Source organism: Leptidea sinapis, chromosome 7 (genome assembly GCF_905404315.1).
Source record: "Leptidea sinapis chromosome 7, ilLepSina1.1, whole genome shotgun sequence".
Taxonomy (NCBI): domain Eukaryota; kingdom Metazoa; phylum Arthropoda; class Insecta; order Lepidoptera; family Pieridae; genus Leptidea; species Leptidea sinapis.
The window spans coordinates 397,389-464,318 of NC_066271.1; the positions used below are offsets into that span (position 1 = coordinate 397,389).

General features: G+C 48.9%; 1 non-coding gene and 2 pseudogenes across 1 annotated transcript; all 3 read left to right on the top strand.

Annotated features, from left to right (window-relative positions):
- The first annotated feature begins 25,198 nt into the window (after positions 1 to 25,198).
- On the top strand, positions 25,199 to 35,038 carry LOC126965546 (large subunit ribosomal RNA; annotated as a pseudogene).
- Positions 35,039 to 46,040: 11,002 nt separating this feature from the next.
- Positions 46,041 to 47,945, top strand: LOC126965543 (small subunit ribosomal RNA). The gene has a single exon (XR_007729556.1). It is a non-coding gene; the product is annotated as a small subunit ribosomal RNA (ribosomal RNA).
- Positions 47,946 to 48,465: 520 nt separating this feature from the next.
- On the top strand, positions 48,466 to 58,029 carry LOC126965547 (large subunit ribosomal RNA; annotated as a pseudogene).
- The last annotated feature ends 8,901 nt before the right edge of the window (positions 58,030 to 66,930 follow it).

Below are 66,930 nucleotides of genomic sequence, written 5' to 3' on the forward strand. Positions count from 1 at the left end.
TAACAAGATTATGGGTATCGTATCCTAGGGTCTCGAGGGTGCAAAGAAAGATTATGTGATCATTTTTAAATCCGAGATGGCCGCCGCACAAAATTATGTATTCAGCAATATGGATATCGTACCCGAGATTCTCGAGGATGCAGAGAAAGATTTTGTGGTCAGTTTTCAAATCCAAGATGGCCGCCGCTCAAAAGTATGATAACTGCATTATGGGTATCGTAACCCAGGTTCTCGAGGGTGTTGAGAACAATTTTGTGATCATTTTTCAAATCCAAGATGGCTGCCGCACAAAATTATGATTTCAGCAATATGGATATCGTACCCGAGGTTCTCGAGGGTGCAGAGAACGATTTTGTGATCATTTTTCAAATCCAAGATGGCCGCTGCTCAAAAGTATTATAACTACATTATGGGTATCGTATCAGAGGTTCTCGAGGGTGCTGAGAACGATTTAGTGCTCATTTTTCTAAGACAAGATGGCCGCCGCACAAAATTATGTTTTCACCAATGTGGATGTCGTGTCCGAGATTCTCGAGGGTGCAGAAAACAATTTTGGGATCATTTTTCAAATCCAAGATGGCTGCCGCACAAAATTATGATTTCAGCAATATGGATATCGTACCCGAGATTCTCGAGGATGCAGAGAAAGATTTTGTGGTCAGTTTTCAAATCCAAGATGGCCGCCGCTCAAAAGTATGATAACTACATTATGGGTATCGTAACCCAGGTTCTCGAGGGTGTTGAGAACAATTTTGTGATCATTTTTCAAATCCAAGATGGCCGCCGCACAAAATTATGATTACAGCAATATGGATATCGTACCCGAGGTTCTCGAGTGTGCAGAGAACGATTTTGTGATCATTTTTCAAATCCAAGATGGCCGCTGCTCAAAAGTATTATAACTACATTATGGGTATCGTATCAGAGGTTCTCGAGGGTGCTGAGAACGATTTTGTGATCATTTTTCTAAGACAAGATGGCCGCCGCACAAAATTATGTTTTCACCAATGTGGATATCGTGTCCGAGATTCTCGAGGGTGCAGAAAACAATTTTGGGATCATTTTTCAAATCCAAGATGGCCGCCGCACAAAATTATGATTTCAGCAATATGGATATCGTACCCCAAGTTCTCGAGGGTGCAGAGAACGATTTTGTGATCATTTTTTTAAATCCAAGATGGCCGCCGCACAAAATTATGATTTCAGCAATATAGATATCGTACCCGAGAATCTCGAGGGTGCGGAGAACGATTTTGTGATCATTTTTCAAATCCAAGATGGCCGCCGCTCAAAAGTATGATAACTACATTATGGGTATAGTATCCGAGGTTCTCGAGAGTGCAGAAAACAATTTTGGGATCATTTTTCAAATCCAAGATGGCCGCCGCACAAAATTATGATTTTAGCAATATGGATATCGTAGCCGAGGTTCTCGAGGGTGCAGAAAACAATTTTGGGATCATTTTTCAAATCTAAGATGGCCGCCGCACAAAATTATGATTTCAGCAATATGGATATCGTACCCGAGATTCTCGAAGGTGCAGAGAAATATTTTGTGGTCAGTTTTCAATCCAAGATGGCCGCCGCTCAAAAGTATGATAACTTCATTATGGGTATCGTAACCCAGGTTCTCGAGGGTGCAGAGAACAATTTTGTGTTCATTTTTCAAATCCAAGATGGCCGCCGCACAAAACTATGTATTCAGCAATATGGATATCGTACCCGAGGTACTCGAGGGTGCAGAAATCAATTTTGGGATCATTTTTAAATCCGAGATAGCCGCCGCTCAAAAGTATGATAACTTGATTATGGGAATCGTATCCTAGGTTCTCGAGGGTGCAGAGAAAGATTTGGTGATCATTTTTCAAATCTAAGATGGCTGCCGCACAAAATTATGATTTCAGCAATATGGATATCGTACCCGAGGTTCTCGAGGGTGCAGAGAAAGATTTTGTGGTCAGTTTTCAAATCCAAGATGGCCGCCGCTCAAAAGTATGACAACTACATTATGGGTATCGTATCCGAGGTTCTCGAGGAAGCTGAGAACAATTTTGTGATCATATTTCAAATCCAAGATGGCCGCCGCACCAAATTATGATTTCAGCAATATCGATATCGTACCCGAGGTTCTCGAGGGTGCAGAGAACGATTTGATGATCATTTCTCAAATCCAAGATGGCCGCCGCTCAAAAGTATGATAACTACATTATGGGTATCGTATCAGAGGTTCTCGAGGGTGCTGAGAACGATTTGAGATCATTTTTCTAAGCCAAGATGGCCGCCGCACAAAAGTATGATAACTTCATTATGGGTATCGTAACCCAGGTTCTCGAGGGTGCAGAGAACAATTTTGTGTTCATTTTTCAAATCCAAGATGGCCGCCGCACAAAACTATGTATTCAGCAATATGGATATCGTACCCGAGGTACTCGAGGGTGCAGAAATCAATTTTGGGATCATTTTTAAATCCGAGATAGCCGCCGCTCAAAAGTATGATAACTTGATTATGGGAATCGTATCCTAAGTTCTCGAGGGTGCAGAGAAAGATTTGGTGATCATTTTTCAAATCCAAGATGGCTGCCGCACAAAATTATGATTTCAGCAATATGGATATCGTACCCGAGGCTCTCGAGGGTGCAGAGAAAGATTTTGTGGTCAGTTTTCAAATCCAAGATGGCCGCCGCTCAAAAGTATGACAACTACATTATGGGTATCGTATCCGAGGTTCTCGAGGAAGCTGAGAACAATTTTGTGATCATATTTCAAATCCAAGATGGCCGCCGCACCAAATTATGATTTCAGCAATATCGATATCGTACCCGAGGTTCTCGAGGGTGCAGAGAACGATTTGGTGATCATTTCTCAAATCCAAGATGGCCGCCGCTCAAAAGTATGATAACTACATTATGGGTATCGTATCAGAGGTTCTCGAGGGTGCTGAGAACGATTTGAGATCATTTTTCTAAGCCAAGATGGCCGCCGCACAAAATTATGTTTTCACCAATGTGGATATCGTGTCCGAGGTTCTCGAGGGTGCAAAGAAAGATTATGTGATCAGTTTTCAAATCCAAGATGGCCGCCGCTCAAAAGTATGATACCTACATTATGGATATCGTATCAGAGGTTCTCGAGGGTGCTGAGAACGATTTTGTGATCATTTTTCAAATCCAAGATGGCCGCCGCACTAAATTATGATTTTAGCAATATGGATATCGTACCCGAGGTTCTCAAAGGGTGCAGAGAACGATTTGGTGATCATTTTTCATATCCAAGATGGCCGCCGCACAAAATTATGATTTCAGCAATATGGATATCGTACCCGAGGTTCTCGAGGGTGCAGTGAACGATTTTGTGATCATGTTTGAAATCCAAGATGGCCGCCGCTCAAAATTATGATAACTAGATTATGGGTATCGTATCCTAAGTTCTCGAGGGTGCAGAATACAATTATGGGATCATTTTTAAATCCGAGATGGCCGCCGCTCAAAAGTATGATAACTACATTATGGATATCGTATCAGAGGTTCTCGAGGGTGCTGAGAACGATTTTGTGATTATTTTTCAAATCCAAGATGGCCGCCGCACAAAATTATGATTTCAGCAATATGGATATCGTACCCGAGGCTCTCGAGGGTGCAGAGAACGATTTGGTGATCATTTTTCAAATCCAAGATGGCCGCCGCAAAAAATTATGATTTCAGCAATATGGATATCGTACCCGAGATTCTCGAGGATGCAGAGAAAGATTTTGTGGTCAGTTTTCAAATCCAAGATGGCCGCCGCTCAAAAGTATGACAACTACATTATGGGTATCGTAACCCAGGTTCTCGAGGGTGTTGAGTACAATTTTGTGATCATTTTTCAAATCCAAGATGGCCGCCGCACAAAATTATGATTTCAGCAATATGGATATCGTACCCGAGGTTCTCGAGGGTGCAGAGAACGATTTTGTGATCATTTTTAAATCCGAGATGGCCGCCGCTCAAAAGTATGATAACTACATTATGGGTATCGTATCCTAGGTTCTCGAGGGTGCAAAGAAAGATTATGTGATCAGTTTTCAAATCCAAGATGGCCGCCGCTCAAAAGCATGATAACTACATTATGGATATCGTATCAGAGGTTCTCGAGGGTGCTGAGAATGATTTTGTGATCATTTTTCAAATCCAAGATGGCCGCCGCACAAAATTATGATTTTAGCAATATGGATATCGTATTCGAGGTTTTCGAGGGTGCAGAAAACAATTTTGGGATCATTTTTCAAATCCAAGATGGCCGCCGCACAAAATTATGATTTCAGTAATATGGATATCGTACCCGAGATTCTCGAAGGTGCAGAGAAATATTTTGTGGTCAGTTTTCAATCCAAGATGGCCGACGCTCAAAAGTATGATAATTTCATTATGGGTATGGTAACCCAGGTTCTCGAGGGTGCAGAGAACAATTTTGTGTTAATTTTTTAAATCCAAGATGGCCGCCGCACAAAACTATGTATTCAGCAATATGGATATCGTACCCGAGGTTCTCGAGGGTGCAGAAATCAATTTTGGGATCATTTTTAAATCCGAGATGGCCGCCGCTCAAAAGTATGATAACTTGATTATGGGAATCGTATCCTAGTTTCTCGAGGGTGCAGAGAAAGATTTGGTGATCATTTTTCAAATCCAAGATGGCTGCCGCACAAAACTATGATTTCAGCAATATGGATATCGTTCCCGAGATTCTCGAGGGTTTAGAGAAAGATTTTGTGGTCAGTTTTCAAATCCAAGATGGCCGCCGCTCAAAAGTATGACAACTACATTATGGGTATCGTATTCGAGGTTCTCGAGGAAGCTGAGAACAATTTTGTGATCATATTACAAATCCAAGATGGCCGCCGCACAAAATTATGATTTCAGCAATATGGATATCGTACCCGAGGTTCTCGAGGGTGCAGAGAACGATTTGGTTATCATTTTTCAAATACAAGATGGCCGGCGCACAAAACTATAATTTCAGCAATATGGATATCGTATCCCAGGTTCTCGAGGAAGCTGAGAACAATGTTGTGATGAGTTTTCAAATCCAAGATGGCCGCCGCACAAAATTATGATTTCAGCAATATGGATATCGTACCCGAGGTTCTCGAGGTTGCAGAGAAAGATTTTGTGGTCAGTTTTCAAATCCAAGATGGCCGCCGCTCAAAAGTATGATAACTACATTTTGGGTATCGTATCAGAGGTTCTCGAGGGTGCTGAGAACAATTTTGTGATAATTTTTCAAATCCAAGATGGCCGCCGCACCAAATTATGATTTCAGCAATATGGATATCGTATCAGAGGTTCTCGAGGGTGCTGAGAACGATTTTGAGATAATTTTTCTAAGCCAAGATGGCCGCCGCACAAAATTATGTTTTCACCAATGTGGATATCGTGTCCGAGGTTCTCGAGGGTGCAGAAAAAAATTTTGGGATCATTTTTAAATCCGAGATGGCCGCCGCTCAAAAGTATAATAACTAGATTATGGGTATCGTATCCTAGGTTCTCGAGGGTGCAAAGAAAGATTATGTGATCAGTTTTCAAATCCAAGATGGCCGCCGCTCAAAAGTATGATACCTACATTATGGATATCGTATCAGAGGTTCTCGAGGGTGCTGAGAACGATTTTGTGATCATTTTTGAAATCCAAGATGGCCGCCGCACAAAATTATGATTTTAGCAATATGGATATCGTACCCGAGGTTCTCAAATGGTGCAGAGAACGATTTGGTGATCATTTTTCATATCCAAGATGGCCGCCGCACAAAATTATGATTTCAGCAATATGGATATCCTACCCGAGGTTCTCGAGGGTGCAGTGAACGATTTTGTGATCATGTTTGAAATCCAAGATGGCCGCCGCTCAAAATTATGATAACTAGATTATGGGTATCGTATCCTAAGTTCTCGAGAGTGCAGAGAAAGATTTTGTGATCAGTTTTCAAATACAAGATGGCCGCCGCTCAAAAGTATGATAACTACATTATGGGTATCGTACCCGAGGCTCTCGAGGGTGCTGAGAACAATTTTGAGATCATTTTTCTAATTCAAGATGGCCGCCGCACAAAATTATGTATTCAGCAATATGGATATCGTGTCCGAGGTTCTCGAGGGTGCAGAACACAATTTTGGGATCATTTTTAAATCCGAGATGGCCGCCGCTCAAAAGTATGACAAGTAGATTATGGGAATCGTATCCTAGGTTCTCGAGGGTGCAAAGAAAGATTTTGTGGTCAGTTTTCAAATCCAAGATGGCCGCCGCTCAAAAGTATGACAACTAAATTATGGGTATCGTATCCGAGGTTCTCGAGGAAGCTGAGAACAATTTTGTGATCATATTTCAAACCCAAGATGGTCGCCGCACAAAATTATGATTTCAGCAATATGGATATCGTACCCGAGGTTCTCGAGGGTGCAGAGAACGATTTTGTGATCATTTTTAAATCCGAGATGGCCGCCGCTCAAAAGTATGATAACTACATTATGGGAATCGTATCAGAGGTTCTCGAGGGTGCTGAGAACGATTTTGTGATCATTTTTCTAAGCCAAGATGGCCGCCGCACAAAATTATGTTTTCACCAATGTGGATATCGTGTCCGAGGTTCTCGAGGGTGCAGAATACAATTTTGGGATCATTTTTAAATCCGAGATGGCCGCCGCTCAAAAGTATGATAACTACATTATGGGTATCGTATCCGAGGTTCTCGAGGAAGCTGAGAACAATTTTGTGATCATATTTCAAATCCAAGATGGCCGCCGCACAAAGTTATGTTTTCACCAATGTGGATATCGTGTCCGAGATTCTCGAGGGTGCAGAAAACAATTTTGGGATCATTTTTCAAATCCAAGATGGCCGCCGCACAAAATTATGATTTCGGCAATATGGATATCGTACCCGAGATTCTCGAAGGTGCAGAGAAATATTTTGTGGTCAGTTTTCAATCCAAGATGGCCGCCGCTCAAAAGTATGATAACTTCATTATGGGTATCGTAACCCAGGTTCTCGAGGGTGCAGAGAACAATTTTGTGATCATTTTTCAAATCCAAGATGGCCGCCGCACAAAATTATGATTTCAGCAATATGGATATCGTACCCGAGGTTCTCGAGGGTGCAGAGAACGATTTTGTGATCATTTTTTTAAATCCAAGATGGCCGCCGCACACAATTATGATTTCAGCAATATAGATATCGTACCCGAGAATCTCGAGGGTGCAGAGAACGATTTTGTGATCATTTTTCAAATCCAAGATGGCCGCCGCTCAAAAGTATGATAACTACATTATGGGTATAGTATCCGAGGTTCTCGAGAGTGCAGAAAACTATTTTGGGATCATTTTTAAATCCGAGATGGCCGCCGCTCAAAAGTATGATAACTAGATAATGGGTATCGTATCCTAGGTTCTCGAGGGTGCAGAGAAAGATTTTGTGATCAGTTTTCAAATACAAGATGGCCGCCGCTCAAAAGTATGATAACTACATCATGGGTATCGTATCCGAGGTTCTCGAGGGTGCTGAGAACGATTTTGTGATCATTTTTCTAATCCAAGATGGCCGCCGCACAAAATTATGTTTTCACCAATGTGGTTATCGTGTCAGAGGTTCTTGAGGGTGCAGAAAACAATTTTGGGATCATTTTTAAAACCGAGATGGCCGTCGCTCAAAAGTATGATAACTAGATTATGGGTATCGTATCCTAGGGTCTCGAGGGTGCAAAGAAAGATTATGTGATCAGTTTTCAAATCCAAGATGGCCGCCGCTCAAAAGTATGATACCTACATTATGGATATCGTATCAGACGTTCTCGAGGGTGCTGAGAACGATTTTGTGATCATTTTACAAATCCAAGATGGCCGCCGCACAAAATTATGATTTTAGCAATATGAATATCGTACCCGAGGTTCTCGAGGGTGCAGAAAACAATTTTGGGATCATTTTTCAAATCTAAGATGGCCGCCGCACAAAATTATGATTTCAGCAATATGGATATCGTACCCGAGATTCTCGAAGGTGCAGAGAAATATTTTGTGGTCAGTTTTCAATCCAAGATGGCCGCCGCTCAAAAGTATGATAACTTCATTATGGGTATCGTAACCCAGGTTCTCGAGGGTGCAGAGAACAATTTTGTGTTCATTTTTCAAATCCAAGATGGCCGCCGCGCAAAACTATGTATTCAGCAATATGGATATCGTACCCGAGGTTCTCGAGGGTGCAGACATCAATTTTGGGATCATTTTTAAATCCGAGATGGCCGCCGCTCAAAAGTATGATAACTTGATTATGGGAATCGTATCCTAGGTTCTCGAGGGTGCAGAGAAAGATTTGGTGATCATTTTTCAAATCTAAGATGGCCGCCGCACAAAATTATGATATCAGCAATATGGATATCGTACCCGAGGTTCTCGAGGTTGCAGAGAAAGATTTTGTGGTCAGTTTTCAAATCCAAGATGGCCGCCGCTCAAAAGTATTATAACTACATTATGGGTATCGTATCAGAGGTTCTCGAGGGTGCTGAGAACGATTTTGAGATCATTTTTCTAAGCCAAGATGGCCGCCGCACAAAATTATGTTTTCACCAATGTGGATATCGTGTCCGAGGTTCTCGAGGGTGCAGAAAACAATTTTGGGATCATTTTTAAATCCGAGATGGCCGCCGCTCAAAAGTATGATAACTTGATTATGGGTATCGTATCCTAGGTTCTCGAGGGTGCAAAGAAAGATTATGTGATCAGTTTTCAAATACAAGATGGCCGCCGCTCAAAAGTATGATAACTACATTATGGGTATCGTACCCGAGGTTCTCGAGGGTGCTGAGAACAATTTTGAGATCATTTTTCTAATTCAAGATGGCCGCCGCACAAAATTATGTTTTTCACCAATGTGGATATCGTGTCCGAGATTCTCGAGGGTGCAGAAAACAATTTTGGGATCATTTTTCAAATCCAAGATGGCCGCCGCATAAAATTATGATTTCAGCAATATAGATATCGTACCCGAGAATCTCGAGGGTGCAGAGAACGATTTTGTGATCATTTTTCAAATCCAAGATGGCCGCCGCTCAAAAGTATGATAACTACATTATGGGTATAGTATCCTAGGTTCTCGAAGGTGCAGAGAAAGATTTTGTGATCAGTTTTCAAATACAAGATGGCCGCCGCTCAAAAGTATGATAACTACATCATGGGTATCGTATCCGAGGTTCTCGAGGCTGCTGAGAACGATTTTGTGATCATTTTTCTAATCCAAGATGGCCGCCGCACAAAATTATGATTTCAGCAATATGGATATCCTACCCGAGGTTCTCGAGGGTACAGTGAACGATTTTGTGATCATGTTTGAAATCCAAGATGGCCGCCGCTCAAAATTATGATAACTAGATTATGGGTATCGTATCCTAAGTTCTCGAGAGTGCAGAGAAAGATTTTGTGATCAGTTTTCAAATACAAGATGGCCGCCGCTCAAAAGTATGATAACTACATTATGGGTATCGTACCCGAGGTTCTCGAGGGTGCTGAGAACAATTTTGAGATCATTTTTCTAATTCAAGATGGCCGCCGCACAAAATTATGTATTCAGCAATATGGATATCGTGTCCGAGGTTCTCGAGGGTGCAGAAAACAATTTTGGGATCATTTATAAATCCGAGATGGCCGCCGCTCAAAAGTATGATAAGTAGATTATGGGAATCGTATCCTAGGTTCTCGAGGGTGCAGAGAAAGATTTTGTGGTCAGTTTTCAAATCCAAGATGGCCGCCGCTCAAAAGTATGACAACTAAATTATGGGTATCGTATCCGAGGTTCTCGAGGAAGCTGAGAACAATTTTGTGATCATATTTCAAACCCAAGATGGTCGCCGCACAAAATTATGATTTCAGCAATATGGATATCATACCCGAGGTTCTCGAGGGTGCAGAGAACGATTTTGTGATCATTTTTAAATCCGAGATGGCCGCCGCTCAAAAGTATGATAACTACATTATGGGAATCGTATCAGAGGTTCTCGAGGGTGCTGAGAACGATTTTGTGATCATTTTTCTAAGCCAAGATGGCCGCCGCACAAAATTATGTTTTCACCAATGTGGATATCGTGTCCGAGGTTCTCGAGGGTGCAGAATACAATTTTGGGATCATTTTTAAATCCGAGATGGCCGCCGCTCAAAAGTATGACAACTACATTATGGGTATCGTATCCGAGGTTCTCGAGGGTGCTGAGAACAATTTTGTGATCATTTTTCAAATCCAAGATGGCCGCCGCACAAAATTATGATTTCAGCAATATGGATATCGTATCAGAGGTTCTCGAGGGTGCTGAGAACGATTTTGTGATCATTTTTCTAATCCAAGATGGCCGCCGCACAAAATTATGTTTTCACCAATGTGGTTATCGTGTCAGAGGTTCTCGAGGGTGCAGAAAACAATTTTGGGATCATTTTTAAAACCGAGATGGCCGTCGCTCAAAAGTATGATAACTAGATTATGGGTATCGTATCCTAGGGACTCGAGGGTGCAAAGAAAGATTATGTGATCAGTTTTCAAATCCAAGATGGCCGCCGCTCAAAAGTATGATACCTACATTATGGGTATCGTATCAGACGTTCTCGAGGGTGCTGAGAACGATTTTGTGATCATTTTTCAAATCCAAGATGGCCGCCGCACAAAATTATGATTTTAGCAATATGGATATCGTACCCGAGGTTCTCGAGGGTGCAGAAAACAATTTTGGGATCATTTTTCAAATCTAAGATGGCCGCCGCACAAAATTATGATTTCAGCAATATGAATATCGTACCCGAGATTCTCGAAGGTGCAGAGAAATATTTTGTGGTCAGTTTTCAATCCAAGATGGCCGCCGCTCAAAAGTATGATAACTTCATTATGGGTATCGTAACCCAGGTTCTCGAGGGTGCAGAGAACAATTTTGGGATCATTTTTCAAATCTAAGATGGCCGCCGCACAAAATTATGATTTCAGCAATATGGATATCGTACCCGAGATTCTCGAAGGTGCAGAGAAATATTTTGTGGTCAGTTTTCAATCCAAGATGGCCGCCGCTCAAAAGTATGATAACTACATCATGGGTATCGTACCCGAGGTTCTCGAGGGTGCAGAGAAAGATTTTGTGGTCAGTTTTCAAATCCAAGATGGCCGCCGCTCAAAAGTATGACAACTACATTATGGGTATCGTATCCGAGGTTCTCGAGGAAGCTGAGAACAATTTTGTGATCATATTTCAAATCCAAGATGGCCGCCGCACCAAATAATGATTTCAGCAATATGGATATCGTACCCGAGGTTGTCGAGGGTGCAGAGAACGATTTGGTGATCATTTTTCAAATCCAAGATGGCCGCCGCTCAAAGGTATGATAACTACATTATGGGTATCGTATCAGAGGTTCTCGAGGGTGCTGAGAACGATTTGGTGATCATTTTTCAAATCCAAGATGGCCGCCGCTCAAAAGTATGATAACTACATTATGGGTATCGTATCAGAGGTTCTCGAGGGTGCTGAGAACGATTTTGTAATCATTTTTCTAAGCCAAGATGGCCGCCGCACAAAATTATGTTTTCACCAATGTGGATATCGTGTCCGAGGTTCTCGAGGGTGCAGAAAACAATTTTGGGATCATTTTTAAATCCGAGATGGCCGCCGCTCAAAAGTATGATAACTAGATTATGGGTATCGTATCCTAGGTTCTCGAGGGTGCAAAGAAAGATTATGTGATCAGTTTTCAAATCCAAGATGGCCGCCGCTCAAAAGTATGATAACTACATTATGGATATCGTATCAGAGGTTCTCGAGGGTGCTGAGAACGATTTTGTGATCATTTTTCAAATCCAAGATGGCCGCCGCACAAAATTATGATTTTAGCAATATGGATATCGTACCCGAGGTTCTCGAGGGTGCAGAAAACAATTTTGGGATCATTTTTCAAATCCAAGATGGCCGCCGCACAAAATTATGATTTCAGCAATATGGATATCGTACCCGAGATTCTCGAAGGTGCAGAGAAATATTTTGTGGTCAGTTTTCAATCCAAGATGGCCGCCGCTCAAAAGTATGATAACTTCATTATGGGTATCGTACCCGAGGTTCTCGAGGGTGCAGAGAAAGATTTTGTGGTCAGTTTTCAAATCCAAGATGGCCGCCGCTCAAAAGTATGACAACTACATTATGGGTATCGTACCCGAGGCTCTCGAGGGTGCTGAGAACAATTTTGAGATCATTTTTCTAATTCAAGATGGCCGCCGCACAAAATTATGTATTCAGCAATATGGATATCGTGTCCGAGGTTCTCGAGGGTGCAGAAAACAATTTTGGGATCATTTTTAAATCCGAGATGGCCGCCGCTCAAAAGTATGACAAGTAGATTATGGGAATCGTATCCTAGGTTCTCGAGGGTGCAGAGAAAGATTTTGTGGTCAGTTTTCAAATCCAAGATGGCCGCCGCTCAAAAGTATGACAACTAAATTATGGGTATCGTATCCGAGGTTCTCGAGGAAGCTGAGAACAATTTTGTGATCATATTTCAAACCCAAGATGGTCGCCGCACAAAATTATGATTTCAGCAATATGGATATCGTACCCGAGGTTCTCGAGGGTGCAGAGAACGATTTTTTGATCATTTTTAAATCCGAGATGGCCGCCGCTCAAAAGTATGATAACTACATTATGGGAATCGTATCAGAGGTTCTCGAGGGTGCTGAGAACGATTTTGTGATCATTTTTCTAAGCCAAGATGGCCGCCGCACAAAATTATGTTTTCACCAATGTGGATATCGTGTCCGAGGTTCTCGAGGGTGCAGAAAACAATTTTGGGATCATTTTTAAATCCGAGATGGCCGCCGCTCAAAAGTATGACAACTACATTATGGGTATCGTATCCGAGGTTCTCGAGGAAGCTGAGAACAATTTTGTGATCATATTTCAAATCCAAGATGGCCGCCGCACAAAGTTATGTTTTCACCAATGTGGATATCGTGTCCGAGATTCTCGAGGGTGCAGAAAACAATTTTGGGATCATTTTTCAAATCCAAGATGGCCGCCGCACAAAATTATGATTTCGGCAATATGGATATCGTACCCGAGATTCTCGAAGGTGCAGAGAAATATTTTGTGGTCAGTTTTCAATCCAAGATGGCCGCCGCTCAAAAGTATGATAACTTCATTATGGGTATCGTAACCCAGGTTCTCGAGGGTGCAGAGAACAATTTTGTGATCATTTTTCAAATCCAAGATGGCCGCCGCACAAAATTATGATTTCAGCAATATGGATATCGTACCCGAGGTTCTCGAGGGTGCAGAGAACGATTTTGTGATCATTTTTTTAAATCCAAGATGGCCGCCGCACACAATTATGATTTCAGCAATATAGATATCGTACCCGAAAATCTCGAGGGTGCAGAGAACGATTTTGTGATCATTTTTCAAATCCAAGATGGCCGCCGCTCAAAAGTATGATAACTACATTATGGGTATAGTATCCGAGGTTCTCGAGAGTGCAGAAAACTATTTTGGGATCATTTTTAAATCCGAGATGGCCGCCGCTCAAAAGTATGATAACTAGATAATGGGTATCGTATCCTAGGTTCTCGAGGGTGCAGAGAAAGATTTTGTGATCAGTTTTCAAATACAAGATGGCCGCCGCTCAAAAGTATGATAACTACATCATGGGTATCGTATCCGAGGTTCTCGAGGGTGCTGAGAACGATTTTGTGATCATTTTTCTAATCCAAGATGGCCGCCGCACAAAATTATGTTTTCACCAATGTGGTTATCGTGTCAGAGGTTCTTGAGGGTGCAGAAAACAATTTTGGGATCATTTTTCAAATCTAAGATGGCCGCCGCACAAAATTATGATTTCAGCAATATGGATATCGTACCCGAGATTCTCGAAGGTGCAGAGAAATATTTTGTGGTCAGTTTTCAATCCAAGATGGCCGCCGCTCAAAAGTATGATAACTTCATTATGGGTATCGTAACCCAGGTTCTCGAGGGTGCAGAGAACAATTTTGTGTTCATTTTTCAAATCCAAGATGGCCGCCGCGCAAAACTATGTATTCAGCAATATGGATATCGTACCCGAGGTTCTCGAGGGTGCAGACATCAATTTTGGGATCATTTTTAAATCCGAGATGGCCGCCGCTCAAAAGTATGATAACTTGATTATGGGAATCGTATCCTAGGTTCTCGAGGGTGCAGAGAAAGATTTGGTGATCATTTTTCAAATCTAAGATGGCCGCCGCACAAAATTATGATATCAGCAATATGGATATCGTACCCGAGGTTCTCGAGGTTGCAGAGAAAGATTTTGTGGTCAGTTTTCAAATCCAAGATGGCCGCCGCTCAAAAGTATTATAACTACATTATGGGTATCGTATCAGAGGTTCTCGAGGGTGCTGAGAACGATTTTGAGATCATTTTTCTAAGCCAAGATGGCCGCCACACAAAATTATGTTTTCACCAATGTGGATATCGTGTCCGAGGTTCTCGAGGGTGCAGAAAACAATTTTGGGATCATTTTTAAATCCGAGATGGCCGCCGCTCAAAAGTATGATAACTAGATTATGGGTATCGTATCCTAGGTTCTCGAGGGTGCAAAGAAAGATTATGTGATCAGTTTTCAAATACAAGATGGCCGCCGCTCAAAAGTATGATAACTACATTATGGGTATCGTACCCGAGGTTCTCGAGGGTGCTGAGAACAATTTTGAGATCATTTTTCTAATTCAAGATGGCCGCCGCACAAAATTATGTTTTTCACCAATGTGGATATCGTGTCCGAGATTCTCGAGGGTGCAGAAAACAATTTTGGGATCATTTTTCAAATCCAAGATGGCCGCCGCATAAAATTATGATTTCAGCAATATAGATATCGTACCCGAGAATCTCGAGGGTGCAGAGAACGATTTTGTGATCATTTTTCAAATCCAAGATGGCCGCCGCTCAAAAGTATGATAACTACATTATGGGTATAGTATCCGAGGTTCTCGAGAGTGCAGAAAACAATTTTGGGATCATTTTTAAATCCGAGATGGCCGCCGCTCAAAAGTATGATAACTAGATAATGGGTATCGTATCCTAGGTTCTCGAAGGTGCAGAGAAAGATTTTGTGATCAGTTTTCAAATACAAGATGGCCGCCGCTCAAAAGTATGATAACTACATCATGGGTATCGTATCCGAGGTTCTCGAGGCTGCTGAGAACGATTTTGTGATCATTTTTCTAATCCAAGATGGCCGCCGCACAAAATTATGATTTCAGCAATATGGATATCCTACCCGAGGTTCTCGAGGGTGCAGTGAACGATTTTGTGATCATGTTTGAAATCCAAGATGGCCGCCGCTCAAAATTATGATAACTAGATTATGGGTATCGTATCCTAAGTTCTCGAGAGTGCAGAGAAAGATTTTGTGATCAGTTTTCAAATACAAGATGGCCGCCGCTCAAAAGTATGATAACTACATTATGGGTATCGTACCCGAGGTTCTCGAGGGTGCTGAGAACAATTTTGAGATCATTTTTCTAATTCAAGATGGCCGCCGCACAAAATTATGTATTCAGCAATATGGATATCGTGTCCGAGGTTCTCGAGGGTGCAGAAAACAATTTTGGGATCATTTATAAATCCGAGATGGCCGCCGCTCAAAAGTATGATAAGTAGATTATGGGAATCGTATCCTAGGTTCTCGAGGGTGCAGAGAAAATTTTGTGGTCAGTTTTCAAATCCAAGATGGCCGCCGCTCAAAAGTATGACAACTAAATTATGGGTATCGTATCCGAGGTTCTCGAGGAAGCTGAGAACAATTTTGTGATCATATTTCAAACCCAAGATGGTCGCCGCACAAAATTATGATTTCAGCAATATGGATATCATACCCGAGGTTCTCGAGGGTGCAGAGAACGATTTTGTGATCATTTTTAAATCCGAGATGGCCGCCGCTCAAAAGTATGATAACTACATTATGGGAATCGTATCAGAGGTTCTCGAGGGTGCTGAGAACGATTTTGTGATCATTTTTCTAAGCCAAGATGGCCGCCGCACAAAATTATGTTTTCACCAATGTGGATATCGTGTCCGAGGTTCTCGAGGGTGCAGAATACAATTTTGGGATCATTTTTAAATCCGAGATGGCCGCCGCTCAAAAGTATGACAACTACATTATGGGTATCGTATCCGAGGTTCTCGAGGGTGCTGAGAACAATTTTGTGATAATTTTTCAAATCCAAGATGGCCGCCGCACAAAATTATGATTTCAGCAATATGGATATCGTATCAGAGGTTCTCGAGGGTGCTGAGAACGATTTTGTGATCATTTTTCTAATCCAAGATGGCCGCCGCACAAAATTATGTTTTCACCAATGTGGTTATCGTGTCAGAGGTTCTCGAGGGTGCAGAAAACAATTTTGGGATCATTTTTAAAACCGAGATGGCCGTCGCTCAAAAGTATGATAACTAGATTATGGGTATCGTATCCTAGGGACTCGAGGGTGCAAAGAAAGATTATGTGATCAGTTTTCAAATCCAAGATGGCCGCCGCTCAAAAGTATGATACCTACATTATGGGTATCGTATCAGACGTTCTCGAGGGTGCTGAGAACGATTTTGTGATCATTTTTCAAATCCAAGATGGCCGCCGCACAAAATTATGATTTTAGCAATATGGATATCGTACCCGAGGTTCTCGAGGGTGCAGAAAACAATTTTGGGATCATTTTTCAAATCTAAGATGGCCGCCGCACAAAATTATGATTTCAGCAATATGAATATCGTACCCGAGATTCTCGAAGGTGCAGAGAAATATTTTGTGGTCAGTTTTCAATCCAAGATGGCCGCCGCTCAAAAGTATGATAACTTCATTATGGGTATCGTAACCCAGGTTCTCGAGGGTGCAGAGAACAATTTTGGGATCATTTTTCAAATCCAAGATGGCCGCCGCACAAAATTATGATTTCAGCAATATGGATATCGTACCCGAGATTCTCGAAGGTGCAGAGAAATATTTTGTGGTCAGTTTTCAATCCAAGATGGCCGCCGCTCAAAAGTATGATAACTTCATTATGGGTATCGTACCCGAGGTTCTCGAGGGTGCAGAGAAAGATTTTGTGGTCAGTTTTCAAATCCAAGATGGCCGCCGCTCAAAAGTATGACAACTACATTATGGGTATCGTATCCGAGGTTCTCGAGGAAGCTGAGAACAATTTTGTGATCATATTTCAAATCCAAGATGGCCGCCGCACCAAATAATGATTTCAGCAATATGGATATCGTACCCGAGGTTGTCGAGGGTGCAGAGAACGATTTGGTGATCATTTTTCAAATCCAAGATGGCCGCCGCTCAAAAGTATGATAACTACATTATGGGTATCGTATCAGAGGTTCTCGAGGGTGCTGAGAACGATTTGGTGATCATTTTTCAAATCCAAGATGGCCGCCGCTCAAAAGTATGATAACTACATTATGGGTATCGTATCAGAGGTTCTCGAGGGTGCTGAGAACGATTTTGAAATCATTTTTCTAAGCCAAGATGGCCGCCGCACAAAATTATGTTTTCACCAATGTGGATATCGTGTCCGAGGTTCTCGAGGGTGCAGAAAACAATTTTGGGATCATTTTTAAATCCGAGATGGCCGCCGCTCAAAAGTATGATAACTAGATTATGGGTATCGTATCCTAGGTTCTCGAGGGTGCAAAGAAAGATTATGTGATCAGTTTTCAAATCCAAGATGGCCGCCGCTCAAAAGTATGATAACTACATTATGGATATCGTATCAGAGGTTCTCGAGGGTGCTGAGAACGATTTTGTGATCATTTTTCAAATCCAAGATGGCCGCCGCACAAAATTATGATTTTAGCAATATGGATATCGTACCCGAGGTTCTCGAGGGTGCAGAAAACAATTTTGGGATCATTTTTCAAATCCAAGATGGCCGCCGCACAAAATTATGATTTCAGTAATATGGATATCGTACCCGAGATTCTCGAAGGTGCAGAGAAATATTTTGTGGTCAGTTTTCAATCCAAAATCTTATGTCGATGCGGCGTGTTTATATATATTTTGTGTATATGATAAATAACGCCCTTTGAGCGAAAGGGAATCCGGTTCCTATTCCGGAACCCGGCAGCGGAACCGTTTCAATAATCGTTCTCTCGTTTCTCAAGCGAGTGTTCGACGGGGTAACCCAAAGTGGCCTGAAGACGCCGCCGAGTGGTCCGGGAAGAGTTTTCTTTTCTGCCTGAGCGTTCGAGTTCCATGGAATCCTATAGAAGGGAGATATGGTTCGGAACGCGAAGAGCACCGCATTTGCGGCGGTGTCCGGATACTCTCTGCGGACCTTGAAACAAAAAATTCAGGTGAGGGATGTACGTGGAGATGTCGCGCCGGCTCGTACCCATATCCGCAGCAGGTCTCCAAGGTGAAGAGCCTCTAGTCGATAGAATAATGTAGGTAAGGGAAGTCGGCAAATTGGATCCGTAACTTCGGAATAAGGATTGGCTCTGAGGACCGGGGCGTGTCGGGTTTGGACGGGAAGCGGATGCGGCCGGTGCCGGGCCTGGTCGATGCTCGCGCGTGTCTCCATCGCAAGGTGGTCTCGCGCGTCGTGCTGAATCCGGACCCGCGTTCCGGCCTTTCGCGGATCTTCCTAGCCGTAAGTCCGCGTCGGTTTCGTATCGTGCGCGATCGGCGCGGTACTGTACGACCGCCGTTCAACGGTCAGCTCAGAACTGGCACGGACAAGGGGAATCCGACTGTCTAATTAAAACAAAGCATTGCGATGGCCCTCGCGGGTGTTGACGCAATGTGATTTCTGCCCAGTGCTCTGAATGTCAACGTGAAGAAATTCAAGCAAGCGCGGGTAAACAAAAAAACCATAAAGCAAAACAGGCGCGATGTATGTTGTCACGTCTGTTATTAGACAGTCGGTATAGGGTGTTCAGCTGTACTTCAGGGAGCTCACCCAAAAAAGTTGGTCAATTAGCCACCCCATCTCGGTTATCCGAGCAACGGGCGCGGTGGCCTTCAATTGATCTGAAGTAGATGGTTCCGAAAGGTTCCTCGGCGGTTACCCGTCAAACGTGGTGGAGGTAGCTTTACCGACACGGGAGCTATGGGGGAGGGGAGCCCACTGGGAGGCTACCAGTGCCCCTCCATTGGCGTCGGACTCGTAGTGGCTTGGCGCCAGGTGTTGATAGGACAAATGTGGGGAGATTGTTGTCCATTTGTTTGCGTATAGCATATCTCTCAATAGGAGACGGCCAGTGTGGGCTGGGTCCCGATCTCCGCCTCCGGTTCGTATGGGCGAAACGTCTGTGGAGTACCGCGACTGGGGGTGCTTGCCGCCTGGGTTAACAGGCGAAATTGAAGAGTCGTAATTGGTTGTCTGTGACCCTCTACGTCTGACCAACGCACTATACCGGGACTGGAGCGAAAGCTGTTGCGCTGTAACCTACCTAGTAGGCGGTGTGCGTTGGGATTCTAGCAGTTAGAAAGGCAGACAGTAAGTACCGCCATCCGACGTCGGGCCGGGTGCGCTGGGGGGCTTGCCAGCCCCCCCGACCCCCCGCCCGGCGATAGCAACTATGACTCTCTTGAGATAGCCAAATGCCTCGTCATCTAATTAGTGACGCGCATGAATGGATTAACGAGATTCCCGCTGTCCCTATCTACTACGACCACGTGCTGTGGGAATGTAATCTGTACGATCGGGCGAGAGGTGAACTGCTAGACCATCTAGAGAGGGAAAATCCGGGACCAGTGCATTACGGAGATCTTGTTTCTTCGGAGGTGAACTTCTCAAGGGTGGTTAGATTTGCCACAAGTTGGTACCGTGACCGGAGAGTGACGGAGGGGTAAACCAAGACGGTGTCGAAGATAGAGAAAGGAAGACTTTAGGAAGAGGAGAAGAACTGCAAGATGGGCTGCCCGACGACGAAGCCGTAGTTGTGGTCGGCCGCCCCCAGAAAGGGGGAGAGGGCCATCTAGGGACGAAAAAAAAAATGAGAACTTGTAGGGAGTCAAGAAAATGTGCCGGACCTCAAATCCTGTACATCTCCCGCTGTTTCGGTCGGAACCTAGGTCTTGATGACCGAAAGGTCGGTAAGACCATGGGAAGGAGGTGGGTTATGTCCCTATCTACTCACTAGTACCTTGAGGGAAAGTTGGAAACAGGCGCGATGTATGTTGTCACGTCTGTTAGTGGACAGTCGGTATAGGGTGTTCAGCTGTACTTCAGGGTGCTCACCCAAAAAAGTCGGCCAAGTAGCCACCTCATCTCGGTTATCCGAGCAACGGGCGCGGTGGCCTTCAATTGACCTGAAGTAGATGGTTCCGAAAGGTTCCTCAGCGGTTACCCGTCAAACGTGGTGGAGGTAGCTCTACCGACACGGGGGCTATGGGGGAGGGGAGCTCACTGGGTATCAGTGCCCCTCCATTGGTGTCGGACTCGTAGTGGCTTGGCGCAAACGGGATGTAGATCTTTATAACCGAAAGGTTGACAAGTCCTTGGGAAGGGGAGTGTCCCTATCTACTATCTAGCGAAACCACAGCCAAGGGAACGGGCTTGGGAGAATCAGCGGGGAAAGAAGACCCTGTTGAGCTTGACTCTAGTCTGGCATTGTAAGGAGACATGAGAGGTGTAGCATAAGTGGGAGATCGTTCGCGGTCGTCGCTGAAAAACCACTACTTTCATTGTTTCATTACTTACTCGGTTGGGCGGAAGCGGTGCGCGGTCGATAATATCGGCGGGCGTACGGTGTTTCGTTCCAAGCGTGCAGAGTGGCGACGTGGCGGCAACGCTCGTCGCCGTACAACTCCCGCGTGATCCGGTTCGAGGACACTGCCAGGCGGGGAGTTTGACTGGGGCGGTACATCTGTCAAAGAATAACGCAGGTGTCCTAAGGCCAGCTCAGCGAGGACAGAAACCTCGCGTGGAGCAAAAGGGCAAAAGCTGGCTTGATCCAGATGTTCAGTACGCATAGGGACTGCGAAAACACGGCCTATCGATCCTTTAGTATAAAGAGTTTTTAGCAAGAGGTGCCAGAAAAGTTACCACAGGGATAACTGGCTTGTGGCGGCCAAGCGTTCATAGCGACGTTGCTTTTTGATCCTTCGATGTCGGCTCTTCCTATCATTGCGAAGCAAAATTCGCCAAGCGTTGGATTGTTCACCCATCAAAAGGGAACGTGAGCTGGGTTTAGACCGTCGTGAGACAGGTTAGTTTTACCCTCCTGATGGCGTGTCGTTGCGATAGTAATACTGCTCAGTACGAGAGGAACCGCAGTTTCGGACATTTGGTTCATGCACTCGGCCGAGCGGCCGGTGGTGCGAAGCTACCATCCGCGGGATTATGCCTGAACGCCTCTAAGGCCGAAGCCAGCCTAGCCGAATCCGGCAAGGATATACTCACTGTGGAGCCCCGAGTGTCGGGAGGCTCTAAACAATGTGACTTTACTAGTCGCGTTTTATTCGTAAGACGCGACGTCGAAGCCCATTTGGAACGCGACGAACGGTGCGAGCGGTATTAACACGTGCACCACGGCGTCGAAGTTTCGAATTTACCTCAGTTCGATGTCGGGGCTCGGAATAGTCTGTAGACGACTTACGTTCCTGGCGGGGTGTTGTGCTCGGTAGAGCAGCGTCGTGCTGCGATCTGTTGAGACTCAGCCCTACGCCAGGTGATTCGTCCGAGGACGCATCGTCGCCGAGAAGCAGAGTTGTGTGTGTGTGTGCAAACAAACAACAGGCCAACATATAATATTATAATAACATAATAATATAAATAATATTATCATGAGCGCGGCGCTCCCTGCCGGTCTCCCCGGACGGATATCTCACTTACTTGTTTTCTCCAATAACGAGTACCGCCGAGCGCGAGGAGCGCGGCGCTCCCTGCCGGTCTCCATCTTTTCTCTTGTTCCTTGTACACCAGAACATTATAGTTTTTGACCAATATTCGTGTCCCCTAATAATTGCATGTTCTGTCCGTTTTTTTTTTTTAAATTAAATAAAATTATTAATTTATCATAAAAATACCTACGAGAAAAAGTGTAGGTGATAAAATTATCTATAAAAAATGTACCGATACTTTTTTTCCTACGAGCCACCGTTTCTGAGATAATAACTATTCAAAAACTTATAAAAACGCGCTAAGTACACTACTACCTCATAGGTGGCGTGGAAACTAACTTTTTGAATCTAACACTAAGTATTGATACATTTTTAATGGATAATTTTACGATCTACAATTTTTGTCCGAGATACTTTTATGATAAAACTTACCTACCGTTTTGCTGAAAATCGCGAAAAACGAATGTGATTAAGTAAGTAAGTAAGCAACTAAGTAAGTATATAGGTAAGTAAGTAAGTAAGAAAGAATTTTGATTTGATTTGAAATATATTTTTTTTTGGAGGTTTTTTATTTGGTTTCAGAGGGAAAATGAAATGTACGTGTCGCGCGTTTATTACTGAACATTATCGTACTCGTTATTAAAAAAGTAAAAAAAAAAAAAAAAAAGAGCGATTTTTTCTTCGAAGCCGCAATGCATATTCAATATTATGTTATTAACCTTTCCGCATCGGCCGTGCCCGCGGGCACTGGTAATTCAAAAAACAATGAGAGCGGCTGTGCCGCGGGGCACTCTTTTACCTCATCCAGTTTTCACCCTTATTAGGTGTACAAGATGGTTTATTTGCCTACGCAGTTATGAACGAGTGAATTCCCAAACACATTTCGATCCGTTACGATTCAAGGCCACCAATATTCGACGTCATAGCTTTACGGACAAAGCACTTATGTGTCCACTTGTTCCCGGCCGGCGCAGCGAGCGGTCGTTATCAAGACTTTACACGAAGATCGTTCTTTGTGTAGATTTAAGCTTTATTTTATAATTAACATATACTATTCATTACAAAAACATAAATGGAAATAAATAAAACAAGTAATTAACAATAATAACAATATTTATTTTAAAATATACCTATTTTTACACTTTTTTTCGAATGAAAAGTCTGTGTGAAATAAAAAAGAAAGACAATATGAATAATTTTTACATGGTCTTATAGCTTGTTTCAAAAGCTTTCAGTTACAGTCACTCAAATCACCCTAGTTATAAGCATTTTATAACTACACGTAAAATAATACACACGGGGAAAATGCCGCGAAATTGCCGGAAGCTTGCCGATCAATAGTGTACAGCGAGATCCGGAGCGCGCCGATCCGGAAAGGTTAATAAATAGTAAAATCAAATCAAAATCACTTTATTCACATATCAGAGTTTACACGTTCATATCGTTCGCGTGCACCACACATACGGCAGTCGGCGTCGAGAGTCGAGTCCGTAGCGAACGGTTCGCGACGCCGAATTCAACGCCGCTCAAGTTTTTTCTTGTAAAAAGAGTGAAAAACGCACGCGACAAAAATACAAAAACGCACAACACCAACCACCCCCAGCCACACAACAACTGCTGCTGTTTTATTATTCTCGTCGTCGTCATCGTCATTCATATTTTATTTAATATATATTTATATTTGAGTAAGTTTGTGAATGCGCGCGATGATAACGACGATGATATAATAACAATACGGTTGTTGGTACTCTCGGGGCAGAGCTGGTGTGTCTGTGTCTGTGTTTGTGTCGCGCGTTGTTTTATATGTTCTTTTTTTACAATAGACTCACCGCGCTGTGTCGATCGAGCGTTTTCGAGTTTCCCTATGCGGATGATATTTGATTTGGTGATTTGAAAGGTTTTTTGTGATTTCGTTTCTCATAATTCCTCTCTTCACTCTCTCTATAGTATCATACGCTGCGGCGATCCTCGTCACGTTGAAAGCGATCGTGTAAATTTTTTGCGCGCACCAAGACGCCGACTGGGCTTCGACGGTTTCCCTCTGTTAAGATTTTTAACGTGAGGGCCCGCAAGCCGGAACGCGTCGCGCATTTCACGCGTGCGAGACGTTCACGCTCCTCTCAAGCACCGGGCGTCGATCCGATTTGTGATCACGACGTGTACCGATATTAATACGTTGATACCGCTTCTATTGCGTGTCATCATTTTTATTATTACCCGAAGGGACTCTCGTTACTGAACTTTCATAACATACAATCGGCCCATCGCCGATTTATGATTCGTTCAACGCGCACCGTATGCCTTTGAGATATATAGTATACAGTGCGCTAACGGATATCTCACGATATGTTCAAGATGTCATAGTCGCGACGCCCTAAGGGGAGATCGCGACGCATGACGCGCTGAGCGCGACAACAATCGTTGTTTGCAGCAGCTCCCTGGTTGATCCTGCCAGTAGTTATATGCTTGTCTCAAAGATTAAGCCATGCATGTCTCAGTGCAAGCCGTATTAAGGCGATACCGCGAATGGCTCAATATATCAGTTTTGGTTCCTTAGATCTTACTCAGTTACTTGGATAACTGTGGTAATTCTAGAGCTAATACATGCAATCAGAGCTCTGACCAGTGATGGGATGAGTGCTTTTATTAGATCAAAACCAATCGACGGAGGGCCTCGCGTCCGAAGTCGTTAATTTTGATGAATCTGGATAACTTTTGCCGATCGCATGGTCCAGTACCGGCGACGCATCTTTTCAAATGTCTGCCTTATCAACTTTCGATGGTAGTTTCTGCGACTACCATGGTTGTCACGGGTAACGGGGAATCAGGGTTCGATTCCGGAGAGGGAGCCTGAGAAACGGCTACCACATCCAAGGAAGGCAGCAGGCGCGCAAATTACCCACTCCCGGCACGGGGAGGTAGTGACGAAAAATAACGATACGGGACTCTTACAAGGCCTCGTAATCGGAATGAGTACACTTTAAATATTTTAACGAGGAACAATTGGAGGGCAAGTCTGGTGCCAGCAGCCGCGGTAATTCCAGCTCCAATAGCGTATACTAAAATTGTTGCGGTTAAAAAGCTCGTAGTTGCATTTGTGTGCCGCGCTGTCGGTGCATCGCATCCGCGGTGATACTGACACGTCTGCGGAGCATATCGTCGGTGAGCCGGCGGTAAAACGCCGGTTCAATATCAAAATCCTATCGCGGTGCTCTTCAGTGAGTGTCGAGATGGGCCGACAATTTTACTTTGAACAAATTAGAGTGCTCAAAGCGGGCTCAAAATGCCGCTTGAATATTTCGTTTTCGATATCGTGTCTGCCTCATACTTTTTATCGTTGGCCTCAGATCAGGGAGGATCACCCGCCGAATTTAAGCATATTAGTAAGCGGAGGAAAAGAAACTAACCAGGATTCCCTCAGTAGCGGCGAGCGAACAGGGATAAGCCCAGCGCCGAATCCCGCGGTCGTCACGGTCGCGGGACATGTGGTGTTAGGGAGGTTCCGCTTTCTCGCGGTCGCCGCTCCCGTCCAAGTTCGTCTTGAACGGGGCCGTTTTCCCATAGAGGGTGCCAGGCCCGTAGCGACGGAGCGAGTCCGCGAGAGGGACTCTCCTCGGATTCGGGTTGCTTGAGAGTGCAGCCCTAAGTGGGTGGTAAACTCCATCTAAGGCTAAATATAACCGCGAGACCGATAGCGAACAAGTACCGTGAGGGAAAGTTGAAAAGAACTTTGAAGAGAGAGTTCAAGAGTACGTGAAACCGTTCAGGGGTAAACCTGCGAAACTCGAATGAACGAACGGAGAGATTCATCGTCACTCCGGGGCGTACGGCGGCGTGCCGCGATGTGCGCGAGACTCGTGCTCGCGTTCACCGGTCGCCGCCGTTGACGCACCCGGACGGCGTGCACTTCTCTCTTAGTACACATTATGCATCGCGACCCGTTCGTCTGTTCGGCCTAAGCGTTGTCCGGGAGCCGGGCGGCTGCGCGTTCACGCGCACAGCCGTCCGACCGTGACGATCGCCGGCCGGCGGCGGACGGTACTTGTCATGAAACGCGCACGCGTCTCCATCCGGGGACGCGTCCGGCCCGACGCGAGCGAGAGTCGTCGTCGACATCCTGCCCTTGTGCGGATGCTGACGCGACGCCGCTGTCGTCGCAGCCGTGTAGTCTCGGACTGTGCGCGTATCAGTCGGCGATGTTACTGTTTCGGGCACTCGCAGGACCCGTCTTGAAACACGGACCAAGGAGTCTAGCATGTGTGCGAGTCATTGAGTTATGAATTCAAACAGACAAAACTGAAAGGCGCAACGAAAGTGAAGGCGCGCGCTTGTCGCGCGCTCAGGGAGGATGGAGCGTCGGTCGTCAAAAATCGATCTCTCGCACTCCCGAGGCGTCTCGTTTCCAATCAGCGAATGCGGGCGCGCTCTGAGCACAGATGCTGGGACCCGAAAGATGGTGAACTATGCCTGGTCAGGTCGAAGTCAGGGGAAACCCTGATGGAGGACCGTAGCGATTCTGACGTGCAAATCGATCGTCGGAACTGGGTATAGGGGCGAAAGACTAATCGAACCATCTAGTAGCTGGTTCCGTCCGAAGTTTCCCTCAGGATAGCTGGCGTCGACTCGTAACAGTCTCATCCGGTAAAGCGAATGATTAGAGGCATTGGGGCCGAAACGACCTCAACCTATTCTCAAACTTTAAATGGGTGAGAACTCCGGCTTACTCGAACGATGAAGCCGGAGATCTGATGACGGTGCCAAGTGGGCCAATTTTGGTAAGCAGAACTGGCGCTGTGGGATGAACCAAACGTAGTGTAAGGCGCCTAAAAAACGCTCATGGGACACCATGAAAGGCGTTGGTCGCTCATGACAGCAGGACGGTGGCCATGGAAGTCGGAATCCGCTAAGGAGTGTGCAACGACTCACCTGCCGAAGCGACCAGCCCTGAAAATGGATGCCGCTGAAGCGTTTTGCCTATACACTACCGTTACCGGCAATCGGCGCGTGCGTGTCAAAGCGCACGCGTATTATGCCGTAACGAGTAGGACGTGCGCGGCGGAGTGCGCAGAAGGGTCTGGGCGTGAGCCCGCCTGGAGCCTCCGTCGGTGCAGATCTTGGTGGTAGTAGCAAATACTCCAGCGAGGCCCTGGAGGACTGACGTGGAGAAGGGTTTCGCGTGAACAGTAGTTGCTCGCGAGTCAGTCGATCCTAAGCTCAAGGAGAGATCTTATGTCGATGCGGCGTGTTTATATATATTTTGTGTATATGATAAATAACGCCCTTTGAGCGAAAGGGAATCCGGTTCCTATTCCGGAACCCGGCAGCGGAACCGTTTCAATAATCGTTCTCTCGTTTCTCAAGCGAGTGTTCGACGGGGTAACCCAAAGTGGCCTGAAGACGCCGCCGAGTGGTCCGGGAAGAGTTTTCTTTTCTGCCTGAGCGTTCGAGTTCCATGGAATCCTATAGAAGGGAGATATGGTTCGGAACGCGAAGAGCACCGCATTTGCGGCGGTGTCCGGATACTCTCTGCGGACCTTGAAAATTCAGGTGAGGGATGTACGTGGAGATGTCGCGCCGGCTCGTACCCATATCCGCAGCAGGTCTCCAAGGTGAAGAGCCTCTAGTCGATAGAATAATGTAGGTAAGGGAAGTCGGCAAATTGGATCCGTAACTTCGGAATAAGGATTGGCTCTGAGGACCGGGGCGTGTCGGGTTTGGACGGGAAGCGGATGCGGCCGGTGCCGGGCCTGGTCGATGCTCGCGCGTGTCTCCATCGCAAGGTGGTCTCGCGCATCGTGCTGAATCCGGACCCGCGTTCCGGCCTTTCGCGGATCTTCCTAGCCGTAAGTCCGCGTCGGTTTCGTCTCGTGCGCGATCGGCGCGGTACTGTACGACCGCCGTTCAACGGTCAGCTCAGAACTGGCACGGACAAGGGGAATCCGACTGTCTAATTAAAACAAAGCATTGCGATGGCCCTCGCGGGTGTTGACGCAATGTGATTTCTGCCCAGTGCTCTGAATGTCAACGTGAAGAAATTCAATCAAGCGCGGGTAAACAAAAAAACATAAAGCAAAACAGGCGCGATGTATGTTGTCACGTCTTTTATTAGACAGTCGATATAGGGTGTTCAGCTGTACTTCAGGGAGCTCACCCAAAAAAGTTGGTCAATTAGCCACCCCATCTCGGTTATCCGAGCAACGGGCGCGGTGGCCTTCAATTGATCTGAAGTAGATGGTTCCGAAAGGTTCCTCGGCGGTTACCCGTCAAACGTGGTGGAGGTAGCTTTACCGACACGGGAGCTATGGGGGAGGGGAGCCCACTGGGAGGCTACCAGTGCCCCTCCATTGGCGTCGGACTCGTAGTGGCTTGGCGCCAGGTGTTGATAGGACAAATGTGGGGAGATTGTTGTCCATTTGTTTGCGTATAGCATATCTCTCAATAGGAGACGGCCAGTGTGGGCTGGGTCCCGATCTCCGCCTCCGGTTCTTATGGGCGAAACGTCTGTGGAGTACCGCGACTGGGGGTGCTTGCCGCCTGGGTTAACAGGCGAAATTGAAGAGTCGTAATTGGTTGTCTGTGACCCTCTACGTCTGACCAACGCACTATACCGGGACTGGAGCGAAAGCTGTTGTGCTGTAACCTACCTAGTAGGCGGTGTGCGTTGGGATTCTAGCAGTTAGAAAGGCAGACAGTAAGTACCGCCATCCGACGTCGGGCCGGGTGCGCTGGGGGGCTTGCCAGCCCCCCAGACCCCCCGCCCGGCGATAGCAACTATGACTCTCTTGAGATAGCCAAATGCCTCGTCATCTAATTAGTGACGCGCATGAATGGATTCACGAGATTCCCGCTGTCCCTATCTACTTCGTCGTCGGCTCTCGTAGCGAGCGGACGTGTTTTTTGCTCTCTGCGTTAGTCGCCGCCCAAGTTCTCGCGCCGTGTCACTATTCGCTGCTCGTTCGGCCAATCGCGTCGTGTGGGTGGAGCCTGTGTTCGACGTTCGCGAGTGTCTGTGTAGTGGGCGGAGCTAAGGTGACCTGAATTAATCCCCTTTGATTTATGACGGTCATTAGTTAATTACTTTGTTTACTGTATTTCTTTTGTGTGATTTGAATTTTTTTTGCTATTTGATTTATGACGGTCATTAGTTAATTACTTTGTTTACTGTATTTCTTTTGTGTTAGTGTTTTGACTCATATTATTTAGTTAGCTTTTAGGAATAAGTTATTATTAGACAGTAGGTAGTTGTTAGGTAATTAGGTATTAGGAAGTGTTAGGGAAGAGACAGGACTCGTAGTTAGCTTTTAGTTTTTGACTTTTTTTTTGTTTTTCTATTTATTGTTTTGTTGGTATATTAATAACAATATATACTAATAAGCTTGCTATACGAATATGGACACTTCGGAGCGCCTCCTTTGGGAGGCGGTAGAGGAGAAGAGGAGGGAGCTAGACGAGCTTGAGTCGTTAGCTCTATTTACCCCAAGGAGGTCACTAGCGAGGACCCCCCCAGGGGGCTTCGGAAGTGTGGAGGAGTTGAGGGGCGCGGAGAAGCGCCCGCTTCAGTCGCCGGAGGAGCTGCAAGAGGCTCTTCGGAGGAAGTTGGAGCCCTCTACAAGCAGCAGCAATGAGGGCAGCAGCAGGGCCATGAAGGAGTGCGACACCGAGGAGCTCATTGAGTTCGCCAACTTGGCCGGTGGCGAGATCATGGCTGCGGCAACTGGGAACACAAGCAAGTTGAATAAAGCGGACATTGGACATATAGGCACGCAAGTGCAACGTCTCACAGCCGTTGTCGCGACTCTGGCCGGTAGACTGGCCAAAGCGAAGGAGTGCGCACACACTGCGACATCCCGAGAACCAGACAGGAGCGAAACCAGGAGCTATGCCAGTACGCTCAGAACTGGAAGGTCAACAACGCAGCCTAAGCCACAGGGGATGGGTAGCGTACTTGCGGTGTACCCGGCGGACAACAGCGGAGTTAAGACGGCGGAGGAAACCAAGGCCGTCTTGAAGGAAGCTATAAAGCCAACATCGATGGGACTGCAGGTCGCGCGCCTGAGGAAGGTAGGGAACGCAGGCGTAGTCCTGCAAACAAGGACTAAGGAGGACGCCGAAAAAATTAAGAAGGCCATGCCCTCGACCCTTAGAGTCCAGGATGCAGGTCAAAGGACACCATTGGTGGCTATTATTAACGTCGAGGGCCACATTAAGGACGAGAAGGAGTTCCTGGGGGCGCTGAGGAAGCAGAACTTCGCGGACGTCCCGGAAAAGGAAGGATTCCCAAAAGTGGCCTTCTACAAGAAGTCAAAGGGGGGAAGTTGTACCACTGTGGTGCTAGCATGCAGCGGTACATGGAGGGACCGCCTTATGTCCAGGGAGCGGGTATACCTTGAATGGGAGAGGTACCTGGTGCGCGACTTCCTGGAAGTGACGTGCTGCATGAAGTGCCAGTGGTACGGGCACTCTGCAAAACACTGCAAGGCTGAGGAGGAGACCTGCAGCAAGTGCGGTACAGCTGGGCATGGCCACAAGGACTGTAAGTCTACCAAGTCTCGGTGCGCCACCTGCGCGAAGGCCGGGAAGCAGTCCGAAGACCATAAGACGGCAGCACCTACTTGTCCAGCGCGGATAGCGGCGCAGAAGAGGGCTGCCGAACGCACAGACTATGGCTCATAAGAATGAACACATGTACGTCGGGCAGATAAACCTTCAAGGAGCGCTCACGGCAACAGCGGAACTCCCGGGAATCGCCCAAAGGCTGGGTCTCGGTATCGTTCTTGTCCAAGAACAGTATGCGAGGGCCCAGCTGCCGGGACTGCTGCAGTGCACGGAAGATTCAAAGGCAGGAATATACGTAAATAGCACCAAGATCTCCGGAATGATCCTGCCTCAACTATCGACGTCGCACTGCCTCGTGGCACACTTCCGGGGGGATGGCGGCGATCTGTATATGGTGTCGGCATACTTCCAGTACTGCGAGAACATAGAGACCCATATACACCACTTGGACCGCGTACTGGAAGCACTCCAGGGAAAACCAATTGTCATCGGGGCCGACACCAACACCCACTCGCCGCTCTGGCACAGCCGCCGCGAGCAATATGAGGGAAGAGGTGCGGAGGTAAACAGAAGAAGGTTGGCGATGGAGAGCTTTATACATTCGAAGGGGCTCCTTGTGCACAATAAGGAGGGGGAACCGTTCACATTTAACACGATCAACGGTTCCTCTAACATCGACGTTACTATAACAACCAGAGGAGTCCCTGTACGCCAATGGAGAGTTCGGGAGGAAGTAAGCAGCAGCGACCACCAACTAATCACGTTCTCCATCGTCAAGGATAGCCCATCAGCCGCACGGTACCAGGGAGAGCAAGAACCAGGAGGGGAACCAACGAGATACCGGGATCGAAGGGTAGATTGGGACCGGTTCTGTACCACACTCTCGTGGCGAGCAGGCAGACTCGACTGCCGAAAGCCGGCACAACACGTGTGCAAACAGTTCGCTGATATGCTGAGTCGTACAGCTGGGGAGTGCCTAGGTTTCGCCAAGGGGAAAGACCGGGTGCAGGGGTATGAATGGTGGTCAAGGAAACTTGACTTCCTTCGTAGGGAGCACAACCGGATGCGTCGGGAATGGCAACAGTCTCGGCGCGCGGGCGGACTGGCAGAAGAAATCTGCAGAATGCGCTTCCATCGTGCACGTGCGTTCTATAGGAGATCCATGCGGGAAGCGGAGACCAACCACTTCTCGCGTCTTGCTGACAGTGGGAATGACGATCCATGGGGTATGGCATACCGTGCTGCTACAGGCAGGGTGCGCCCGCCTCAGAACGTCATAAACGGTTTGAAGCTTGCGCAGGGATTCGCTGACGACATCCGCGGCGCCATGGGTGGGATACTGGCAGTGATGTGTCCGGACGACGACCGGGCGACCGACTCGGCGTACCATATGCAAATTCGCCTGGCGGCGGCCTGTTTACCCAGCGGGCAGAAGGTAAGTCCCCCTACCAGAGAGCAAATAGGCACGATAATTCGCAACCTGCCGGAAAAAGCTCCAGCAATTGATGGTGTCACCGCACGTATAGTTAAAGCAGCGTGGAAGGTGGCCGCATGTGAGATGACGTTAATGTACGGGAAATGTATAGATGAGGGTGTGTTCCCTGATGTATGGAAAGAAGGCCGATTAATAGTACTGCCAAAGGGTGATGGGAAGGCGACTGACCCAAAGGCGTATAGACCGATCACCCTCTTGCCAGTACTAGGGAAAATATTAGAGCAATTGATATGCGAATGTACTCCGGGTCTGTACAGTCGTATATCAGCCCGTCAACACGGATTCATGAAAGGGAGGTCTACAATAACAGCGCTTAGCACTATAATGGATTTAGTGACCACCAGCTCTTACAAATATGTTCAAGCGATAACTCTGGACATATCAGGGGCGTTTGACAACGCGTGGTGGCCTATGGTCCTGCTTAAATACAAGCAGGGCGGCTGCCCTCCCAACATCTACAGGTGCCTATGCTCTTACTTTCTGAATAGGCGGGTGGGTATGTTCGCAGGAGGAGAGGTCGTATGGAAACTTTCCACAATGGGGTGCCCACAGGGATCCGTATTAGGTCCCACACTGTGGAATATACTGTTGAATGACCTTTTGGAGCTGAGCGTACCACAAGGGGTCAGGATGATAGCATACGCGGACGACGTAACGCTACTCATCGAAGGAAACTCAAGGGCTGTTATCGAGACCAATGCCGCGGTGGCGCTCGAGAGAATCTCGGAATGGGGTGCTAGGAATAGACTCCGGTTTTCGTCGGTGAAAACCAAGTCTATAACCTTGAAGGGCTCTCTCGGGCGACCCCCGGTCATTAGAATGGGAGGAGATTCTCTTCGTGCGGTTGAATCAGTTAAAATCTTAGGCATAACGATTGATGGAAAGGGGTCATTTGCCGATCACGCCTTGGATATCGGAGAGCGAGCCGCGAGGTGCTTCGGGAAGATGGCAAGGGTATCTTCAACTTCTTGGGGCATACGATACAAGGCACTTAAGATCTTGTACAGGGGGACGTACGTTGCAACCATTACTTACGCGGCGAGCATCTGGTATCACAGGTCGCTCCTGTATGTGGTGTCCAGCCGGTTGCTCAGAACACAACGAACATCGTTGGTGCTTCTCACCAAGGCGTACCGCTCAACAAGTACGGCCGCACTGCCAGTACTAGCTGGGGTACTTCCAGCCGATCTGGAAGTTTATCGCGCGGGCAAGATAGAAGCGACGAAGGGTGACAGGGTAAAAAAGGAGCTCGCGGTATTGAAAAAGGACATCCATTTCGAAGTGGTAAACATGTGGCAGCAGCGCTGGGATCGTGAGGAAAGAGGTGGAGATCTCAGACGCTTCTTCCCATGTGTCGGGGAAAGACTCCTAGCGGCGTGGGTGCAGCCCGACCACTACACGTCGCAGCTGTTGACCGGTCATGGGAATTTCAACGGCCGGCTTAGGGACTTGGGGATTAAGGGGGACGGCACTTATCCATGTGGCGTGACGGATGAGTACCGCGACCACGTGCTGTGGGAATGCAGCTTGTACGATGAAGCTAGAGGCGAACTATTGAACCATCTGGAGAGGAAGAATCCGGGACCAATTTATCACGGAGACCTAGTGTCCTCAGAGGAGAACTTCTCGCGGTTAGTAAGATTTGCCACAAGTTGGTACCGTGACAGGAGAGTGATGGAGGGGTAAACCAGGATGGTAACGAAGACGCAGAAAGGAAGATTTAGAGAAGAGAAGAATATGAAGAAGGAGTGCCCGACGACGAAGCCATAGCTGTGGTCGGCCGCCCCCAGAAAGGGGGAGAGGGCCATCTAGGGACGCAAAAAAAAAATGAGAACTTGTAGGGAGTCAAGAAATGTACTGGACCTGAATATCCGGACCGGTACATCTCCCGCTGTTTCGGTCGGAACCTAGGTCTTGACGACCGAAAGGTCGGTAAGACCATGGGAAGGAGGTGGGTTATGTCCCTATCTACTATCTAGCGAAACCACAGCCAAGGGAACGGGCTTGGGAGAATCAGCGGGGAAAGAAGACCCTGTTGAGCTTGACTCTAGTCTGGCATTGTAAGGAGACATGAGAGGTGTAGCATAAGTGGGAGATCGTTCGCGGTCGTCGCTGAAAAACCACTACTTTCATTGTTTCATTACTTACTCGGTTGGGCGGAAGCGGTGCGCGGTCGATAATATCGGCGGGCGTACGGTGTTTCGTTCCAAGCGTGCAGAGTGGCGACGTGGCGGCAACGCTCGTCGCCGTACAACTCCCGCGTGATCCGGTTCGAGGACACTGCCAGGCGGGGAGTTTGACTGGGGCGGTACATCTGTCAAAGAATAACGCAGGTGTCCTAAGGCCAGCTCAGCGAGGACAGAAACCTCGCGTGGAGCAAAAGGGCAAAAGCTGGCTTGATCCAGATGTTCAGTACGCATAGGGACTGCGAAAGCACGGCCTATCGATCCTTTAGTATAAAGAGTTTTTAGCAAGAGGTGCCAGAAAAGTTACCACAGGGATAACTGGCTTGTGGCGGCCAAGCGTTCATAGTGACGTTGCTTTTTGATCCTTCGATGTCGGCTCTTCCTATCATTGCGAAGCAAAATTCGCCAAGCGTTGGATTGTTCACCCATCAAAAGGGAACGTGAGCTGGGTTTAGACCGTCGTGAGACAGGTTAGTTTTACCCTCCTGATGGCGTGTCGTTGCGATAGTAATACTGCTCAGTACGAGAGGAACCGCAGTTTCGGACATTTGGTTCATGCACTCGGCCGAGCGGCCGGTGGTGCGAAGCTACCATCCGCGGGATTATGCCTGAACGCCTCTAAGGCCGAAGCCAGCCTAGCCGAATCCGGCAAGGATATACTCACTGTGGAGCCCCGAGTGTCGGGAGGCTCTAAACAATGTGACTTTACTAGTCGCGTTTTATTCGTAAGACGCGACGTCGAAGCCCATTTGGAACGCGACGAACGGTGCGAGCGGTATTAACACGTGCACCACGGCGTCGAAGTTTCGAATTTACCTCAGTTCGATGTCGGGGCTCGGAATAGTCTGTAGACGACTTACGTTCCTGGCGGGGTGTTGTGCTCGGTAGAGCAGCGTCGTGCTGCGATCTGTTGAGACTCAGCCCTACGCCAGGTGATTCGTCCGAGGACGCATCGTCGCCGAGAAGCAGAGTTGTGTGTGTGTGTGCAAACAAACAACAGGCCAACATATAATATTATAATAACATAATAATATAAATAATATTATCATGATATTTCGTCGTGACGGACGCGTCACGCGATTTCTCATGATTATAAAATTTTACAATATATTATTATTTATTATAGTTGAAAGACGTGGTTGTTGTTGTACACGGCGACTACTCTAATGATAACGAGTACGATCATTTTCAGGTTATTATGTCGAGTCGAGTGTTGTGATAAGTGTACATCGCCGCCGCCGACGGCGGCGGCGGCGGCTCCGGTGGTGTTGGGCGCGCTGCGCAAATTCCAAAAGCGAGTACGATCGGCCCCAATAGCGGGTACGGTCGATTCCTCAATAGCGAGTACCGCCTAGCGCGAGGAGCGCGGCGCTCCCTGCCGGTCTCCCCGGACGGATATCTCACTTACTTGTTTTCTCCAATAACGAGTACCGCCGAGCGCGAGGAGCGCGGCGCTCCCTGCCGGTCTCCATCTTTTCTCTTGTTCCTTGTACACCAGAACATTATAGTTTTTGACCAATATTCGTGTCCCCTAATAATTGCATGTTCTGTCCGTTTTTTTTTTTAAATTAAATAAAATTATTAATTTATCATAAAAATACCTACGAGAAAAAGTGTAGGTGATAAAATTATCTATAAAAAATGTACCGATACTTTTTTTCCTACGAGCCACCGTTTCTGAGATAATAACTATTCAAAAACTTATAAAAACGCGCTAAGTACACTACTACCTCATAGGTGGCGTGGAAACTAACTTTTTGAATCTAACACTAAGTATTGATACATTTTTAATGGATAATTTTACGATCTACAATTTTTGTCCGAGATACTTTTATGATAAAACTTACCTATCGTTTTGCTGAAAATCGCGAAAAACGAATGTGATTAAGTAAGTAAGTAAGTAAATAGGTAAGTAAGTAAGAAAGAATTTTGATTTGATTTGAAATATATTTTTTTTGGAGGTTTTTTATTTGGTTTCGGAGGGAAAATGAAATGTACGTGTCGCGCGTTTATTACTGAACATTATCGTACTCGTTATTAAAAAAGTAAAAAAAAAAAAAAAAAAAAAAAAAAGAGCGATTTTTTCTTCGAAGCCGCAATGCATATTCAATATTATGTTATTAATAAATAGTAAAATCAAATCAAAATCACTTTATTCACATATCAGAGTTTACACGTTCATATCGTTCGCGTGCACCACACATACGGCAGTCGGCGTCCTGCTGCTGTTATATTATTCTCGTCGTCGTCATCGTCATTCATATTTTATTTAATATATATTTATATTTGAGTAAGTTTGTGAATGCGCGCGATGATAACGACGATGATATAATAACAATACGGTTGTTGGTACTCTCGGGGCAGAGCTGGTGTGTCTGTGTCTGTGTTTGTGTCGCGCGTTGTTTTATATGTTCTTTTTTTACAATAGACTCACCGCGCTGTGTCGATCGAGCGTTTTCGAGTTTCCCTATGCGGATGATATTTGATTTGGTGATTTGAAAGGTTTTTTGTGATTTCGTTTCTCATAATTCCTCTCTTCACTCTCTCTATAGTATCATACGCTGCGGCGATTCTCGTCACGTTGAAAGCGATCGTGTAAATTTTTTGCGCGCACCAAGACGCCGACTGGGCTTCGACGGTTTCCCTCTGTTAAGATTTTTAACGTGAGGGCCCGCAAGCCGGAACGCGTCGCGCATTTCACGCGTGCGAGACGTTCACGCTCCTCTCAAGCACCGGGCGTCGATCCGATTTGTGATCACGACGTGTACCGATATTAATACGTTGATACCGCTTCTATTGCGTGTCATCATTTTTATTATTACCCGAAGGGACTCTCGTTACTGAACTTTCATAACATACAATCGGCCCATCGCCAATTTATGATTCGTTCAACGCGCACCGTATGCCTTTGAGATCGCGACGCATGACGCGCTGAGCGCGACAACAATCGTTGTTTGCAGCAGCTCCCTGGTTGATCCTGCCAGTAGTTATATGCTTGTCTCAAAGATTAAGCCATGCATGTCTCAGTGCAAGCCGTATTAAGGCGATACCGCGAATGGCTCAATATATCAGTTTTGGTTCCTTAGATCTTACTCAGTTACTTGGATAACTGTGGTAATTCTAGAGCTAATACATGCAATCAGAGCTCTGACCAGTGATGGGATGAGTGCTTTTATTAGATCAAAACCAATCGACGGAGGGCCTCGCGTCCGAAGTCGTTAATTTTGATGAATCTGGATAACTTTTGCCGATCGCATGGTCCAGTACCGGCGACGCATCTTTCAAATGTCTGCCTTATCAACTTTCGATGGTAGTTTCTGCGACTACCATGGTTGTCACGGGTAACGGGGAATCAGGGTTCGATTCCGGAGAGGGAGCCTGAGAAACGGCTACCACATCCAAGGAAGGCAGCAGGCGCGCAAATTACCCACTCCCGGCGAGTGCTCAAAGCGGGCTCAAAATGCCGCTTGAATATTTTGTGCATGGAATAATAGAATATGATCTCGGTTCTATTTTGTTGGTTTTCAGAACTCCGAGGTAATGATTAATAGGGATAACTGGGGGCATTCGTATTGCGACGTTAGAGGTGAAATTCTTGGATCGTCGCAAGACGAACATCAGCGAAAGCATTTGCCAAAGGTGTTTTCATCAATCAAGAACGAAAGTTAGAGGTTCGAAGGCGATTAGATACCGCCCTAGTTCTAACCGTAAATATGTCATCTAGCGATCCGCCGACGTTACTACAATGGCTCGGCGGGCAGCTTCCGGGAAACCAAAGATTTTGGACTCCGGGGGGAGTATGGTTGCAAAGCTGAAACTTAAAGGAATTGACGGAAGGGCACCACCAGGAGTGGAGCCTGCGGCTTAATTTGACTCAACACGGGAAATCTCACCAGGCCCGGACACCGGAAGGATTGACAGATTAACAGCTCTTTCTTGATTCGGTGGGTGGTGGTGCATGGCCGTTCTTAGTTGGTGGAGCGATTTGTCTGGTTAATTCCGGTAACGAACGAGACTCTAGCCTGCTAAATAGGCGTCGTCATTTAGGTGTGCGCGGCTTCAGGGTCGCGCAACTCACTGGCGGCGTATTAAAATTCTTCTTAGAGGGACCGGCGGCTTCGAGCCGCACGAGATTGAGCAATAACAGGTCTGTGATGCCCTTAGATGTCCTGGGCCGCACGCGCGCTACACTGAAGGAATCAACATGTTCTCCCTGGCCTAGAGGCCCGGGCAACCCGTTGAAACTCCTTCGTGCTGGGGATTGGGGTTTGCAATTATCCCCCATAAACGAGGAATTCCTAGTAAGCGCGAGTCATAAGCTCGCGTTGATTACGTCCCTGCCCTTTGTACACACCGCCCGTCGCTACTACCGATTGAATGATTTAGTGAGGTCTTCGGACCGACACGCGGTGGCTTCGCGGCCGTCGGCGTTGCTGGGAAGTTGAACAAACTTGATCATTTAGAGGAAGTAAAAGTCGTAACAAGGTTTCCATAGGGGAACCTGCGGAAGGATCATTAACGTGTAACGGTCGCGTGCGCGAGCGTTGTCGCCGACACTCTAGTCGATAGAATAATGTAGGTAAGGGAAGTCGGCAAATTGGATCCGTAACTTCGGAATAAGGATTGGCTCTGAGGACCGGGGCGTGTCGGGTTTGGACGGGAAGCGGATGCGGCCGGTGCCGGGCCTGGTCGATGCTCGCGCGTGTCTCCATCGCAAGGTGGTCTCGCGCGTCGTGCTGAATCCGGACCCGCGTTCCGGCCTTTCGCGGATCTTCCTAGCCGTAAGTCCGCGTCGGTTTCGTCTCGTGCGCGATCGGCGTGGTACTGTACGACCGCCGTTCAACGGTCAGCTCAGAACTGGCACGGACAAGGGGAATCCGACTGTCTAATTAAAACAAAGCATTGCGATGGCCCTCGCGGGTGTTGACGCAATGTGATTTCTGCCCAGTGCTCTGAATGTCAACGTGAAGAAATTCAAGCAAGCGCAGATAAAATGGTGGAGATAACGGGAGCAAAACAGGCGCGATGTATGTTGTCACGTCTGTTATTAGACAGTCGGTATAGGGTGTTCAGCTGTACTTCAGGGAGCTCACCCAAAAAAGTTGGTCAATTAGCCACCCCATCTCGGTTATCCGAGCAACGGGCGCGGTGGCCTTCAATTGATCTGAAGTAGATGGTTCCGAAAGGTTCCTCGGCGGTTACCCGTCAAACGTGGTGGAGGTAGCTTTACCGACACGGGAGCTATGGGGAGGGGAGCCCACTGGGAGGCGACCAGTGCCCCTCCATTGGCGTCGGACTCGTAGTGGCTTGGCGCCAGGTGTTGATAGGACAAATGTGGGGAGATTGTTGTCCATTTGTTTGCGTATAGCATATCTCTCAATAGGAGACGGCCAGTGTGGGCTGGGTCCCGATCTCCGCCTCTGGTTCGTATGGGCGAAACGTCTGTGGAGTACCGCGACTGGGGGTGCTTGCCGCCTGGGTTAACAGGCGAAATTGAAGAGTCATAATTGGTTGTCTGTGACCCTCTACGTCTGACCAACGCACTATACCGGGACTGGAGCGAAAGCTGTTGTGCTGTAACCTACCTAGTAGGCGGTGTGCGTTGGGATTCTAGCAGTTAGAAAGGCAGACAGTAAGTAACGCCATCCGACGTCGGGCCGGGTGCGCTGGGGGGCTTGCCAGCCCCCCAGACCCCCCGCCCGGCGATAGCAACTATGACTCTCTTGAGATAGCCAAATGCCTCGTCATCTAATTAGTGACGCGCATGAATGGATTAACGAGATTCCCGCTGTCCCTATCTACTTCAAACTAAGATCTCCGGAATGATCCTGCCTCAACTATCGACGTCGCACTGCCTCGTGGCACACTTCCGGGGGGAGGGCGGCGATCTGTATATGGTGTCGGCATACTTCCAGTACTGCGAGAACATAGAGACTCATATACACCACTTGGACCGCGTACTGGAAGCATTTCAGGGAAAACCAATTGTCATCGGGGCCGACACCAACACCCACTCGCCGCTCTGGCACAGCCGCCGCGAGCAATATGAGGGAAGAGGTGCGGAGGTAAACAGAAGAAGGTTGGCGATGGAGAGCTTTATACATTCGAAGGGGCTCCTTGTGCACAATAAGGAGGGGGAACCGTTCACATTTAACACGATCAACGGTTCCTCTAACATTGACGTGACTATAACAACCAGAGGAGTCCCTGTACGCCAATGGAGAGTTCGGGAGGAAGTAAGCAGCAGCGACCACCAACTAATCACGTTCTCCATCGTCAAGGATAGCCCATCAGCCACACGGTACCAGGGAGAGCAAGAACCAGGAGGGGAACCAACGAGATACCGGGATCGAAGGGTAGATTGGGACCGGTTCTGTACCACACTCTCGTGGCGAGCAGGCAGACTCGACTGCCGAAAGCCGGCACAACACGTGTGCAAACAGTTCGCTGATATGCTGAGTCGTACAGCTGGGGAGTGCCTAGGTTTCGCCAAGGGGAAAGACCGGGTGCAGGGGTATGAATGGTGGTCAAGGAAACTTGACTTCCTTCGTAGGGAGCACAACCGGATGCGTCGGGAATGGCAACAGTCTCGGCGCGCGGGCGGACTGGCAGAAGAAATCTGCAGAATGCGCTTCCATCGTGCACGTGCGTTCTATAGGAGATCCATGCGGGAAGCGGAGACCAACCACTTCTCGCGTCTTGCTGACAGTGGGAATGACGATCCATGGGGTATGGCATACCGTGCTGCTACAGGCAGGGTGCGCCCGCCTCAGAACGTCATAAACGGTTTGAAGCTTGCGCAGGGATTCGCTGACGACATCCGCGGCGCCATGGGTGGGATACTGGCAGTGATGTGTCCGGACGACGACCGTGCGACCGACTCGGCGTACCATATGCAGGTTCGCCTGGCGGCGGCCTGTTTACCCAGCGGGCAGAAGGTAAGTCCCCCTACCAGAGAGCAAATAGGCGCGATAATTCGCAACCTGCCGGACAAAGCTCCAGGAATTGATGGTGTCACCGCACGTATAGTTAAAGCAGCGTGGAAGGTGGCCGCATGTGAGATGACGTTAATGTACGGGAAATGTATAGATGAGGGTGTGTTCCCTGATGTATGGAAAGAAGGCCGATTAATAGTACTGCCAAAGGGTGATGGGAAGGCGACTGACCCAAAGGCGTATAGACCGATCACCCTCTTGCCAGTACTAGGGAAAATATTAGAGCAATTGATATGCGAATGTACTCCGGGTCTGTACAGTCGTATGTCAGCCCGTCAACACGGATTCATGAAAGGGAGGTCTACAATAACAGCGCTTAGCACTATAATGGATTTAGTGACCACCAGCTCTTACAAATATGTTCAAGCGATAACTCTGGACATATCAGGGGCGTTTGACAACGCATGGTGGCCTATGGTCCTGCTTAAATACAAGCAGGGCGGCTGCCCTCCCAACATCTACAGGTGCCTCTGCTCTTACTTTCTGAATAGGCGGGTGGGTATGTTCGCAGGAGGAGAGGTCGTATGGAAACTTTCCACAATGGGGTGCCCACAGGGATCCGTATTAGGTCCCACACTGTGGAATATACTGTTGAACGACCTTTTGGAGCTGAGCGTACCACAAGGGGTCAGGATGATAGCATACGCGGACGACGTAACGCTACTCATCGAAGGAAACTCAAGGGCTGTTATCGAGACCAATGCCGCGGTGGCGCTCGAGAGAATCTCGGAATGGGGTGCTAGAAATAGACTCCGGTTTTCGTCGGTGAAAACTTAGTCTATAACCTTGAAGGGCTCTCTCGGGCGACCCCCGGTCATTAGAATGGGAGGAGATTCTCTTCGTGCGGTTGAATCAGTTAAAATCTTAGGCATAACGATTGATGGAAAGGGGTCATTTGCCGATCACGCCTTGGATATCGGAGAGCGAGCCGCGAGGTGCTTCGGGAAGATGGCAAGGGTATCTTCAACTTCTTGGGGCATACGATACAAGGCACTTAAGATCTTGTACAGGGGGACGTACGTTGCAACCATTACTTACGCGGCGAGCATCTGGTATCACAGGTCGCTCCTGTATGTGGTGTCCAGCCGGTTGCTCAGAACACAACGAACGTCGTTGGTGCTTCTCACCAAGGCGTACCGCTCAACAAGTACGGCCGCACTGCCAGTACTAGCTGGGGTGAACTTCTCAAGGTTGGTTAGATTTGCCACAAGTTGGTACCGTGACCGGAGAGTGATGGAGGGGTAAACCAAGACGGTGTCGAAGATAGAGAAAGGAAGACTTTGGGAAGAGGAGAAGAACTGCAAGATGGGCTGCCCGACGACGAAGCCGTAGTTGTGGTCGGCCGCCCCCAGAAAGGGGGAGAGGGCCATCTAGGGACGAAAAAAAAATGAGAACTTGTAGGGAGTCAAGAAAATGTGCCGGACCTCAAATCCGGTACATCTCCCGCTGTTTCGGTCGGTACCTAGGTCTTGATGACCGAAAGGTCGGTAAGACCATGGGAAGGAGGTGGGTTATGTCCCTATCTACTATCTAGCGAAACCACAGCCAAGGGAACGGGCTTGGGAGAATCAGCGGGGAAAGAAGACCCTGTTGAGCTTGACTCTAGTCTGGCATTGTAAGGAGACATGAGAGGTGTAGCATAAGTGGGAGATCGTTCGCGGTCGTCGCTGAAAAACCACTACTTTCATTGTTTCATTACTTACTCGGTTCGGCGGAAGCGGTGCGCGGTCGATAATATCGGCGGGCGTACGGTGTTTCGTTCCAAGCGTGCAGAGTGGCGACGTGGCGGCAACGCTCGTCGCCGTACAACTCCCGCGTGATCCGGTTCGAGGACACTGCCAGGCGGGGAGTTTGACTGGGGCGGTACATCTGTCAAAGAATAACGCAGGTGTCCTAAGGCCAGCTCAGCGAGGACAGAAACCTCGCGTGGAGCAAAAGGGCAAAAGCTGTCTTGATCCAGATGTTCAGTACGCATAGGGACTGCGAAAGCACGGCCTATCGATCCTTTAGTATAAAGAGTTTTTAGCAAGAGGTGCCAGAAAAGTTACCACAGGGATAACTGGCTTGTGGCGGCCAAGCGTTCATAGCGACGTTGCTTTTTGATCTTTCGATGTCGGCTCTTCCTATCATTGCGAAGCAAAATTCGCCAAGCGTTGGATTGTTCACCCATCAAAAGGGAACGTGAGCTGGGTTTAGACCGTCGTGAGACAGGTTAGTTTTACCCTCCTGATGGCGTGTCGTTGCGATAGTAATACTGCTCAGTACGAGAGGAACCGCAGTTTCGGACATTTGGTTCATGCACTCGGCCGAGCGGCCGGTGGTGCGAAGCTACCATCCGCGGGATTATGCCTGAACGCCTCTAAGGCCGAAGGCAGCCTAGCCGAATCCGGCAAGGATATACTCACTGTGGAGCCCCGAGTGTCGGGAGGCTCTAAACAATGTGACTTTACTAGTCGTGTTTTATTCGTAAGACGCGACGTCGAAGCCCATTTGGAACGCGACGAACGGTGCGAGCGGTATTAACACGTGCACCACGGCGTCGAAGTTTCGAATTCACCTCAGTTCGATGTCGGGGCTCGGAATAGTCTGTAGACGACTTACGTTCCTGGCGGGGTGTTGTGCTCGGTAGAGCAGCGTCGTGCTGCGATCTGTTGAGACTCAGCCCTACGCCAGGTGATTCGTCCGAGGACGCATCGTCGCCGAGAAGCAGAGTTGTGTGTGTGTGTGCAAACAAACAACAGGCCAACATATAATATTATAATAACATAATAATATAAATAATATTATCATGATATTTCGTCGTGACGGACGCGTCACGCGATTTCTCATGATTATAAAATTTTACAATATATTATTATTTATTATAGTTGAAAGACGTGGTTGTTGTTGTACACGGCGACTACTCTAATGATAACGAGTACGATCATTTTCAGGTTATTATGTCGAGTCGAGTGTTGTGATAAGTGTACATCGCCGTCGGCGGCGGCGGCGGCGGCGGCTCCGGTGGTGTTGGGCGCGCTGCGCAAATTCCAAAAGCGAGTACGATCGGCCCCAATAGCGGGTACGGTCGATTCCTCAATAGCGAGTACCGCCTAGCGCGAGGAGCGCGGCGCTCCCTGCCGGTCTCCCCGGACGGATATCTCACTTACTTGTTTTCTCCAATAACGAGTACCGCCGAGCGCGAGGAGCGCGGCGCTCCCTGCCGGTCTCCATCTTTTCTCTTGTTCCTTGTACACCAGAACATTATAGTTTTTGACCAATATTCGTGTCCCCTAATAATTGCATGTTCTGTCCGTTTTTTTTTAAATTAAATAAAATAAATTATTAATTATTAATTTATCATAAAAATACCTACGAGAAAAAGTGTAGGTGATAAAATTATCTATAAAAAATGTACCGATACTTTTTTTCCTACGAGCCACCGTTTCTGAGATAATAACTATTCAAAAACTTATAAAAACGCGCTAAGTACACTACTACCTCATAGGTGGCGTGGAAACTAACTTTTTGAATCTAACACTAAGTATTGATACATTTTTAATGGATAATTTTACGATCTACAATTTTTGTCCGAGATACTTTTATGATAAAACTTACCTACCGTTTTGCTGAAAATCGCGAAAAACGAATGTGATTAAGTAAGTAAGTAAGTAACTAAGTAAGTAAGTAAATAGGTAAGTAAGTAAGTAAGTAAGTAAGAAAGAATTTTGATTTGATTTGAAATATATTTTTTTTGGAGGTTTTTTATTTGGTTTCGGAGGGAAAATGAAATGTACGTGTCGCGCGTTTATTACTGAACATTATCGTACTCGTTATTAAAAAAGTAAAAAAAAAAAAAAAAAAAAAGAGCGATTTTTTCTTCGAAGCCGCAATGCATATTCAATATTATGTTATTAATAAATAGTAAAATCAAATCAAAATCACTTTATTCACATATCAGAGTTTACACGTTCATATCGTTCGCGTGCACCACACATACGGCAGTCGGCGTCGAGAGTCGAGTCCGTAGCGAACGGTTCGCGACGCCGAATTCAACGCCGCTCAAGTTTTTTCTTGTAATAAGAGTGAAAAACGCACGCGACAAAAATACAAAAACGCACAACACCAACCACCCCCAGCCACAACAACTGCTGCTGTTATATTATTCTCGTCGTCGTCATCGTCATTCATATTTTATTTAATATATATTTATATTTGAGTAAGTTTGTGAATGCGCGCGATGATAACGACGATGATATAATAACAATACGGTTGTTGGTACTCTCGGGGCAGAGCTGGTGTGTCTGTGTCTGTGTTTGTGTCGCGCGTTGTTTTATATGTTCTTTTTTTACAATAGACTCACCGCGCTGTGTCGATCGAGCGTTTTCGAGTTTCCCTATGCGGATGATATTTGATTTGGTGATTTGAAAGGTTTTTTGTGATTTCGTTTCTCATAATTCCTCTCTTCACTCTCTCTATAGTATCATACGCTGCGGCGATTCTCGTCACGTTGAAAGCGATCGTGTAAATTTTTTGCGCGCACCAAGACGCCGACTGGGCTTCGACGGTTTCCCTCTGTTAAGATTTTTAACGTGAGGGCCCGCAAGCCGGAACGCGTCGCGCATTTCACGCGTGCGAGACGTTCACGCTCCTCTCAAGCACCGGGCGTCGATCCGATTTGTGATCACGACGTGTACCGATATTAATACGTTGATACCGCTTCTATTGCGTGTCATAATTTTTATTATTACCCGAAGGGACTCTCGTTACTGAACTTTCATAACATACAATCGGCCCATCGCCGATTTATGATTCGTTCAACGCGCACCGTATGCCTTTGAGATATATAGTATACAGTGCGCGAACGGATATCTCACGATATGTTCAAGATGTCATAGTCACGACGCCCTAAGGGGAGATCGCGACGCATGACGCGCTGAGCGCGACAACAATCGTTGTTTGCAGCAGCTCCCTGGTTGATCCTGCCAGTAGTTATATGCTTGTCTCAAAGATTAAGCCATGCATGTCTCAGTGCAAGCCGTATTAAGGCGATACCGCGAATGGCTCAATATATCAGTTTTGGTTCCTTAGATCTTACTCAGTTACTTGGATAACTGTGGTAATTCTAGAGCTAATACATGCAATCAGAGCTCTGACCAGTGATGGGATGAGTGCTTTTATTAGATCAAAACCAATCGACGGAGGGCCTCGCGTCCGAAGTCGTTAATTTTGATGAATCTGGATAACTTTTGCCGATCGCATGGTCCAGTACCGGCGACGCATCTTTCAAATGTCTGCCTTATCAACTTTCGATGGTAGTTTCTGCGACTACCATGGTTGTCACGGGTAACGGGGAATCAGGGTTCGATTCCGGAGAGGGAGCCTGAGAAACGGCTACCACATCCAAGGAAGGCAGCAGGCGCGCAAATTACCCACTCCCGGCACGGGGAGGTAGTGACGAAAAATAACGATACGGGACTCTTACGAGGCCTCGTAATCGGAATGAGTACACTTTAAATATTTTAACGAGGAACAATTGGAGGGCAAGTCTGGTGCCAGCAGCCGCGGTAATTCCAGCTCCAATAGCGTATACTAAAATTGTTGCGGTTAAAAAGCTCGTAGTTGCATTTGTGCGCCGCGCTGTCGGTGCATCGCATCCGCGGTGATACTGACACGTCTGCGGAGCATATCGTCGGTGAGCCGGCGGTAAAACGCCGGTTCAATATCAAAATCCTATCGCGGTGCTCTTCAGTGAGTGTCGAGATGGGCCGACAATTTTACTTTGAACAAATTAGAGTGCTCAAAGCGGGCTCAAAATGCCGCTTGAATATTTCGTGCATGGAATAATAGAATATGATCTCGGTTCTATTTTGTTGGTTTTCAGAACTCCGAGGTAATGATTAATAGGGATAACTGGGGGCATTCGTATTGCGACGTTAGAGGTGAAATTCTTGGATCGTCGCAAGACGAACATCAGCGAAAGCATTTGCCAAAGGTGTTTTCATCAATCAAGAACGAAAGTTAGAGGTTCGAAGGCGATCAGATACCGCCCTAGTTCTAACCGTAAATATGTCATCTAGCGATCCGCCGACGTTACTACAATGGCTCGGCGGGCAGCTTCCGGGAAACCAAAGATTTTGGACTCCGGGGGTAGTATGGTTGCAAAACTGAAACTTAAAGGAATTGACGGAAGGGCACCACCAGAGGTGGAGCCTGCGGCTTAATTTGACTCAACACGGGGAAACTTACCCGGCCCGGACATTGAAAGGATTGACAGATTGATAGCTCTTTCTTGATTCGGTGGGTGGTGGTGCATGGCCGTTCCTGGTTGGTGGAGCGATTTGTCTGGTTAATTCCGGTAACGAACGAGACTCTAGCCTGCTAAATAGGCGTCGTCATTTAGGTGTGCGCGGCTTCAGGGTCGCGCAACTCACTGGCGGCGTATTAAAATTCTTCTTAGAGGGACCGGCGGCTTCGAGCCGCACGAGATTGAGCAATAACAGGTCTGTGATGCCCTTAGATGTCCTGGGCCGCACGCGCGCTACACTGAAGGAATCAACATGTTCTCCCTGGCCTAGAGGCCCGGGCAACCCGTTGAAACTCCTTCGTGCTGGGGATTGGGGTTTGCAATTATCCCCCATAAACGAGGAATTCCTAGTAAGCGCGAGTCATAAGCTCGCGTTGATTACGTCCCTGCCCTTTGTACACACCGCCCGTCGCTACTACCGATTGAATGATTTAGTGAGGTCTTCGGACCGACACGCGGTGGCTTCGCGGCCGTCGGCGTTGCTGGGAAGTTGACCAAACTTGATCATTTAGAGGAAGTAAAAGTCGTAACAAGGTTTCCGTAGGGGAACCTGCGGAAGGATCATTAACGTGTAACGGTCGCGTGCGCGAGCGTTGTCGCCGACACGCTTCGCTCACAGCCGAATGTTGACCTGTCTTCGGGCCGGGCTCGGGTAAACCCCGCCGGTTTTCCGGGGCCCGCTCGATCCGTTCGAAAATGTAAAATAAGCCGCAACGCGTGGTGCTGTTCGCGTGCAACGCCGTCTCCGCCTCACGCCCGACGTGGGTCACGGAGACGGGCGCGGTACCGGGGCGCGCTCGTTCGCTGTCACACGCGGATATCTCGTGATTAATTTTAATTAATCTATGCAGAGCTCTCTATGTGAACGGCGTGCGTGGCTGCGCCTTCGGTTCGCGTCCCGTGCGCTGCACGTGTTATTTCGGCCCGACGTGAGCGTGCGAACGAGTAGGCGGACTCGACGTCCGAAGGGCGCTTCGATCGCGGTACGTGCGCGGGTCGACGATACGTCGTTGAGACTTATTGGCGGCGCGCGCACGCGGTGTCGCTGCGCTGACGGATATCGTGTCTGCCTCATACTTTTTATCGTTGGCCTCAGATCAGGGAGGATCACCCGCCGAATTTAAGCATATTAGTAAGCGGAGGAAAAGAAACTAACCAGGATTCCCTCAGTAGCGGCGAGCGAACAGGGATAAGCCCAGCGCCGAATCCCGCGGTCGTCACGGTCGCGGGACATGTGGTGTTAGGGAGGTTCCGCTTTCTCGCGGTCGCCGCTCCCGTCCAAGTTCGTCTTGAACGGGGCCGTTTTCCCATAGAGGGTGCCAGGCCCGTAGCGACGGAGCGAGTCCGCGAGAGGGACTCTCCTCGGATTCGGGTTGCTTGAGAGTGCAGCCCTAAGTGGGTGGTAAACTCCATCTAAGGCTAAATATAACCGCGAGACCGATAGCGAACAAGTACCGTGAGGGAAAGTTGAAAAGAACTTTGAAGAGAGAGTTCAAGAGTACGTGAAACCGTTCAGGGGTAAACCTGCGAAACTCGAATGAACGAACGGAGAGATTCATCGTCACTCCGGGGCGTACGGCGGCGTGCCGCGATGTGCGCGAGACTCGTGCTCGCGTTCACCGGTCGCCGCCGTTGACGCACCCGGACGGCGTGCACTTCTCTCTTAGTACACATTATGCATCGCGACCCGTTCGTCTGTTCGGCCTAAGCGTTGTCCGGGAGCCGAGCGGCTGCGCGTTCACGCGCACAGCCGTCCGACCGTGACGATCGCCGGCCGGCGGCGGACGGTACTTGTCATGAAACGCGCACGCGTCTCCATCCGGGGACGCGTCCGGCCCGACGCGAGCGAGAGTCGTCGTCGACATCCTGCCCTTGTGCGGATGCTGACGCGACGCCGCTGTCGTCGCAGCCGTGTAGTCTCGGACTGTGCGCGTATCAGTCGGCGATGTTACTGTTTCGGGCACTCGCAGGACCCGTCTTGAAACACGGACCAAGGAGTCTAGCATGTGTGCGAGTCATTGAGTTATGAATTCAAACAGACAAAACTGAAAGGCGCAACGAAAGTGAAGGCGCGCGCTTGTCGCGCGCTCAGGGAGGATGGAGCGTCGGTCGTCAAAAATCGATCTCTCGCACTCCCGAGGCGTCTCGTTTCCAATCAGCGAATGCGGGCGCGCTCTGAGCACAGATGCTGGGACCCGAAAGATGGTAAACTATGCCTGGTCAGGTCGAAGTCAGGGGAAACCCTGATGGAGGACCGTAGCGATTCTGACGTGCAAATCGATCGTCGGAACTGGGTATAGGGGCGAAAGACTAATCGAACCATCTAGTAGCTGGTTCCGTCCGAAGTTTCCCTCAGGATAGCTGGCGTCGACTCGTAACAGTCTCATCCGGTAAAGCGAATGATTAGAGGCATTGGGGCCGAAACGACCTCAACCTATTCTCAAACTTTAAATGGGTGAGAACTCCGGCTTACTCGAACGATGAAGCCGGAGATCTGATGACGGTGCCAAGTGGGCCAATTTTGGTAAGCAGAACTGGCGCTGTGGGATGAACCAAACGTAGTGTTAAGGCGCCTAAAAAACGCTCATGGGACACCATGAAAGGCGTTGGTCGCTCATGACAGCAGGACGGTGGCCATGGAAGTCGGAATCCGCTAAGGAGTGTGCAACGACTCACCTGCCGAAGCGACCAGCCCTGAAAATGGATGCCGCTGAAGCGTTTTGCCTATACACTACCGTTACCGGCAATCGGCGCGTGCGTGTCAAAGCGCACGCGTATTATGCCGTAACGAGTAGGACGTGCGCGGCGGAGTGCGCAGAAGGGTCTGGGCGTGAGCCCGCCTGGAGCCTCCGTCGGTGCAGATCTTGGTGGTAGTAGCAAATACTCCAGCGAGGCCCTGGAGGACTGACGTGGAGAAGGGTTTCGCGTGAACAGTAGTTGCTCGCGAGTCAGTCGATCCTAAGCTCAAGGAGAGATCTTATGTCGATGCGGCGTGTTTATATATATTTTGTGTATATGATAAATAACGCCCTTTGAGCGAAAGGGAATCCGGTTCCTATTCCGGAACCCGGCAGCGGAACCGTTTCAATAATCGTTCTCTCGTTTCTCAAGCGAGTGTTCGATGGGGTAACCCAAAGTGGCCTGAAGACGCCGCCGAGTGGTCCGGGAAGAGTTTTCTTTTCTGCCTGAGCGTTCGAGTTCCATGGAATCCTATAGAAGGGAGATATGGTTCGGAACGCGAAGAGCACCGCATTTGCGGCGGTGTCCGGATACTCTCTGCGGACCTTGAAAATTCAGGTGAGGGATGTACGTGGAGATGTCGCGCCGGCTCGTACCCATATCCGCAGCAGGTCTCCAAGGTGAAGAGCCTCTAGTCGATAGAATAATGTAGGTAAGGGAAGTCGGCAAATTGGATCCGTAACTTCGGAATAAGGATTGGCTCTGAGGACCGGGGCGTATCGGGTTTGGACGGGAAGCGGATGCGGCCGGTGCCGGGCCTGGTCGATGCTCGCGCGTGTCTCCATCGCAAGGTGGTCTCGCGCGTCGTGCTGAATCCAGACCCGCGTTCCAGCCTTTCGCGGATCTTCCTAGCCGTAAGTCCGCGTCGGTTTCGTCTCGTGCGCGATCGGCGCGGTACTGTACGACCGCCGTTCAACAGTCAGCTCAGAACTGGCACGGACAAGGGGAATCCGACTGTCTATTTAAAACAAAGCATTGCGATGGCCCTCGCGGGTGTTGACGCAATGTGATTTCTGCCCAGTGCTCTGAATGTCAACGTGAAGAAATTCAAGCAAGCGCGGGTAAACTATACCGGGACTGGAGCGAAAGCTGTTGTGCTGTAACCTACCTAGTAGGCGGTGTGCGTTGGGATTCTAGCAGTTAGAAAGGCAGACAGTAAGTACCGCCATCCGACGTCGGGCCGGGTGCGCTGGGGGGCTTGCCAGCCCCCCAGACCCCCCGCCCGGCGATAGCAACTATGACTCTCTTGAGATAGCCAAATGCCTCGTCATCTAATTAGTGACGCGCATGAATGGATTAACGAGATTCCCACTGTCCCTATCTACTTCGTCGTCGGCTCTCGCAGTGAGCGGACGTGTTTTGTGTTCTCTGCGTTAGTCGCCGCCCAAGTTCTCGTGTGTAATCGCTAGTAGCAGTTCGCCTAGCCAATCGCGTTGAGTGGGTGGAGCCTGTGTGCGACGTTAGCCAGTGACTGTGTAGTGGGAGGAGCTAAGGTGCGTACGTGACCGGAGTTAATCCTGATTGATTTACGACGGTCATTAGCTAATTACTTTGTTTACTTTATTTCTTTTGTGTTCATTTTTTGCAAGTCATTTTCTTTTGTGTGTGGATTTTATTATAGTAATTAGCTAACGACTTTGTTTATTTAATATTCTTTGTGTTTTATTATAACTTATTGACAATACATTATTTAGATAGCTTATAGGAATTATTTTGTGTTAGGTATTAGGTAGGTACTTATTACTTAGTTAGTTAGTGTTAGGGAAGAGACAGGACTCGGTGTAGGTATAAGACTACTTTTCTTTTTTTTTTATTTTGTGAGTTGAATTGCAACAATGGACAATTCCGATCGCCTCCTTCGGGAGGCGGTTGAGGAGAAGCGGAAGGAGCTGGAGGAGCTGGAGGCGTTGGCGCTATTTACGCCGAGGAATTCCTTGGCCAGGACGCCTCCAGGAGGATTCGGCAGTGTTGAGGAGCTCAGGCAGGGTGCGGAGAAGCGCCCGCTGCAGTCACCGGAGGAGGTACAGGAGGCTCTGAGAAGGAAGCTGGAGCCCAGCACGTGTGGTCTGAAGAGCAAAGACGGAATGTCGATGAAGGACCAGGACATTGAGGATCTTATTGAGCTGGCCAACACAGCGGGCAGCACTATTATGTCGGCCGCTACTGGGCCCACAAATAAACTAAACAAGGCGGACCTCGGCCTCATTGGCACCCAGGTGCAGCGGCTTACAGCGGTTGTGGCGACCCTGGCAGGGAGGCTTTTGAAAGCGAAGGAGACGGAAAGAGCCGTCCCCATTACAGCTGGCGTTACCCCCCCAGGGAACACATACGCGAGTATGTTAAGGACAGGTAGGATGGCGACCCAACCCAAGCCGCAGAAGATGGGTGCATCAATCGCGGTGTACCCCATGGAGAGCAGCGGTCTGAGCACTGCAGATGAAACGAAGGCTGCATTAAAAGAGGCAATTAATCCCCACACAATGGGATTGCAGGTGGCGCGTCTACGGAAGGTAGGAAACGCAGGAGTTGTCCTCCAAACGCGCAGCAAGGAGGACTTAGAGAAGATAAAAAAGGCCATGCCCGCAACCTTGAAACTGCAGGAGACTGGACAAAGGACACCCTTGGTGGCAATCCTCAACATTCAGGGCCATGTCAAGGATGGAGAAGAACTCCTCGGAGCACTGCGTCAGCAGAACTTCTCCGAGGTTGACGCCAAGGAAGGCTTCCCAAGGGTGGCCTTCTACAAGAAAACCAAAGGAGGTTCGTGCACAACGGTAGTGCTAGCCTGCAGTGCACAGTGGCGGGACAGACTGATGTCGAGGGAGAGGGTATATATCGATTGGGAGCGGTACCTGGTGCGTGACTTCCTCGACGTCACATGCTGTTCGAAATGCCAATGGTACGGGCACTCCGCGAAGCACTGCAGGGCGGAGAAGGAGACCTGCAGCAGGTGCGGAGACGCTGGACATGGCCACAAAGAGTGCAAGGCGAAGAACGTGCGTTGCGCCACCTGCGTCAAAGCGGGAAAGCAGGGAGAGGACCACAAGACGGCGGCTTCTACATGCCCGGCCAGGATAGCGGCGCAGAAGAGGGCAGCCGAAAGAACCGATTATGGATATTAGGCATCGCAGCATAAACGTCGGGCAGATTAATCTCCAAGGAGCAGCAACGGCGACAGCGGAACTCCCGGAAATCGCCCAAAGGCTGGGTCTCGGTATTGTTCTTGTCCAGGAACAGTATGCGAGGGCCCAGCTGCAGGGGCTGCTACAGTGCGCGGAAGATTCGACGGCAGGGATCTACGTCAACAGCACAAGGATAGCTGGAATGATTGAAACCCACATTGAACACTTGGACCGCGTACTGGAAGCACTAAGAGGGAAGCAAATTATCATTGGAGCCGATACCAACACGCACTCTCCGCTCTGGCACAGTCGCCGTGAGCAATTTGAGGGAAGAGGTGCAGAAGCAAGTCGAAGAAGATTGGCGATGGAGAGTTTCATCCTCTCAAAGGGGCTCCTCGTACATAATAAGGAGGGGGAACCGTACACTTTCAACACGGTCAACGGTTCCTCCAACATTGATGTGACGTTTACAACCAGAGGAGTCCCAATACTGCATTGGAAGGTGAGGGAAGACGAGAGCAGCAGCGACCACCAGCTGATTACGTTCTCCATCGCCATAGGAAACCCATCAGCCGCGCGGTACCAGGGAGAGCTGGAACCAGGAGAAGAACCGACGAGGTTCCGGGACCGAAGTGTGAACTGGGACCGGTTTTGTTCTACGCTCTCGTGGCGAGTAGGCAGGCTTGACTGCCGAAAGCCAGCGCAGGAACTCTGCAAGCAGTTTGTCCAAACGCTCGATCGGACAGCCGGGGAGTGCTTAGGGTTCGCTAAGGGGAAGGACCAAACACGCGGTCACGAATGGTGGTCGAGGAAACTCGACAACCTTCGGCGGGAACATAACAGATTACGTCGGGAATGGCAACAGTCTCGGCGCGCGGGCGGACTGGCAGAAGATATCTGCAGGGCGCGCTTTTATCGTGCCCGCGCGGTCTACAGAAAGTCTATGCGCGAAGCGGAGACCAACCACTTCTCGCGGCTTGCTGACAGTGGGAATGACGATCCGTGGGGTATGGCGTATCGTGCCGCCACCGGTAGGGTGCGTCCACCTGCGAACGTCATTAATGGGTTTAAGCTTGCGCAGGGGTATGCTATCGATATTCGCAGCGCGTTGGGAGGGATACTGGCAGCAATGTGTCCGGACGACGACCTGGCAGCCGACTCTGACTACCATATGCAGGTGCGCCTGGCGGCAGCTTGTTTGCCCAGTGGTCACTCGGTGAGTCCCCCCACCAGAGAACAAATAGGCCGAATAATTCGGAATTTACCGGACAAGGCTCCGGGGATAGACGGTGTCACCGCTCGTATTGTTAAGGCAGCATGGAAGGCGGCCGCGTGTGAGATGACACTTATGTATGTGAAGTGCATAAATGAGGGAGTATTCCCCGATGTATGGAAGGATGGCCGGTTAATAGTATTGCCAAAGGGTGATGGGAAGGCGACTGACCCAAAGGCGTATAGACCTATCACCCTCTTGCCAGTACTGGGTAAGGTGCTTGAGCAGTTGATATGTGAATGTACCCCGGGTCTGTACAGTCGCATGTCAACCCGTCAACATGGGTTTATGAAAGGGAGGTCGACGTTAACGGCTCTGAACTCGCTTCTCTATACAGTGAACGCCAGCACTCACAAGTATGTCCAGGCGGTAACGTTGGACATAGCAGGTGCATTCGATAATGCATGGTGGCCTATGGTCCTGCTTAAGTTTAAGCAGGGCGGCTGCCCGCCGAACATATACAAGTGTCTCTGCTCGTACTTCGTCAATAGACGGGTCGGTATGTTTGCAGGGGGGGAGACGGTGTGGAAACCGTCAACCATGGGGTGTCCACAGGGCTCTGTGCTCGGCCCTACACTTTGGAATATTCTGTTGAATGACCTTTTGGAAATGGACGTACCAACAGGGGTCGAAATGGTAGCGTACGCGGACGACGTGACGCTACTTATACAAGCGGATTCTAGGGCTGCTATCGAGACCAAGGCCGGGGCGGTGCTCGAGAGAATCTCGACTTGGGGTCGCAGGAATCGGCTGAAGTTTTCACCGCTGAAAACTAAGTCGATTACCCTGAAGGGTTCGGTCGGGCGCCCTCCGGTTATTAGAATGTCAGGCGAATCTGTAGGAGCGGTGGACTCGGTGAAAATCTTGGGCGTTACAATTGATGGTAAGAGATCATTTGCTGAGCATGCCTTGGATATCGGAGAGCGAGCCGCGAGGTGCTTTGGTAAAATGGCACGGGTATCTTCAACATCATGGGGCATACAGTACAAGGCTCTCAAAGTCTTGTACAGGGGGACGTACGTAGCTACTCTCACGTACGCGGCGAGCGTCTGGTATCACAGGTCGTTCCTGTATGTGGTGTCTAGCCGGTTGCTTAGGACACAGCGAACGTCGTTGGTGCTGCTCACCAAGGCGTATCGCTCCACGAGTACGGCCGCACTGCCAGTGCTAGCAGGGGTGCTTCCAGCCGACCTGGAGGTGTACCGCGCGGGCAAGATAGAGGCGACCAGGGGCGATAAGGTAAAGCAGGAGCTCGCGATCTTGAAGAAAGACATCCACTCCGAGGTGGTCATCATGTGGCAGGAGCGTTGGGAACGTGAAGAGAGGGGTGGCGATCTCAAACGCTTCTTCCCATGTGTCGGGGACAGACTCCAGGCGACGTGGGTGCATCCCGACCACTACACGTCGCAACTGTTAACGGGGCATGGTATGTTCAACGGGAAGCTTAGGGACCTGGGGCTCAAAGGGGACGGCACCTGTCCATGTGGCGCGACGGAAGAGAACCGCGACCACGTGCTGTGGGAATGTAGTCTGTACGATCGGGCGAGAGGTGAACTGCTAGACCATCTAGAGAGGGAAAATCCGGGACCAGTGCATTACGGAGATCTTGTTTCTTCGGAGGTAAACTTCTCAAGGTTGGTTAGATTTGCCACAAGTTGGTACCGTGACCGGAGAGTGATGGAGGGGTAAACCAAGACGGTGTCGAAGATAGAGAAAGGAAGACTTTAGGAAGAGGAGAAGAACTGCAAGATGGGCTGCCCGACGACGAAGCCGTAGTTGTGGTCGGCCGCCCCCAGAAAGGGGGAGAGGGCCATCTAGGGACGAAAAAAAAATGAGAACTTGTAGGGAGTCAAGAAAATGTGCCGGACCTCAAATCCGGTACATCTCCCGCTGTTTCGGTCGGTACCTAGGTCTTGATGACCGAAAGGTCGGTAAGACCATGGGAAGGAGGTGGGTTATGTCCCTATCTACTCACTAGTACCTTGAGGGAAAGTTGGAAACAGGCGCGATGTATGTTGTCACGTCTGTTAGTGGACAGTCGGTATAGGGTGTTCAGCTGTACTTCAGGGTGCTCACCCAAAAAAGTCGGCCAAGTAGCCACCTCATCTCGGTTATCCGAGCAACGGGCGCGGTGGCCTTCAATTGACCTGAAGTAGATGGTTCCGAAAGGTTCCTCAGCGGTTACCCGTCAAACGTGGTGGAGGTAGCTCTACCGACACGGGGGCTATGGGGGAGGGGAGCTCACTGGGTATCAGTGCCCCTCCATTGGTGTCGGACTCGTAGTGGCTTGGCGCAAACGGGATGTAGATCTTTATAACCGAAAGGTTGACAAGTCCTTGGGAAGGGGAGTGTCCCTATCTACTATCTAGCGAAACCACAGCCAAGGGAACGGGCTTGGGAGAATCAGCGGGGAAAGAAGACCCTGTTGAGCTTGACTCTAGTCTGGCATTTTAAGGAGACATGAGAGGTGTAGCATAAGTGGGAGATCGTTCGCGGTCGTCGCTGAAAAACCACTACTTTCATTGTTTCATTACTTACTCGGTTGGGCGGAAGCGGTGCGCGGTCGATAATATCGGCGGGCGTACGGTGTTTCGTTCCAAGCGTGCAGAGTGGCGACGTGGCGGCAACGCTCGTCGCCGTACAACTCCCGCGTGATCCGGTTCGAGGACACTGCCAGGCGGGGAGTTTGACTGGGGCGGTACATCTGTCAAAGAATAACGCAGGTGTCCTAAGGCCAGCTCAGCGAGGACAGAAACCTCGCGTGGAGCAAAAGGGCAAAAGCTGGCTTGATCCAGATGTTCAGTACGCATAGGGACTGCGAAAGCACGGCCTATCGATCCTTTAGTATAAAGAGTTTTTAGCAAGAGGTGCCAGAAAAGTTACCACAGGGATAACTGGCTTGTGGCGGCCAAGCGTTCATAGCGACGTTGCTTTTTGATCCTTCGATGTCGGCTCTTCCTATCATTGCGAAGCAAAATTCGCCAAGCGTTGGATTGTTCACCCATCAAAAGGGAACGTGAGCTGGGTTTAGACCGTCGTGAGACAGGTTAGTTTTACCCTCCTGATGGCGTGTCGTTGCGATAGTAATACTGCTCAGTACGAGAGGAACCGCAGTTTCGGACATTTGGTTCATGCACTCGGCCGAGCGGCCAGTGGTGCGAAGCTACCATCCGCGGGATTATGCCTGAACGCCTCTAAGGCCGAAGCCAGCCTAGCCGAATCCGGCAAGGATATACTCACTGTGGAGCCCCGAGTGTCGGGAGGCTCTAAACAATGTGACTTTACTAGTCGCGTTTTATTCGTAAGACGCGACGTCGAAGCCCATTTGGAACGCGACGAACGGTGCGAGCGGTATTAACACGTGCACCACGGCGTCGAAGTTTCGAATTTACCTCAGTTCGATGTCGGGGCTCGGAATAGTCTGTAGACGACTTACGTTCCTGGCGGGGTGTTGTGCTCGGTAGAGCAGCGTCGTGCTGCGATCTGTTGAGACTCAGCCCTACGCCAGGTGATTCGTCCGAGGACGCATCTTCGCCGAGAAGCAGAGTTGTGTGTGTGTGTGCAAACAAACAACAGGCCAACATATAATATTATAATAACATAATAATATAAATAATATTATCATGAGACGGACGCGTCACGCGATTTCTCATGATTATAAAATTTTACAATATATTATTATTTATTATAGTTGAAAGACGTGGTTGTTGTTGTACACGGCGACTACTCTAATGATAACGAGTACGATCATTTTCAGGTTATTATGTCGAGTCGAGTGTTGTGATAAGTGTACATCGCCGTCGGCGGCGGCGGCGGCGGCGGCTCCGGTGGTGTTGGGCGCGCTGCGCAAATTCCAAAAGCGAGTACGATCGGCCCCAATAGCGGGTACGGTCGATTCCTCAATAGCGAGTACCGCCTAGCGCGAGGAGCGCGGCGCTCCCTGCCGGTCTCCCCGGACGGATATCTCACTTACTTGTTTTCTCCAATAACGAGTACCGCCGAGCGCGAGGAGCGCGGCGCTCCCTGCCGGTCTCCATCTTTTCTCTTGTTCCTTGTACACCAGAACATTATAGTTTTTGACCAATATTCGTGTCCCCTAATAATTGCATGTTCTGTCCGTTTTTTTTTTTAAATTAAATAAAATTATTAATTTATCATAAAAATACCTACGAGAAAAAGTGTAGGTGATAAAATTATCTATAAAAAATGTACCGATACTTTTTTTCCTACGAGCCACCGTTTCTGAGATAATAACTATTCAAAAACTTATAAAAACGCGCTAAGTACACTACTACCTCATAGGTGGCGTGGAAACTAACTTTTTGAATCTAACACTAAGTATTGATACATTTTTAATGGATAATTTTACGATCTACAATTTTTGTCCGAGATACTTTTATGATAAAACTTACCTACCGTTTTGCTGAAAATCGCGAAAAACGAATGTGATTAAGTAAGTAAGTAAGCAACTAAGTAAGTAAGTATATAGGTAAGTAAGTAAGTAAGTAAGTAAGAAAGAATTTTGATTTGATTTGAAATATATTTTTTTTTGGAGGTTTTTTATTTGGTTTCAGAGGGAAAATGTAATGTACGTGTCGCGCGTTTATTACTGAACATTATCGTACTCGTTATTAAAAAAGTAAAAAAAAAAAAAAAAAGAGCGATTTTTTCTTCGAAGCCGCAATGCATATTCAATATTATGTTATTAATAAATAGTAAAATCAAATCAAAATCACTTTATTCACATATCAGAGTTTACACGTTCATATCGTTCACGTGCACCACACATACGGCAGTCGGCGTCGAGAGTCGAGTCCGTAGCGAACGGTTCGCGACGCCGAATTCAACGCCGCTCAAGTTTTTTCTTGTAAAAAGAGTGAAAAACGCACGCGACAAAAATACAAAAACGCACAACACCAACACCACCCCCAGCCACACAACAACTGCTGCTGTTTTATTATTCTCGTCGTCGTCATCGTCATTCATATTTTATTTAATATATATTTATATTTGAGTAAGTTTGTGAATGCGCGCGATGATAACGACGATGATATAATAACAATACGGTTGTTGGTACTCTCGGGGCAGAGCTGGTGTGTCTGTGTCTGTGTTTGTGTCGCGCGTTGTTTTATATGTTCTTTTTTTACAATAGACTCACCGCGCTGTGTCGATCGAGCGTTTTCGAGTTTCCCTATGCGGATGATATTTGATTTGGTGATTTGAAAGGTTTTTTGTGATTTCGTTTCTCATAATTCCTCTCTTCACTCTCTCTATAGTATCATACGCTGCGGCGATCCTCGTCACGTTGAAAGCGATCGTGTAAATTTTTTGCGCGCACCAAGACGCCGACTGGGCTTCGACGGTTTCCCTCTGTTAAGATTTTTAACGTGAGGGCCCGCAAGCCGGAACGCGTCGCGCATTTCACGCGTGCGAGACGTTCACGCTCCTCTCAAGCACCGGGCGTCGATCCGATTTGTGATCACGACGTGTACCGATATTAATACGTTGATACCGCTTCTATTGCGTGTCATAATTTTTATTATTACCCGAAGGGACTCTCGTTACTGAACTTTCATAACATACAATCGGCCCATCGCCGATTTATGATTCGTTCAACGCGCACCGTATGCCTTTGAGATATATAGTATACAGTGCGCGAACGGATATCTCACGATATGTTCAAGATGTCATCGTCGCGACGCCCTAAAGGGAGATCGCGACGCATGACGCGCTGAGCGCGACAACAATCGTTGTTTGCAGCAGCTCCCTGGTTGATCCTGCCAGTAGTTATATGCTTGTCTCAAAGATTAAGCCATGCATGTCTCAGTGCAAGCCGTATTAAGGCGATACCGCGAATGGCTCAATATATCAGTTTTGGTTCCTTAGATCTTACTCAGTTACTTGGATAACTGTGGTAATTCTAGAGCTAATACATGCAATCAGAGCTCTGACCAGTGATGGGATGAGTGCTTTTATTAGATCAAAACCAATCGACGGAGGGGCTCGCGTCCGAAGTCGTTAATTTTGATGAATCTGGATAACTTTTGCCGATCGCATGGTCCAGTACCGGCGACGCATCTTTCAAATGTCTGCCTTATCAACTTTCGATGGTAGTTTCTGCGACTACCATGGTTGTCACGGGTAACGGGGAATCAGGGTTCGATTCCGGAGAGGGAGCCTGAGAAACGGCTACCACATCCAAGGAAGGCAGCAGGCGCGCAAATTACCCACTCCCGGCACGGGGAGGTAGTGACGAAAAATAACGATACGGGACTCTTACGAGGCCTCGTAATTACCCGTAGCGACGGAGCGAGTCCGCGAGAGGGACTCTCCTCAGAGTCGGGTTGCTTGAGAGTGCAGCCCTAAGTGGGTGGTAAACTCCATCTAAGGCTAAATATAACCGCGAGACCGATAGCGAACAAGTACCGTGAGGGAAAGTTGAAAAGAACTTTGAAGAGAGAGTTCAAGAGTACGTGAAACCGTTCAGGGGTAAACCTGCGAAACTCGAATGAACGAACGGAGAGATTCATCGTCACTCCGGGGCGTACGGCGGCGTGCCGCGATGTGCGCGAGACTCGTGCTCGCGTTCACCGGTCGCCGCCGTTGACGCACCCGGACGGCGTGCACTTCTCTCTTAGTACACATTATGCATCGCGACCCGTTCGTCTGTTCGGCCTAAGCGTTGTCCGGGAGCCGGGCGGCTGCGCGTTCACGCGCACAGCCGTCCGACCGTGACGATCGCCGGCCGGCGGCGGACGGTACTTGTCATGAAACGCGCACGCGTCTCCATCCGGGGACGCGTCCGGCCCGACGCGAGCGAGAGTCGTCGTCGACATCCTGCCCTTGTGCGGATGCTGACGCGACGCCGCTGTCGTCGCAGCCGTGTAGTCTCGGACTGTGCGCGTATCAGTCGGCGATGTTACTGTTTCGGGCACTCGCAGGACCCGTCTTGAAACACGGATCAAGGAGTCTAGCATGTGTGCGAGTCATTGAGTTATGAATTCAAACAGACAAAACTGAAAGGCGCAACGAAAGTGAAGGCGCGCGCTTGTCGCGCGCTCAGGGAGGATGGAGCGTCGGTCGTCAAAAATCGATCTCTCGCACTCCCGAGGCGTCTCGTTTCCAATCAGCGAATGCGGGCGCGCTCTGAGCACAGATGCTGGGACCCGAAAGATGGTGAACTATGCCTGGTCAGGTCGAAGTCAGGGGAAACCCTGATGGAGGACCGTAGCGATTCTGACGTGCAAATCGATCGTCGGAACTGGGTATAGGGGCGAAAGACTAATCGAACCATCTAGTAGCTGGTTCCGTCCGAAGTTTCCCTCAGGATAGCTGGCGTCGACTCGTAACAGTCTCATCCGGTAAAGCGAATGATTAGAGGATCTGATGACGGTGCCAAGTGGGCCAATTTTGGTAAGCAGAACTGGCGCTGTGGGATGAACCAAACGTAGTGTTAAGGCGCCTAAAAAACGCTCATGGGACACCATGAAAGGCGTTGGTCGCTCATGACAGCAGGACGGTGGCCATGGAAGTCGGAATCCGCTAAGGAGTGTGCAACGACTCACCTGCCGAAGCGACCAGCCCTGAAAATGGATGGCGCTGAAGCGTTTTGCCTATACACTACCGTTACCGGCAATCGGCGCGTGCGTGTCAAAGCGCACGCGTATTATGCCGTAACGAGTAGGACGTGCGCGGCGGAGTGCGCAGAAGGGTCTGGGCGTGAGCCCGCCTGGAGCCTCCGTCGGTGCAGATCTTGGTGGTAGTAGCAAATACTCCAGCGAGGCCCTGGAGGACTGACGTGGAGAAGGGTTTCGCGTGAACAGTAGTTGCTCGCGAGTCAGTCGATCCTAAGCTCAAGGAGAGATCTTATGTCGATGCGGCGTGTTTATATATATTTTGTGTATATGATAAATAACGCCCTTTGAGCGAAAGGGAATCCGGTTCCTATTCCGGAACCCGGCAGCGGAACCGTTTCAATAATCGTTCTCTCGTTTCTCAAGCGAGTGTTCGACGGGGTAACCCAAAGTGGCCTGAAGACGCCGCCGAGTGGTCCGGGAAGAGTTTTCTTTTCTGCCTGAGCGTTCGAGTTCCATGGAATCCTATAGAAGGGAGATATGGTTCGGAACGCGAAGAGCACCGCATTTGCGGCGGTGTCCGGATACTCTCTGCGGACCTTGAAAATTCAGGTGAGGGATGTACGTGGAGATGTCGCGCCGGCTCGTACCCATATCCGCAGCAGGTCTCCAAGGTGAAGAGCCTCTAGTCGATAGAATAATGTAGGTAAGGGAAGTCGGCAAATTGGATCCGTAACTTCGGAATAAGGATTGGCTCTGAGGACCGGGGCGTGTCGGGTTTGGACGGGAAGCGGATGCGGCCGGTGCCGGGCCTGGTCGATGCTCGCGCGTGTCTCCATCGCAAGGTGGTCTCGCGCGTCGTGCTGAATCCGGACCCGCGTTCCGGCCTTTCGCGGATCTTCCTAGCCGTAAGTCCGCGTCGGTTTCGTCTCGTGCGCGATCGGCGTGGTACTGTACGACCGCCGTTCAACGGTCAGCTCAGAACTGGCACGGACAAGGGGAATCCGACTGTCTAATTAAAACAAAGCATTGCGATGGCCCTCGCGGGTGTTGACGCAATGTGATTTCTGCCCAGTGCTCTGAATGTCAACGTGAAGAAATTCAAGCAAGCGCGGATAAAATGGTGGAGATAACGGGAGCAAAACAGGCGCGATGTATGTTGTCACGTCTGTTATTAGACAGTCGGTATAGGGTGTTCAGCTGTACTTCAGGGAGCTCACCCAAAAAAGTTGGTCAATTAGCCACCCCATCTCGGTTATCCGAGCAACGGGCGCGGTGGCCTTCAATTGATCTGAAGTAGATGGTTCCGAAAGGTTCCTCGGCGATTACCCGTCAAACGTGGTGCCTCCTTCGGGAGGCCGTTGAGGAGAAGCGGAAGGAGCTGGAGGAGCTTGAGGCGTTAGCGCTCTTCACGCCAAGGAAATCCTTGGCTAGGACACCTCCAGGAGGATTCAGCAGCGTGGCTGAGGTGAGCCAGGGTGCGGAGAAGCGCCCGCTACAGTCACCTGAGGAGCTGCAGGAGGCAATCCGACGCCGGTTGGAGCCGGTAGCTAGCAGCTCCAGGAGAGAATTACCGAGAGGAGAAAAGGAGAAGGAGGCGGAACCAAAATCAATGAGGGAGCAAGACATCGAGGAGCTTATTGAGCTGGCAAATACGGCCGGGAGCAACATAATGTCGGCGGCAACGGGCCCAACAAATAAGCTTAACAAGTCGGACCTGGGGCTAATTGAAACCCAGGTTCAGCGCCTCACGGCGGTGGTCGCCACTCTCGCGGGCAGATTGTTAAAAGCGTCGGAGCAGTCCAAGGCCTTCCGCGGAGAAGCGGGGGCCCCGGTCGTAATGGAAAGGGAGACGTATGCAGTGCTAAGTGGAGGGATCGTTTAATGTCCAGGGAGAGAGTCTACATCGACTGGGAACGATATTTAGTGAGGGACTTCCTGGACATCACCTGCTGTGCAAAATGCCAGTGGTATGGGCACTCCATGAAGCACTGCAAAGCAGAGAAGGAGACTTGCAGTAAGTGCGGTGACGTCGGGCATGGCCATAAGGAGTGCAAGTCGAAGAAGGAGAGGTGCGCCACCTGTGTCAAAGCAGGGAAGTTAGGCGACGGCCACAGGACCGCAGCGCTTACTTGTCCGGCCAGAATAGCGGCGCAGAAGAGGGCAGCCGAACGAACCAACTATGGCTGCTAACCACAGATATGTGAACGTCGGGCAGATAAATCTCCAGGGAGCGGCAACGGCGACGGTGGAACTTCCGGAAATCGCCCACAGGCTGGGTCTCGATATCGTTCTTGTTCAAGAACAATATGGGAGGTCCCAGCTGCAGGGGCTGCTGCAGTGCACGGACGAAGGGAAGGCAGGTATCTACCTAAACAGCACCAGGATAGCGGGATTGATCCTGCCGGAACTTTCAACATCGCACTGTCTAGTAGCACACTTCCGGGGGGACGGCGGCGACATCTACGTGGTATCGGCGTACTTCCAGTATAGCGAGAACATTGACATCCACATTCACCACTTGGACCGCGTACTGGAAGTCCTCCGGGGAAAACAAGTTGTCATTGGGGCCGATACCAATACCCACTCGCCGCTCTGGCACAGTCGCCGTGAGCAGTTCGAGGGAAGAGGCGCAGAGATATCCAGGAGGAGGACAGCGATGGAGAGCTTTATACTCTCGAGGGGGCTCCTCGTGCACAATAAGGCGGGGGAACCGGATACTTTTAAGACGATTAACGGTTCCTCCAACATCGACGTCACATTAACGACCAGAGGGGTCCCATTAACACACTGGAAAGTCAGGGAAGAAGAGAGCACAAGCGACCACCAGCTCATAACGTTCTCCATCGCAAAGGACGACCCATCAGCCGCACGGCACCAGGGAGAGCTAGAGCCAGGGAGAGAGCCAACGAGGTACCGGGATCGAAGTGTGGACTGGGATCGGTTTTGTACAACACTCTCGTGGCGTGTAGGTAGGCTGGACTACCGAAAGCCAGCACAAGAACTGTGCAAGCAGTTCGTCTCGACGCTCGATCGTACAGCTGGGGAGTGTCTAGGTGTAGACAATGGGAAAAATCGGGTGCGGGGTCATGAATGGTGGTCAAGAAAACTTGATCACCTTTGCAGGGAGCACAACCGGTTGCGTCGGGAATGGCAGCAGTCTCGGCGTGCGGGCGGACTGGCAGAAGAAATCTGCAAAGGACGCTTCCATCGAGCACGTACGATATATAGGAAGTCTATGCGGGAAGCGGAGACCAACCACTTCTCGAAATTAGCCGACAGTGGGAATGACGATCCGTGGGGCATGGCGTACCGGGCCGCTACCGGCAGGGTGCGCCCGCCCGCGAACGTCATTAATGGGTTGAAGCTTGTGCAAGGCTACGCTGTTGACATCCGCAGCGCTATGGGAGGGATACTGGCAGTGATGTGTCCGGACGACGACAGGGCGGCTGACTCCGACTATCATGTACAGGTGCGCCTGGCGGCAGCTTGCGTGCCCAGTGGTCGAACGGTGGGCCCTCCCACCAGGGAACAGATCGGCCAAATTATCCGGAGCTTACCGAACAAGGCGCCGGGTACAGATGGGATCACCGCTCGGATAGTAAAAGCAGCGTGGAAGGTGGCCGCGAGCGAGATGACTGTAATGTACGGTAAGTGTATAGAAGAGGGCGTGTTTCCCGATGTATGGAAGGAAGGCCGTTTGATAGTACTGCCAAAGGGTGATGGGAAGGTGACTGACCCAAAGGCGTATAGACCTATCACCCTCTTGCCAGTACTGGGTAAGGTGCTTGAGCAGTTGATATGCGAATGTACTCCGGGTCTGTACAGTCGCATGTCAACCCGTCAACATGGATTTATGAAAGGGAGGTCCACGATAACGGCACTGAACGCTATTCAATTAACAGTGAACACCAGCACACACAAGTACGTACACGCGATCACGTTGGACATATCTGGGGCTTTCGACAACGCGTGGTGGCCAATGGTACTGCTTAAGTACAAGCAGGGAGGCTGCCCACCCAACATATACCGTTGTCTGTGCTCCTACTTCGTCAACCGACGAGTAGGTATGTTCGTTGGAGCCGATGCAGTGTGGAAAACCTCTACTATGCGGTGTCCACAGGGCTCAGTGCTCGGCCCGACTTTATGGAACGTGTTGTTGAACGACCTTTTGGAAACGAGCATGCCAACAGGGGTGGGAATGGTAGCGTATGCGGATGACGTGACGCTCCTTATAGAGGCGAACTCCAGGGCGGATATCGAGGCCAATGCCCGGGTGGCGCTTGAGAAAATCACAGAATGGGGGGTCAGGAACCGGCTGAGTTTTTCTCCTAGGAAAACGAAGTCTATAACTTTAAAGGGAACTCTCAGGCGACCTCCGGTCATCAGAATGAACGGGCAATCTGTCACAGCGGTCGATAATGTAAAAATACTAGGCATCACAACTTATGGTAAGGGATCATTTGCAGAGCACGCCTTGGATATCGGGGAGCGAGCCGCGAAGTGTTTCGGCAAAATGGCTAGGGTATCTTAAACCTCTTGGGGCATACGATACAAGGCACTTAAGCTCTTGTATAGAGGGACATTCGTGGCAACCTTGACTTACGCGGCGAGCACCTGGTATCACAGGGCATTTTTGCATGTGGTGTCGAGTCGGTTGCTCAGGACTCAACGAACGTCGTTGGTGCTGCTCACCAAGGCGTACCGCTCCACGAGCACGGCCGCACTGCCAGTTTTAGCAGGGGTACTTCCGGCAGACCTGGAAGTTTATCGTGCGGGCAAGATCGAGGCGACCAGGTGCGATAGGAATAAAAAGGAGCTCGCTTCATTAAAGAAGGACATCC